Raw genomic sequence first — 72,089 nt, forward strand, 5'->3', positions numbered from 1 at the left:
TTCTGGAAATAATTCCTTTTTCAGTCTGTTTTCCAACTGATTCAGATTTGCAGTATGGATACTTTGCTGATTTTTTTTTTTTTTTTTTTTTTTTAATTAGGTTTGTTTAGGTTTTTTGGGGTTTGTTTTTTCTTTTTTGGGGGGTTTTTTTTTGCCTTTTTTTTTGCATCTTCTGTCACTGCTAAAGGCACTAGCACTGTCACACAACATAGAGTACTTAGTGTTATGTGAGATTGAGATTGGCAAAGAGCATGAATGGCACTTTTTTGTGAACAGTAAAAATTTTTGTGTTTTTACAGGGGGTGGAAAATTGTTCACAGGTGTTGCAGGCCACTGTTGGAACTTCAGGCACTTATGACTGAGTTAAGAGGCTCATCTTGCTTTCTTTTTTGGTACTCTAGATGTGATATGTTTGTTTGGAATGAAAATGTATGTGTGGTTTCCTTGTGGTAGAAGTCTCTCTAAACTAAGAGATGATTACTTTTTTTCTCCAAGTTCTGTGACAGAAGGTTTGAAACAGATAAACTACATTCCTACATATTTATCCTCACTTACAGCACTGAATAAGTTGAATTAAAATTTTTCACATAGCTTCTGGTTATCTGAAATCTATGTTGTGTCTGTTCTCATGTCCCCCTGAAGCCCCCTCCCCACCCCAAAAATGTTCGTGAATTTTTGCTTACCTACTCTAAAATTAGTAAGAAATGGTTTTATGTATGTCTCTGTGTCCTGGGATGATATTAGGGTACTGTATTCCCCTCTCGTCCCCTTTTATGCCCAGACATCAGTCCTGTACCTTTAAACTCCAAGTGGGGGGGAAGGAAGTAGTATTCTTTCAGTGGCCTGTGCTCAAAACCAAGCTGTGATTGCAGGCTGTGTTATTCAACAAAGAGGTCCTTTCTTTTAGAGGAGATACCCTTTTCAAGACGTTTCATCCTAATTTGTCCCAAGACACTCTGATATTACCTAACTTCTTCCATTAATCAGTGTGTTAAAACGGTACTGAATTTTTGTGTGTAAAGCACTCTTTGGATCAAAAATTAGGTAGAGAACCATGGTGAACAGCAACAAACTGTGTAAAGCAGTAGCCAGATTCTGAAGGCACTTTAGCCAGTGGAAGATTTGAATCTGCTTTGTTGGCATAAATGGAGTCAGTGGAAAGAGAGCCTGGATGCTCCTGAAAACACTTTGAGGAAAAACTGTCTTTTGGAGGCTCGTGGGTCAGCTTCACATTTGAACCATTTTGCTGCCATGTTATGTGAGCTTCTGTGAGGTGTTTACAGCTCTGACTGAATTTTCCCACAACTTCCTGATGTTAACATCTTGTTTTTCCACATTCCTTTCTGATGATAGTCAACAGATGGACTTCTAGCCCGGCCAGTGGGATGGAGAGGTGGTAGCCTTGTTCTCCAATCCCTGGTCATTCTTCATAACCTATAAAAGCGAGGTCTTTGTAAACAATAAAGGTCTTTCCTTCTTCAGCCTTCATTTTATGTGGAGTCAAATCTGTGAATATTTATTCGTGTCCGCTATCAAGACCCTTTCACATTGATTTCCTCCCTACATTTTTAAGGAACCTAAAGATGCGATGCCACTGTGGTTTTGTGTCAATTGAAAGGGAAGGTGAGCCCCTTTTGTTTCCGACATGTGAATAGTACTTTGTCAGAAAGGGATGTGAACACTGAGATTTCAGAAGGAAATTTAGTATCAGCTCATACTCAAATAATCTTTCCTGTGTTTAATGGTTGTTTTTCTTCACTGCTGTGTGTTTCCAAGAAGTTAATTTCCCAGCAGTGTTGATTATAACTGTGGCCACTTAGGCTAATGTCCAACAGTGAAAGGGAGCATTGAGACACTGAGATCTCTCCTCCTTCCCCTCCAGCTGGAGACCTGTTTTGTTTAGGTTGCCTTTGTTAAACTGTACTTGCAGCTAAGGATCAGCTCACAGCAAAGGGTTGTTGCATATCCTTCAGTGCATCCTGTGGTAGCATGGTGCTGTGTTGTAATGCATTAATTGGGTTTATATTGTATTTCATCGGATTTGTAATCTGTATCACGTGGTTTGTCCTTACTCAGCTGTAACCCAACTCTCTTTCTCCCTGATTGGGTAGTGTCTTGTCCCTGCCTCTGGGCCCTGCCCCCTGGGGAAAAAGCCCCAGCACGGGCAGGGCCTCAGCTCTCTGGCACCAGTGAGCTATCGGGAAGAGCTCCAGCAAAGCAGGGCAGGACTCGAGAATAAAAGCTGTTATATCCCACCTGGTGATAGAGAGTAGACTCTTTCCTTTTGCCATCAGCAGTCCTCTAGGCTCATAAAGAAATACCACAGCGCTGGAAATGGTGAGGAACAAGTTGCTGTACACTGTGTACCACATGGTTTCTCCCTCTGAGTAGACTTTTGCACAACTTTTAACTTTATTATCTGATTTCTGATATTTCTTGTGTTACAGTGTTAATCTGGGCACCTGAGATTCTGTAAGCTGAAGCTGGCATTAGCAGTGCAATTATATATAGTATTAATTCAAAGACTTGCCACAGCAATATAGTTCTGTGTTTTTATTTTATTCCTAGTCCATCTTTCAGCCTGTCTTTTGAATGACTACAGACTAATTTACTATATGCTTGCACTCCTATTGGCTTTCAGAAGACACCACAGCAGGGAAAACTGCTGTAAAAATGAAGCATTTATGTTTTGAATTAAATGAAAATGGTACAAAATGTGAGACTTTTAGATCAAGGGTAAGTAATTAAGGCTGCATGGATTTTTTTTTTTTTTTTCCCTATCCTTTTAAGTTCCTTATCCAGTATGTGTGAACAGTGGCTAAGTTAACTACATGTCCTCTCTCCCGTCATAGGAGCACCCTCTCTTCAGTGTTTCTAATCCTGAAGTCTCAGGCATATATTTGATTGGAACTGAAGCAGCTACTACTACGTCTGAAATTCTCTTTGGAAAAATGACAGGAGCTTATGGGAGATTAGGGACAGACGGTTGGAAGATATCGCGTTGCACGGGTAGACAGAACCCCTCCCTCAACTCTTAGTTGTTTAGTGTCCTTGATAAGCTAAGCAACACCTAGTTTGTAACGTAAGCAGACGGAAGTGATGCAGCAAACAGAAGTTTTACAACCCCATGTAACCAGTTAATAAACGCCATTAGCCGTCCACCACATTGGTGTCTGTGAGCTGATAGACTGAGCAGCCTGGGTGTGGCTGCCGTGTCATTCCTGAACCAGGTTGCTACGCCTCAGCAGAGGCAGCAAGAGCTTTTTTAGAAATGGTTCTAAAACATAAATTCTATTCTATTCCTTCATCCTATTGGAAAATTCACTTAATTTAAACATGAGTAAGTAGTGAGAGTTTTTTGCCTTCAAACACTTTTCCATTCCTTTTCTGCTCAAGAGAAACAGTATGTGGGCCTGAATCATGGGCAGAACAAGCTTTGAAATGAGAGGCCAAACATTCAGCTTAAATAGAACCACAGAATGGTGTGTAGACTCTAAGGCATGTCCAAAAGTCATTGTGTCAAATTCTGCACTCACATACAAGACAATTTACAATGTTTCTCAGTAAAGCCACTGTTCAGCTTGAAGACTGATATTTCTTTGGGTTTTTGACTTCATTGTTCTGTGTTTCTCTTCACATGGGGATTTGTTGTAAATAAAATGTTGTAAATAAAATTGTTTGGGGACAAGAATTACACTTCAGTCAGGGAAACATGCCCATTTTTTGGAACCAAAGAATTTATCATCCAGCTTTTGTCACAATACACAACCACAGCTTAAGAGAGCTGTGCTATCCTAACCATGGGAAAGCTAGCCCTTTGTTTGGAATTCACCTCCTCTTTCATCACCCATAGTCTGAAGAGTACTGAGCCATCTTTAAGCTGGTGTATTGTAATCAGACATCAGCATCCAGATTTCTTACCAGGACATCTCATGCATTTTTCTCACTCTCATCTAGTTCTCATGGAGCTATTTCACCCAGTTGCTATAGGAACCACATTATACTCCACTGAATTTTTATTATATAAAGTTTACTGTTAAATACTTGATATGGTGTATTTCAGGATCTAAAGTTAGGTGATGTGGTTTACGTAAGTGTTAGAGAATAGTTTTAGATGATTTTTACTCACTGTCCTCTGTTCAGACAATACTTCATGACATTTAGGTAAATGTGGAAATACAAACAGAGATAGTGCTATAGGCAATCTTGCCCCCCATACATTGCAGCTGTGTTAATTATCAAAGAGTGGGAACAGCTTTGCCCTCCGAGCTATGGGTGTGATAAAAGAGTGAATTATGTGGTAGAGGAGTCTGTTGGAGTCTGCTGGCAGTGCTGCAAGGAGGAAGGGACAGGAGATTGTGCAAGGGACAGAAAAGGTTAGGTGGCCATGCAAGGGACAGGAAGGAGATAGCTGGAAATGCAGAAGGAAGGTAGAAGGAGAGAAAGAGCCAGAGCAGTGTGGAGCTACTCATGGGACTGAAACACAGAAAAGGTATGAAAGCCTTTTAGATAACAAGGTACTGATACTTGGAGCCCTCTGAAGTTTTTAAAGAAGCACTCTTCAGTGCTGTGGCCATCTCTACGAGGACAGGTAAAAACTCCCATATCCTCAGGTTTTTACTGGAAGCTGAAGGCTTGTTATGCGGGGCCACTGTGGGAAATGTGCACCATCAGTTTGGACAACAGAAAGAAGTCTACTGTTGCTATTACTCATCCTCAATGTCTACTGCGCACTTCCAGTTTTCCTAGTAATCATCACCTGGGGGGTTTTTGGGGTTTTTTTTGTTTGTGTGGTGTGGGTTTTGTTGTTGTTGTTTTTTCCCCCTGGGTGATTTAGAATTACACAGTAGTCTGTATTGTACCCCTCAAAGAAAATATAATCAGGAAGGTACAGAATCTAGGTGTGGCATTCAAGGGGCATGAAAGAAGGTGATGTGACCAGCATTCTGTTTAAAGACTTAAGGCACTTTACTTACAAGTGCTTTGGTTGCTATGCTATAATTAATAGAAGCTAGCCAAAAGACACTCTCTTAGACAAACTGATTTAGGGTAGTTGAATGGACAATCACAGCTTTTAAAATGTCAGCTTATTGCTGCAGTTAGGGTCCATAGGGACTGTATTTAGCACATCCAGAAATCATGTCTTTCAACTTTATTCAATGCAGTAACTTTGCCTGGCTAATGCCAAGACAACAATTTTATCTAGAACAAGTTGCTAGTTTCTTTCTGGCTAGTTTCTTTTCTTGCTAGAATTTCTTTCTGGCTCCTAGTAATTTGGATGGGTGAGCCAGTCTTGCACGTAAAAATTATGAATTTTTATTAGTAGCAGAACTCACAGTTTGTGTTTACGCTATTAAGTTTTGCTGCCATATTTGCAGTAAATACTACAAAATCAAAATACTTATGGGGCAGAGGAATTGCTGCAGCTAATCTGAATGCAGAATTTCTTCTTATCTTGAGCTATGAACTACAGAAATTAAGTCCTTGCCATGGGCAGATATAGACAGAATTAATTACACCAGTATTGTAAAGAAGAAATAATTCTAAATGTATATAGATAAAGAAGCCAGCAGCAAAATTCTTGGCTAAAAATTTTTTATCTTGCCAGTGCTTTTAATATGGCAGCATAAGACTTCTTGGCTGGTTAACATTATCACATGTGAACAGAAATGTTGCCCTAAGAGCTAGAGAATGAATTATTCAGAACTGAGGAGAAGCCGCAAAGGTCAGCCAAAGGTGAGTGAAAATATGACCTTTTAGGAAGGGAAGTCTAGACAGGGGTTGTACTCGTGTCCTGCTCTGTGACTTTGGGCAAGTATTTTTATCTCCAGCTTCCTGTGTTATTTCTCCTACCATTTGCTGGTCTTGGCTATTTAACCTATGGTCTCTCTCAGGCAAGGATTGTGTCTTGCCACAGGAGCCCTGACTGTAGTTGAGGCTTCGGCATATGACTGCAAAGGAGGGAAGAACTAGCACCGTTTGGAAGCTAAGAGAAATAAATAGAATAGCTGCAGCAGTAGTTTCCCCTTCATCCTAGCAGGAGTACATATGCACACCTGACACTGATGTGGGAAAACTAGGGCCAGTTGTATTTGTGACATTAATGTACTTCCTAAAATTGTAATAATGTATTTATTTTAGAGTCATTCTAGCAGCCTGACAAAGCACCATTTAGCTCTAGCGATCAGTTTGGTGTTCATTCTGAGCAATAGACTTGTTGATTGCTTCAAGGAGACTGAAGTTGCTGTTGTGTTAGACTGGAATAAATTAGGGAAGTGCACTGAAGTGCAGGGTGCTGAGAGGTTGCTTTTTCCAAGCTTCTTGCAGACTTTGGAGATTTGCACCTTTCTTTTTCTGCCAATGTTGTGTTTCTTCATACCTTCTTTTTGCATGTCATCTCTGTTGTTGTTAAAACTTTGAGCTCCTTGTGCACCTCTCCTATTGAATTCTTTGCACAGCACAGCTCTCTCATACTAATTTCTGTCAGTATTCTCCACATTCCAGTGTCTCAGAAGAGTGCAACTGTTAAACACTTGTTGGGAATAAACTGTTTTGTATTTACAAATTTAGAGTTTAATTCAGAAAAACAGTTAAAAATCTTGTGCATGTTGCATTCTTACAAAATAGGGATTGGTTCCAGCAAGAGCCCTTCAGAAGCAATTAACTAAAGCTTATTAAAATCTGTGTCATATATGAAACCCTGACCAAACAAAGCCCAACAAAACTAAGCAGATGTAACTCCTCAGAATATCTCTGTCTCTTGTGTGAAAAGCTACCATTTAACTGATGCTTTAACCTTGGCCCTTTGTATATAAAATGTAAGCAAGTTAGGATGTAGATCTCTTCCCCTGTACTTTTAGGAGGGTAACAAAGCACACCAACTATTTTATGACCCAAACTCTTTAACTCCTACTGCGTTTCTATTGTAGCTTTTGTTTTTGCAAGTGTTTATGCACATGAACTCTTTAGAACTGCTTGTTCTGAACATTAGTCGAGGGAAAAGACAGAGTAATTAAAGATCTTCTTAGGATAGAGAGCACTGAGCATGAAAACACACTTTTCCAAGAACTGGACTGGGCAACAAAACCAGCAAACTGGTTCATATGTTTTTCTGAGGAATCCCTATAATTTTGTGAGAAAGCTGAAATCCTTGTTTTCAGTCAAAGCTGTTAGTTTAGCTCTTACTGGAGTAGCTGTGTATGTTTTTGTGGAGTTGGGAACACACTGGGGAGAAGACTGACTACTTTTATCTACAAATACTACATTTAAATATATAACATTCAAGTTAGAGGGATAAATTCAAGTGTCTACAGTACACTAGTCCAATTCTTTCCATATTCCCCCCATAAACAAGTTTCTTTTGCAGCAATTTCCTGCCATTTCTACAGAACTATTAGTCTGATATTTCTCCTGAGTGAAGAGAATTTATTGGTGTATTTTTTTCATATACACTTAATACCGAAATACCAATTCCTATTGCAGAATGAAGTCCTAATACATTCTTTTTGTGCAGTGCTTCTTGCCAACTGTGCCAGAAGATAACTTTATCTTAGCTGTCTGTCCATACAGTTAATGTTCTTTTCAGTGTTGGGGAAATACAGCCAGAGAAGTGAAACAGGTAGAAAAAAGGTACTTTATGTCCTTATAAGATGCTACTGACTTCAAATTTAATTTGTTCAAGGGTGTTTATTTGAATTAATCTTGGTACTTCAAAAAGATGGTTGTATTGTGTGAATAAAGAACTAGAACGTGTTAAAAATGTAGAACAGAATATATTTGTGTTTGGCCACCTGTTACTATGGAGTGCTGTTTCCAAATTGTTCTTCTTGTCCCTCTCTACTAGTATCTACAAATTTGTTTTTAAAGCTTATTAGTAGAAAGGGAACTTGGTGCTTTTTCTGTCAAAATTGTTTGCTGCATTGGAGTGCCAGGGGTGGGACAACTTGATCTCCACATGGGTTTGGAAATCACTATAATTGGTATTGCCTGCAAACAGTTGTTTAGGAGAGAGCTATGTTTTAATGTAAAGTGGAAAGTGGGCAGAGTGGTGTTAAAGTAGCTATTTAGAATGAAAAAACTGCCCATGAGACACAAGAATTCTGCAAGGTGTCAGCACTGTTCCTTCAAGCTTACCAACGTGCATTGTAGTTGCTTGTTTTCAGTTTCTGCTCTCTGTCCCAGGATCTAAACCGAGCTAACACTGAATAAAACCACAGAACTCCTCATGATGATTGCTTCCATTTGTCTTGAGAAATTAATTTTTCAGTATCAGTATTCTTAAATTACTTTTGGAAACTCTTTTTTTACAATCCAGTTACATCATTTAGATTGTCACTGGTTGTTGCCTAGGAAGAATTGTTTCCAGTTATTCTCACAAAAGGATCTGTTTGGCTTGATTGGAATGTGAAGATAAGAACTTTGCATTCCAGTGGAAGCAGGAATTTTAAACTAAATTGTCCACTTACATATGAGAAAATGTAGGCAGAGTGGAGATCAGGCTCTATTCTGCTTAATGTGTGTTAATGTAGTCTTCTCAGTGTAATCTTTTACCTTGCCTAAATAAACTTTTAAATGCATATTTCTCTCAAGGTGCTCATAGAAGTTTATGTTAGTGTGCAGTAATTTCCAGAAAAATAATACCAGGAGAAGTCACTGAGGATTGTGTTGTCATAAAATGTAGAATCACTTCTTTCCCTGTAGAAAATGCCTCCTGCTGCTTGCTGCTGAGGACTCCAGGACGGTGTCGATGATTGTAGACGAGAGATCTCTGAAGTTAGGTTTTAGAAGAAGAGGTTTATTTTATGGGACGTGAGGCCTTGCTCGGAGCCGCCAGGCGCAGCTGTAGCATGGCCTTGGAAGGTGGGGGAAGAAAGAGATAAGGAAATTCCAAGAGCAAGAGGCAAGAGAGATGAGCAAAGGAGAAGAGAACAAAGAGACAAGAGGAGAGAAGAAACAGAAGGGAGGCCCACTCTCGCAGCCCCCTGATAAGGGGTCTCGAGGTGGGCTGTAACAGGGTTGTGCCAATGGGGTTACAGATACTTGATACTTCAGGGGGGGTTACATGTGTGGGATGAATCATACATAGGAGGTTGATTTTGCAGGCATCTAGTAGCTAGGACATCTCAAACATCAAAACTTACTTTCAATTCTATCTCAGTTACAGGTTTCACATTCTCAGAATCTAAGCAATCATATTTATAGGGCTTTCTGGGTTCATCCTTCCCAACATTTCCCTATACAGTTTAAAGTATTGTGCAAGATTCTGCAGGGTAGAAATAACATCTCCAGCCGGCCTGACTTGTATTACTGAAAGTAACAACACCAAAAAAGCCATTGCCTTCTATACTTTAAAATTGAGTGTGTACCTTATCACAGAGTAGGAGAAATGCTTTTTACTGTAGTTCTCATGGCAGTGTCCATCAGGAGGAAAAGAAAGAAAAACAGAAGACTCTTACCCAATCACAGAATTTCCTGGGTCATAAACATTTGTTAATGAAAGCTAGAATTCAGTGAAAATTCACTTGAAATGGTTTGATTAAAAGCAGTCATTATGAAGGGTGAGTGTGATGCAGCTTTTCAAAATCAGTCTTTTAAAATTCTGCCTGTTTTGACATTCTGATCTGACTTTGTGGCTTCTTTATATCTGTGAACAGCTTTAATTGTTTCTTGCTAAAAGACATGAAGATATAGATCAGCCAAAACTTACAGGAATTAAGACAAGGTTCTGCAACCCATGGTGGATGCATTGGTTTGTGCTTGTGCAGAGGCACGTGCTTCACACTGCTGTGTGAAGGGTGTCTGAAGTAGAGCGAGCAGGGTTGGGGCCATTGTGTTGCACACCTGATCAGAAACATGAAGTGCAGGGAGAAGAAAAGGCTGTAGGGGATGTGCCCTGCAATACTCCAGGTTCCAGGCACTACGGCAGTACCTCTAACCAGTTACACAGAATCTCAAATGCTGTTACAGGTAAAAGGGTACAAGTCTGGCAGCATTTACAATATCAAAGTCTCATTGATGTCAATGAGTTAGCTTAGCTGGGTAAAGCTGATGTCAAGGGATCAGAGAGGAATGGATGCTGTTATACAGCAGCACTCTATTGTGTCACAGAGAATGGAGGGCAGAATCCACCTGTGTTGCTTTGTGACCCTTCTGGAGTTGTCCACAGGCAGCCCTGATAGATCCAGTGGTTATGGCTTAAACTGCTACCTCAGATAATTGCTATGCTGCTTCACCCTTGTGCACAGGGGTGCTGCTCCCCCTGCAGTGACTGGAGGTGAGAGTTGCATTCCAGCCTGAATTCACTCAGGATCCTGTCAACTCTCAGGCCCTTCAGCAGTAGCTCAGGCGCATGCACATGTTTTCTTCAACCAGCACTGCTATGGTGCTCCAGTTTGGGCAGAGAGGTGGAGCAGCAGCAATTGAAATTTCCACAGAGGTTTGGTTGTGTTGTGCAAGAGTGACAAATCTTCAGTTAATTTACTATCCTAATTGCTCTGAATTAATCTTCAGCTGACCCTGTGACAGCATTAAAATTATAGAAAGACATTGATACTTCCCTAATGCAGCCAAGAGTTTGTAAACAGAGTTGTACTAATTCTTATATAACGAAGCTGAAAATCTACATATACCTTACTTTCTGTTTTTGTAAATATTCTCTTGAGTAAATCAGGGACTATTTTTCCCTACAGCACTGAGTTTCTGTTGGTATCAAACTCACTCATTTGTAAAGATATGTTAAATGCAGTTTATGTAGATAAGGAGAAAAGCATAGGCTCTCAAGCAGAGCTTAAAAGCTAGTAATGTTTTAATAGCAAACTAAAAAGTGGGTGCGCTGACCTGTTTGGAGTAGACAAAAATGTAAATTATATTTTTCCCAGTTTAGAATGAGTTTTCTGTTTGCCCATAGCTGCGGAGGTTGTACAAGGGTGAAGTGTTTATGTAGAATTTTGGAAGGGTTTGGGAAATATTGTTCCTTCCAAAAGGAAAATGTGATATGCTCTCTACTGAGAACATATTCGCCTTTGTCTGTCTTGTGCCGAAGAGCAAGATAACCTGGTGTGTGCTTGAATCTGGATTTCCTTACATTTGTCTGTGTTATTTTTCTCTTCAATAAATACTCAAACAGGAGGGTTGTATTTAAGTTCTCAGTGGTCTTAAGTTATATTAGTGCTAGGAAATTTTTTTTTGTTCTGTTTTAAATTCTCCTTTCTTTAAAAAAATTGTTTACTCAATTGATAATTGAACTTTGATCAGTGCTGCTCAACTCGTGTGCCTTGGAAGCTGCTCATTTTCCAGGAGTACTTGTTGGGTTAGTGAAAAGTGCTGCTTCTAGGTAAGACACTTTCCCCGTGTTTATTATAGTTGTTAAAAAATATTCTGCAGCAAAATATTTTGGTGCTGATGCTGCTAGAATTAGTTTACAAAACCAGCCACATAATTTCCCATTTTTTTTTCAATTAATATATTTTTCATAAATTATCTGACATACAATAAACCTGAATCCTGTATCAGTGATCTAAATGGTGAAACCTGTATCAATTTCAGTGAACTTACTGAAAAAATACTGAGTCACCTGAAAGGTGTTTTAAGCCGTGTTCATCGCCCTGAGCATCCTTTTGGTTTGGTGATAAATTTTCCTGATGACATCCCTCAGGCCTGTCTTTCTTCTTCAGTATTTGCCTGACACTGTGACTACTCACAGACCTGGAGCAAAGTAGACTTTTAAAGAAACATAAGAAACAGCTTTTAAAATGTATGTTTCCAGAATAACAGCAGACTTGGGTATTTTTTTTTTTCTTGGACTTGCAGACCTTGGTGCTAGTGTAGCTATGTAGTCTTGAATGCAGCAAAAGCAGGAGAAACAGTAAATGGAATTTTGCCTGAGGCAAGCAGTCTTTTTCCAGAGGATCTGGGGGCATGCTAGGTCACTTTAGGTGGTAATATCAGTGAAAACAGGTTAGTGGATCTCCATTAACTGCTAGTCACGGTCTCAGACAGTTCTTGTCCAGAATCTGTGAGTTAGCCATAAAACTCTACTTGACTAATCCCATTCTGAGACTGGAATAGTTCTTTTCTATTTTCTCCCCATCTAGAGATCTGGATGAGTGGAATACCTCACCCTAATCACAGAACTGAAGGAGAAGTATCATGGAACAAGGCAACATTCCTACTCTGGTTTTAACTGTAGGCTAACCACCATATGTGAATCCTGTATGTCCTTCTGTGCCAAAAGTGATGCCTTGGGAAGGCTGACCTGAAACAGAGACTGGACAGAGATATAAAATACAGTCAGTATTTATTGAAAGGCCTCCAGGATCAACCTTGGGCAGGACAGGAGCCTGACCAGGGCTACACCCAAGTTAGACTAGGAATGTTCACAAAATGCCTGACTGGTCACGATATCTTACACCTTTATAAGTTTGGGTCTATTTGAATATTGGGGTTTAATTGTCCAATAACAGCTTCAGGTTGTGACATCTCCCTCTTCTTGTTCCTCCCTTCAGTCCACTGTTGTTTATGCTACTGGACTGAAAGTTGTCCTTGGTCCTCAGCAAGAAAAGGTTTTGTTTTGTCTACCTACTCTATGAAGAGAGCTTGCTAACACTTAATATGAGGTTCAGAACTATACCTAAGCAGCACAGAATCTGAAAACATGAAAGCTAAAACATAAAAAACAAGTAGGTAAACTCCTGATTCAGGATTTTGCATGGCAAGGATGTATCACCTCTGTTTGCCTGAAATGCCGATACTTTCTTGCCCCCTTCCATCTGGAGACAGGAGAACCATCTATCTTTGCAGTAGCAGAGAGGTGCTTCTAACGTAAGACTATTTACTCATTTTCCTCTTGGCACCTGAAGGAGGATGTTATGTTGTTTACTGCTTGTCACAGCCCCATTCCAGGCTTTGCTGAAAATGTACTCGGTGCTTCTTCAGCATAGCTTGTCCTGTAGTTTGAGGTTTGTCCATGCCCTTTCAGGGAATGTTTTGAGCCTTTTATTCTGAGTAAGCAGTAGTTTCTTGTACAACATGCCCTACAAATGGCAAGAGCAGCATACCAGTCTGGAGAAAGACTAGGGTATTGAGGAGGGAAAATAGAAATCTGCCTGGAGGATTGTCCTTCATTAATTCTGCTTGCAATTGAGAGAGAGGAAACATTGAGTAAAGACCTATCTTCCTTTCTTCCCTCTCTTAACTGCTTCTGTCCAAATAATGAAAAAGCAACTATTCTCTTGCTCTCTTTTTCACTTTTACTGTTGTTTACAGGAGGAAAAAAAAAATCAGTTCAGTATGAAGTACATTTATGAGAGATTCATATTCATTTCATCAGATTTATATGAGATTCTCCCTCTCCCCCCTTAAATGGCAGTGTAGAAAATACTTTGGTGGAAAATCAAGACTGCTGCTCTTTCTGCCAGTCTGTAAATACTGTGTGACAACTGGGCGTAGATATTTAGATTTCAAATATATTTCTCCGAATACATTGCTAGGTCAGACTGTTTCTTGGTTTCTTTCTGCTTATTATAGGTGATATATTTGTCCCCATAAGGTGTGTTCCAGCCTTCTGGAATTTCATTTGTTTTTCTGTGAATGTTTGTTTTATTTATGGCAACAGAATCAAAGCGTCAATGACTATTGCTGGATGAAATTTTGTTCTACGTATAAAGAATGGAGAGCAAACTTTTCAAAAAATAAAAAAATAAGGAAATTGTTTTGTTTCATCATAAGGTTGGATAACTCATTTTGGAAAGGATTCCAGAGGGCCGTAGTTCAACCACCTGCTGAAAGTGGTATGGAGACTGCAGAACCTCTCTGAGTAACCTGTTGCAATACCTGGCTGGGGGTGTGGGAAGTCTTAACCTCTTTTTTCCATCTCCAGTGTACTGTGTGATATAATAAATTACCTCCTTCTTAAACTTGTTGCTTGTTTTTTCAGGTCATCCTGGGTACATATCCTGGAAATATAATGCCATGTTTGTTCTGACTTTCGGGGGCTGAGGATGCTAACATTACAGTGTGGGCTCTCTTGGTGTACTCACTGCCACAAAGTAGGCAGCTGTTAAAACAGGAGTTGTTGTCCTGTTTTGCTTCTGAAAGCTCACATAAATTTATGTGTGTGTCTTAGAAATTATATCAGTGAACTGTCCCAGTTTGGAGATAGAGGAATATTTCAGTATTGATCATTTTTGCTCTGTGGCTAATAACATGAGGGTGCAGGGGAAAGAAGTCCTCTAAATCGGTTTTGCTGTGAGCAGAGGATTGGAAGGAACTCTAACTACAGAGTGGAGATGTGTAAAGACTACAGTAAAAAATAGCCTTTGAGAGGAGTGTAATGTGCAAGATAAAACTGTGGCTGAGTGCAGAGTATAGCTCAGACTGGCAGGCTAGCCCATTTTGATTGACAAGGGTTTTAGACATAAATGCATCCTTTGAAAGAGGAACTGATTCCATGACTACACTGAATGGTTTATTTTGTAAGGCTGTGGTAGAGACAACACTAACACAAACCTCAGTTTTGTTTGTGGATGCCTGTTACCAAAGAACAAATTTAATTCACAGATGAACTTCCATTTATGGATTCTGATGCGTATTATGATGAGAAGGAAGGTTAGTTGGAGATGATTCTTTGAAGCATTCTTTGAGTTAATTATTTCTGTCTGTCCCTTCTCAGTATTTCTGTGAGACCGATCAAGATTTAAATCAGTGGGCCTAAATAAATAAATGAGGCCTAATGCATGAAAAATTTCATACCAAGTTTCTTCTGTTAGCACTGATCTGAATTCCTTTCTAGAAATGAATCAATAGTGATAAAATTCTGAGATACAACCTAATCAGTATATAAAATGAGCAAGAGTATGTTTCTGTCTCTGCTAGGTAGATCTAAGATGACATGTTGATCCTAGAAATAATTTCCTTTCAAAGTGTGCACAAAGCAGTGATTGTCATGGTTGGATATGTAGCTCATTAAAAAGAATAGGGATTTCTTTCCCCAAAAATGAAAGACACCCTAAGAAACTGGCAAGGTTAGGACAGTGGAGATGCTGAACACAAACTCATAGTACAGCCTGGATAGCAGGGCCCTGAATTACTCTGAATTATTTAAGGAAGACAATTGCCTGGGTGTTGATTTAGTATGGGAATGTGCTGCCATAGGGTTGTTCAGGGGTTCTTTGTGTGTTTCTACAGTAGGATCTTTGTTCAGCTGAAAGGGAAGAGGAAGAATGGTATGGAAGTAGTTTTACTGGACTAGAATAACAAATGCATAATCCTAACATTGTTTTAGCTGAACACTATGGGATCATCTCCCTGTTGCATTTTGCTTCTGGTTTTCCTGTGTAGGTGTCTGAAACCCAAAGTAGTCATAAATGCTTTCCCATTTAGCTTTGGAGTCAGAATTCTTCTTAGTTATTAACAGCAGCTGTGCTGCTCTCTTGCTAGTTTTGTGCACAAGGGAGAAAAGCCCAGGAAATGCTTTTCATTATGGTTCTCACAGATATTGCAGTCTTGTTAAGACTTAAATTAGTATTATCTTCTCAAAAAGCCATGTACTTTCGGTAGGAAAATGGTGTAGCATGTGAATTGCTCCATGACAAATTTATAATGACCATTTTTAGTTTATATTTATAACTGCATTAGATAGTGAGAACAATATACTACATGGGTATTTTCAAGCCTGTCATGTTATTGTTGTTTAATAATGCAAATTTGAAAGATTAAATGTAATGGTCAAAAAGAAGAATTGGTTTTTAATGCCTTACGCTGTCAAAATGTGTCAGTATTTGTGCTATAGCTGGCCATGCCAGACAAAGGACTTGCAAACAGAAAGATCAAGTGTACAGTGAACCAAAATGTAACTTCTGTAGGGTTATACTTCTGATAATAATAATATATGATTCATATAATTCCAAAAATTAGTCTGATGGCTTTGGGAGAGAGTTGAAGCAGAGGCTGCCATGACACGAAGGAAGGGACACTACCTGTGTGCACGGCATGATGGGGCAAGTTGGGCTCTTGCGGCACATCCACAGCTCAGTGGTGCACTAAGACAGCACGTTTCCCAGCTCCAAGCTGTGCTTCAGCTTCTGTCTGCTGTGAAACCTGGTGTGCAGGACTAGCATCTGCATCCCATATACTGTGTTAGGGAATTAGAGGAAAGCTGCCTTTGGCAGTGTGTGGCACAGTGGCACATGCAGCCTAATGATCCTCATCCCCTGTGCCTCCCATGTTCAATGTGCATCTGATTATGCCTGGTCGCACCAGCGGCACTGGCACGATAGTTGGAAACCTCTGTTTTACAAGTGAGATGCATCTTCCTCAATGGTTTTAAGCCATCAGCAATCTGAGTCCACTGTGAATCTAGAGGAGCTGTGGGACAGCCATCCCTGGGTGACACAAGCAGTGTGATTTCCCAGAGAAGTCTCTGAAGCTGGGCATGAAGATGCAGTAAAAAAATAATACTGCAAGGACTGGAATGCAGATGTATTGATATCCTGAATATCATGTGACTGTGCCACACCATGCTGGTAAACAGACCAAACTAAATTGGAATGTTCAAATCCTGTTCACAGAGAACTTCTGTGTTCTGAAGGAGCTGTAGCCTCACTTTTGAATGCAGAGTAATGTCAATTACAATTATCTGCAACAATATTTATTTTAATATTTACCAGGTTGTAAGAGATTTCCAATAGGGAATTGAAATGCAGTAAAATTTGGGAGTCTCTTTTCCTTTTAACTGGGAAGGCAACAGAGCAAAGTGTAAATTTCCATCTTCTGCTGCACCCCCACCCCCTTGTACCTGAAGTTAATTTGATCTCTTCAGAACAGATCTTACAAGATGTGTTAGAGAGGCAGGTTGATAATAGAGTTTGTGATTTCCTGTGGTTCAGATTGCAGTATCATAATGCTGCATTTGCTTGGTTCTCTCTGAGTGACTGTAACATGGAATACATGAGTCAGTTTGGTGTCGAGCATGTTAAGCCGTAACAATAATACTGTTGCTGCATAGTGGGAATCAAGGCTCTCATCATTCATAAGTCATGGGAAGATGCAAGGCAACTAAACATGCTGGTTAAGTATTTGCTAGACATGGGCCTCATCCTTTCCTGACACCATAACATTGTTGGATATCTGCTTTTATAAATTCTGATATCAGTGGGGGTGAATTGAGCATAGCGTATGTCTGTGTATAATCATCCAAAGAGAACAAAAGTGATTTTTTTTTTTTTTTTTCCCCTGCTAAATACGTGGAATGCATTGCATTAGTGTATTATCTGCCTCATCAGGAGAGCTGGTAAATTGTGACATACATCATCAAAACTTCCTTTCTTTGATGATTCATAATGGCACATAGTATATTGGAGGTAATACATTTTAAAATGGCCATAAACCACCAGAATCATTTATACTACCTTTTTTTCCTGTAGAAAGAAGAGCAAACCTGCACACATTCTCTAGTTTATAGAACTTACACCAAAGTTCACAATGATAATGTGCATTTTTATATTACAAAACTATTCATGTGTTAAGTACACATTGTACCAGAGGTGAGAAGTGTAAAGCTGCCTTTGCTGCTGAATTGTTAAAACCATTTCATCATATTCATTTAGGCAGATACTGCATGGAAACTAAATGAAAAATTATATCTAGGCTTACCCACTTTGTATATGACAGAGAGGAAAAGAAACACACTTTGATTAACACTGTTACTAATTTATGCAGCCATGCCATCACAGAACACTTGAAAGAGCAACCAAATAGGTTTCCCTCTCCCCTCTTTTATCTTGTGTTTCACTGTGGTGACATTGTTTGCTTAAAATCTGTCCTGTGACCAGTTCATTGTCTTGTGAGGAAAAGGCTGGGTGAATTCTACTGACTTGCAGAGAGACATTTTGGTGTCTACCCAGGTAAACAGGCTACTGAGGAAATTTAGAGCAGAATTGCATCTTTTGTAGCAGCTCCTCTTTGGGCTCTGGAGAAATAGCATAAGAATGTGGACAGCTTTGTTCAGAACTGTGGGCAAAGGCAGATCTTTCTCCACAAACAAAACAAGTTCTTTTGCAAATACCAGCTTTGATGCAATTACTTGGAAACCTATCTGAGCATTAGGCATGTCGGTTTGAGGGTTAAATCTTCAGATATCATAAAGGAATGGCATGGTTGAAAGAAGGTAAAGGAAGTTCACTCTGAAGGAATCTGATGTTTTAGTAAAGAAAATCCACGCTGCTACAACAATGGAATTGAAAATATAAGAATTCTGTGTAGAAGCACTTAAATTGCTAAGCTGCATAAAAAAAAGAAAGAGAAACTGAAGATCCTTTCTACTATATATACTCTGGGTTTTTACTTAAAGCTATTTATAAAAGAAAAACTAGTTACTTAGTCATGTAAACGCTTCCTTCTGTTCTTCCTTCCAATTATGCTAATATTAATTTCTTGTAGCTTCTTTGAAATGTTATGTTAGCTGAGTAGTCCTAAACTGTATGGCTACTATAGAATTCCCCATGAACTGGTGCCATGTACAACTTGTATACAATCCATGTTGGACCTTTCCAATATATCACACCTGTCTATGGGTTGCACAGACTACTTAATGCTCTAAGCATGTAGGGGTTTTAGTATTTATTCTCTTTTTGTGGGAGGGAGAGATTAGGGAGGAAAAAAAAAAACTAAAGCAGGCTTAAGCTTAAAAAATGATAAAAATAGGTTTATTAACATACACTAAAAGAATGAAGGACAAAAATGTTGAAAAAAAAGAAAACTTAAACTAAAACAGAATGACACTTTAAACACCGCTTCTCTCCTTTTCCAAACTATTGACTTTCTTATTGAACAACAGAGAAAAACACAACTTAGGATTTCAGTCAGTTTCACTATTTAGACATAACCAGTCATAACTTTTTAGGAGAAGAGCCTCTCTAAAATTTTCTGAAGACATTTGCTATAAGACAAAATAGTCCAGTGCTCCCAATGTCACATATCCTGCTGCGCCTGGAGTTTTTGCAGACTGTGATGTTCTATCAGCAAAGCTTCTCAGTGTATCTGGGGTACTATTTATGAATATTTCTTCTAGTTTAAAATTATCTTTATCTCAAAGGCTGAGACCTCCCTTTAACCCAGGAGCGGCGATTTCAAAGTTCTCAAATAAATTTCAATTACATCAGTCCTTAATTTTGATTAGAATAGCATTCTACCCATGATACTAAGATGCTGCAAAGAACATTCAGTTCTCCATAATTTACCTTAGAGAAGTCCAGTTAAAATGTCCACTTCTTCAATCCTAGTCCAATACTATTAGTTGTTTTACTTCTAATCTAACTGACTTCATTCGGTGTCTGTTTCTATGTACCTTCTGTTCTTCTTTCTTCTTTCTCTCAAGGAAGAATTATGCTTTAAAAGTTCTGTATTACTAAGGAAGGCTTAAATCTGCTTGGGCACCGGGCTGCAGGAGCTGAAGGAAAAAAACGCAAAGCTGTGCTGATGGAAGAAGCTGGTAGATGTCCTTTTTTCCACCCCTCAGTCTCATCCAGGGCTGCTCAGCTCGGAGTTGTTATGAAGCTGCAGGCTTTCTTTGTCTGCTGCCAGCGGCGATTAAGCTGGGCCATGTTTTGGCCCTTTCTGCCGTGGTCTGAGCACCTGGCCCCGCACTGCTGAACTGCAGCTGCCTCTCTTCCCTGCCAGCAGCATGGGAAAGGGGCTCAGCTGGCCCAGGCTCTCCCTGTGTGGGCAGCGGCCCTCAGAGGCCCGGCTGAGCCCAGCCCAGCTGCCCAAAGGGGTGGCAGGGCCCGACCTGGGGCCACCCGCAGCCCACGATTTTACCTCATGGCTGATTTCCAAAGCGAGAGAGGGCAATCAGCAGCAGATTAGTTTTAAATGTCCCTTCCGAAGTCGCATCAACATTTCCCATAGGTCAGCTTAGCTGCCAATATCCTGTCCAGTTTTTTCATAGGTCCCTGTTCTACCCCCCAAACCACTGCACAGTCAGGACAGGGAAAAAAACATTTCATATTTCTAAACAAAATTGGTGGCCAACCCATGATAAAAGCATTATTACAGTAGTTTCCAGCAGTTCTCCTTCTACAACTGTCAGTCAGATCTGTTGGTGTGTTCTTGTCTCTCTGTCCTGGAAGTAGTTTTCAACCTTATGTGTAACGCAGACTTCTTGTATTTGGGCACTTTTAAGCTACGGGTTTGGCAGCATAGTTGACAGTGCTGTTCTTTCCCCATGGATTTGCCCAGAAGTTCACAGATGAGTACCACTTATGTCAGTGGACTGTTATTTTTTAGTGTTCAGAGTAAAATCTTATTATAGTGTCTTCTCTTATTACAGTGTCTTCTGGCAGCCCTTTGATTGGAAGGTGGTGGGAAAATGCTATCATATGCTTTATACTGTAAGGGATTCCTATAAGGAAGTACCTTTAAGCTGTCTTACTGTAAAAATTAGTTCAAAATTACCCAAACTCAATTTTTTTAATGCAATAACATTGTGTTCCCTGAGCACTACTTTTATACCTTGTACTGTTTCTGCAGATTCCTAGAAAGGTATTCTGTTCCTTTTGAAGAAGGATGTATTACTAGGTTTTGAGTCTTACAAGCTGATCTTAAACCACTTTGTGTTCTTTATCTTTGACCATGTTCTGACCATCTAGTCTGCCAGTATTTATGATCCTTTGTAATTCCTTTAGACAAACTTCAGTTTCCTGGTGATGACTTCTTGGTATTTTAGGCCAATGTTTTTTAGCCACATCTGTTTTTTTGTGTGATGTTTACAATGCTGGTTTGGTTTTGAAGACAAGCACTTACCTTGAGCCTCCAAAGTAGTGCCTGTCTTTATTCATAAAATGGGTTGGATTGGAAGGGACTTTAAAGATCATCCAGTTTCACTCCTGCTGCCATAGTCAGGGACGCCTTCCACCAGACCAGGTTGCTCCAAGTGCTGTCCAGCCTGACCTTGGACACTTTCAGGGATGGGGCAGCCCCAGCTCCTCTGGGCAACCTGTGTCAGTGCCTTGCCACCCTCACAGGGAAGAATTTCGTGTTAATAGCTAATCTAGATCATCCCTCCTTCAGTTTAATGCCCTTGCCCCTTGTCCTGTCACTACCAGCCCTTGCAAAATGTCCCTTGCCAGCTCTCTTTTACTGAAAAGTACTTTCTGCTTTTGTGTGCATGTGTGAGAATTTAATGAAAGTGTTTTAGAACCAAAGCAAAGAGCTATGACATTGTGATAAGAGTGTAGTGCAACATATTTACAGTATACTAACAGAACAGAGAAGATAAATAAAGAGGATTAAATCCAGACAGGTATTCGTCTCAATAAAGAAAATCTACATAATTCAAGTCCCACACAATTAATGTACCACTGTATTCCATGATAGTTAAAAGAAATGAAGATCGAAGTTTCTTGATCCACATGCCTTTGTGATCTCCCTAGCAGGCCTGCTGAAGATTACAGGACTAATTCTCAACTGAGATGAAATTAATGTTGTGTGGTACTACTGGCCTTTTGGAATAAAAGCATTGAACATAACACGGCTAGGATACAATGTCTGCAGATACCTCCTTTTTTTTAATGTTTGGGTAGTCCTGTAATAAGTACTGAAAAAACACAGAAATTATGTTTCTAGGATTTTAGTGAAGGGTGGCTGGGAAAAATCCCGGATGTAGCCTCTCAGCAGATTAGCTTGCAGCAGAGTATTGTTGCATACAATAAGGAATTGAAGGATTAAAATCAAAAGTTAGGGTAGCTTTGGAGAGAATGTGAAATTTTTAATGACTTGGCAGAAGAGTCATCTACTATGTGTGCTTTATTTGAAGGTAACTTTGAAAAGTGCTTGTATATTTAAGTGAAAATGGGGTTTTCCTCACAATCTGTAATGGGTTGAGTTGAAAGTCCAGTGGCTGAAAATCCATGCAAATGCTCTGTTCATATAATTTGAATGAATACACTGCAGCATTAATACATGAATTCAGTTGATTGTGAATTTCTCTAATGGTTGGGGCTGGATTTTAGTATGTGGATTACTTGAACTATAAGGAAGCAGTTTTTCCTTGGTTTCCCATGTTCATTAAACTTACAATGAACTTCGTAGTTGTCTTGCTATGCTGTCTTTGATTAATTCAGGTTAATGTCTTTTTGTCTGTCAGCTCCTAAATGCATCATTCAGATTATGGAAAACAAATCTAGTCTTGTCAGTTGTGCACAGACCCCATTTATATGTAAGAACCAACCTCAAGAACCTGTTTGCCAGAATGTTTTGAAAGGAAAGCCCTCACTCTACAGACTGCTTGAAGCTGATAGATGTCTGGAGACTTGTTCTAGAAGAGGCACATTCATTTTGTTTCTATCTCTGTACATTAGGATCCTGCTCATTTTGCTTCTCCTGGAAAAAAGTTTGGCAAAAGAGCATTTAAAAGCACATATAGTACAAAGCTGACCAAGAACACCACAGAATGGTGTTTACTCTTTCACTGTAAATTATTTTTTTTTTGAATTGTGGCTTATGACAGAAATGTTTTGCATCTTCTTTGGAGCTGTTCAGTATCATGATTTGCAAGTAATCTTATTTGTCATAATTTATTTTTTACTGATAGAAATAGATCTAGTTTGGAACACATCCTCAGGTTCCCTGGTGATCTCAAGCAATGTGAAGCAATTGCAGTAGTTTGGAAATTTGCTTTTTCAAGTACGAGTAGTTCTCCCTCACCTGAATTAGGTGTTCCTGCTATCATAAAAGATTTTTTTGAACTAGCAATGCTGTTCGCCAAATCTGTTATTGTTGTGTTCCTCTGAGGAATGGTTTTTCCCCTCAGAGTCCCCCTGAAACCTGTGCTATGTAATTCAACCCTTTTTCCCTAGCTTACCTACTCCTGACCCTATTGGCTCAGGGCCAATATCTTTCCTTGGCCCAAAACTAGATATACCCCTGTTTCTTCCTGGTTCACGCACTCTCTCCTCAGCCTCTTGGAACGTCACATCGAGAATAAAGCTTGGACTGGAGCTGGGGTGGGAGCCACTCTTTTGAAATCTCTATTCTGTCTCTCTGAAATATATTTCCCTAAAACCCCTGAATAACTGAGCTAGCGAGAGCCGGGGGGTGGCTAGAGGGAAGTATAGTATTCATGTTATGTCATTTGGCAGATGCATTTTAAACTTGTTTAAGCTATTATTGAGTATTACAGAATGGTGTGGAAAATCAGTATAAAACAAATCTGCGATATTATTTTTTACATTTATTAGTTTTTGTTTTTATGCTCCTTAGCATTAGGTGGCACTGTTTTCCAAGCTTACATTTTACAAGCAAGTCTGAGAATTTGAAACCTGAAATTGAAATACCATCAAGTAATGGAGGTTTTAGTGTATTTATTGTAAGATAATTTAATTAAAATATGGCATTGTGAATTGGAAAGGTATTGACCACTATCAGTTGGAAATATAGAGACTTTTTGCAATAATGCTGTTACAGTTCTGGATTAATACAGCATCCCCTTGATACACTAGACTTGGTACCACTCTAATACAGTGCAGTAATGGGACCTTGGGATTTACTGTACTGTACTTACGGCAAGTGTGCCTGACACTGAACCAGTGAATAGTTCATCTGCATCTTTACCTGACTCACTTGGGGGCTTTTTTGTTTGTTTGTGTGTGAGATACTTTATCTTGTTTTTCTGGGTTTTGGCATGGGGGTTTTTTTGATTTGTTTTTGGAGAGAAATTGATTTTCTTCCTTGCAGTCTGCAGGGTTCCTGCAGCAGCTTTGCTTCTTTCAAGTGAAGCTCACCTGTGCTGTCTTTAAAATAATTTGCCTGTCAACCATTGCATGAGTTAAAGTGAAGTTAGATCAGCATGCTTTTATTAGTTGGCACAGCAACAAGAGGAAGAAAAATGTCCTGTAGCTCTGCTGAAAAAGACTTATTCCTCTGCCGTTGCCTGTCCCTGCTTGCCCTTTCAGGGTGTCCTCACTCCTTTGTCTCTCCTTTCCTGCTGAGGCAAAGCCAGGATGTTCACCTGAGCTGCAGCAGGAGCTGCAGGTGTGTGCTGCCACCAGGCTGGAGAGGGGCTTTGGGAGGGCTAATGGGGTTAATTTGGGCTGTGCTCAAAGCCTGCCTCATGCTTCAAGGAATAGACTGGTCAAAATATTTCTGAGCTTTCCACCATTCCCCTGGAGGCTTTCTAGATCCAAATTTCATGTGTTGTGTAGAAAGGCACAACCAAACGTGTAAACAGGAGTGTGAGTTGGAGCAGTGCAGTGCTGTGCCCAGCAGATGGGAGCTGCTGGCATCAGGAATCTGCATTCTGTTGCTCTAAACCAGGACTTGGGACCACCAGGAATCATCTTCTTGGCTCACTGGTCCTTAGTAATGGAAGCATCGTCATGTATGGACCATGCTACCAATATCTTAGCAAATAGAACTCTTTGGTGAACGTGTAAAAATAACATTAGTGACAATAAAGTCAGTGTGTGGCTTAAGTACTCAATAGGAATAGCTTGATTGCTAATGGAGATTCAAGTATGACTGTTTTAAGAACATTCAAAAAGCATGAAAAAAAATCAGTAATTTTTTTTTTTTCATTTTATTATCTAAAAGTTTCAAAACAAGAAGAGGAAGAATATTTTTTGAACAAAACTCCAGTTTTACAATTCTGATTATTATTTTATATTAATTTTCCTCCTCTTTTAAGATATCCTTTTACTTTCTGATTTAAGTTAAGAGAAAGAATACTTGCTTTCTATAGTGGCATGTGTTTCAAATACGTAGAGTGCAGAATTACTGTATTGAGACCTGGGTGGTTCAAGAGAAGTGATTGTGCTACAGGAAATTACTCCTTTACTTTTCAAATGTCAACAATGTTTAAATTAATCAGTGTAACTCCACAAGTGTGTGGCTGGTCTCTTTTACTGTGAAAGCACTGTGTGATGGCGCCATGTTTAGGAGCTGGCTGGGGGGGTTAGGGGATTTCCTCCTTCTGGGGCAGTAGCCTTTATAATTTTGCTTTCCCACTGTGACTGTCACCTTGTGCCCCATTACAGTCAAGCAATAGCTTTGGCAAGGCTGCAGTCTGTATCTTGCATTCTGGAACAATTTGGGGATAATGACAAAGCTAATTAACCACCTTTCCTAAGATGTGGTCTTTATTTACAGCAGCCAGCAGTGTGGAGCTGATGAGTGTTGTGTCAATAAGAAGCTCCTCTGTGCTGTTGGTTCCCCACTCCCTGCATAGTCCTGCCATGTGCACAGGTGTAGGTTGTGCACAAACAAGAGCTCATTCCCCACCTGGTCTGAGATGAAAAAGGACTCTTTCTGTAACTGAACAAATGCCCCCAGTGGAGGACTGGGTGAGAGACGTGGTCCATTCATCCTAGGGGAGACTCTCACCTTGGTCACACATGGCTTTCTTTTGGAGCATTGACAAGGTTTGCTTGCAATTGCTTACAAAGCACGAAACAAAGGTGTGCCTGGATACACCAGTCTATCAATTTGTCCTTTTTTTTTGATGCAGCATCTGCATCAGGGTTAGTAGCCATTAATTCAAATTGTTTTTTGTGTTTAATTGACTTTGTTTGGTTCAGGATGTCTGTCCACTCACAGGGGAAATAACTCAACAGTCTTGTCAGTTGCTTCTGTAATTTATATTAATTAGCTTCTCCTTTCCCCTCAGACTCCAGTTTGCACAGAGAATTAACTTTGAGCACAAGTACAGATGATTGTAATCCTTCCTATACTGAATATTAAAAAAATTGATCATTGTCTAGGGTATCAGAGGCCTGTGAGTGTATTTGTCATGTGAATGCTTTTAAGACTGATTGCTCTAATACAATAGCTATCTGAAGTAATAATGTCATGTTAACCTTCTCTTTTTTAATACATGTGTGTTCATTTGCTGGGGTATGTTTCAGGTGTATCATTTAAACTGCTTTATCCGATATACCCTTCTTCTTGCAACCTCCTCTGTGCGTGCATATGTTCTTTACTCTATGCCCTGCTCAACAGAAAATCTCAACACACGGAAGTATTGGGAGCTATTCTATAATTCAATAAAATTCTGTACTGTCCTAGTTTACTTCATGACTTGGTGTTAGTAGTTGGCAGTTAGGTACAAAGTAAGGTGGGAGGAAATAATGTTTCATGTAAGCTGTCTAGTAAGTACTTCAGTATCTTTAATAGATAATGCTAACACAAGAAAATGCTCAAAGATACACAGCAAACCCAAATGCTTTGGAGAGTTTCTCCTAGTTGCAATAGACTACAGGCATTTTCTGACATGCCTGTAATATCGTGAGGAAATAAAACATCAGCAGTCGATCCTTCACCTCAAAGAAAACCATCTGTAGTTATGTGAGAAGACTTTGCTTCAACTACAAAATTAGTTATGTTGGTTTTGAAAAGGTTTTTCTGTTGCAGAGTGCACAGGGCTATGGGGAAATATTTAACTGAATCTGCTGGCCCTGAGTTCTGGAAAGTTACATGGTTGTGCTAGCAGAGACAAGACTAGGGGCCTAGGGTAGCTGCTTCTGAGGAGTCAGGGAAGAAGCTGACTGAGATTTGTCTCTCCACTCAAAGAGCTGATGCTTTCTCCCACCCATATCAGCTGGTGGGTACTAGAACAGTTATGTGGAAGTTGTGCAGAAAGGTACTGGGAGGAACTGCATAAAACTTGCATGTTTTTTCCTTTTTAGACCTGTTTAAGATGAGGGTTAATTGCAATTTCTGTTAGTCTGATATTTAAAGAAAATCTGGAATTGACTTTGAAGTATGGTGGCCAAATGTTGGTTGGTGAGGATGGCTGTAGGAAGAAATAGACTGACACTCTCTCAGGTCAGAGGAGTTCACTGGGTACACAAATGCTTCATTCATTCAGTTGTGATTAGCATGGAACCTTTAAAATGAAATTCTCTTTGCTTTCCTGTGCTGTTTTTTAAAATTGAACTGACTCCCAATTATCTTTTAACCTGTTACATGACATATGACTACATGTATTCTGTAATTCAGGGCAGTTGAATGGGAGTCAAAAAAGCATTTGATACACTTATCCCTACAGCCTTAGCATATCAAAATAATAGAGAATCTCAGTTTACAGAGAGCTTTGAATGCAGTTCACTGAGTAGCAGAAAAACCTACTTAGTATAGAGGAAAACCAAAAGCATGTGAAGGTGCTTCTATTTTTCTCCTATACAGCTGGGTAGCTTTTATTCATCATGTTAACATATGAGGGCTAAAGGTGCAGGTTGAAGTTCTGGAACTGTATCTTTATAATAAATACAAATTTGTATGAAATTTCTCTTAAGGCTAAATGACTAATCAGAAAACTTGGATATAGATCTCCACTTTCCTAAAATCTAGACATGTTTGATATTTGGTAGGTGATTCTGTCTCACCTGGGATGTGGAGAGTCAGCTGTGGGGTTTTTGTTAAAACAGTATTCTGTTCTCATTCATGTTGTGATTTGAGTAACGATGCTGTCATTAATTTTAATAATTGGTGCAGCCAGAGCTTTATGCTGTTAGTGGTACTTTATTTGCATAATGTTAAATGTAAGATCACAATATCTCAGTGGGAAAAAAAAATGTTCTTAAAGGTCTTAGGATTTCTCAGCAACATCCAGCTGTACCAAAATTATCTTTCAGATGAAACAATTCATTGCCCCCCTAACCCCTTGTTTGTGATTTTTCTCTCAGGTCTGTTGCTTGGTTTCTTACAGGTAAGAACTGTCATTGGGGCAGAGTAAAACCCTTTATAATCAATATGTATGCATAATTGGATATATTGGTGCATTCAAGAAACAGAAAACATTTTTCATGTGTGCTGGACAAGATTTGGTCTTCCCCTTTCTTATGCATGACCCTGAGAACCAGCTCTTTTTTTTTTGTCATGCTTTGAGTGACCAAAACCCAGTATATTTGCCTTAACAGTCACTATTATAGTCAAAATGGGGTTACAGATTAACAAAAAATGAAGTAAACAGTGGGCGTAGAAACAAATTCAAGATATTTAATTTTGCTTGGTTACTAACATTCCAGAAAATCTAAGCACTCCATGCAATAAATTAGTGACTCAGAAAGTATATTAATATTATCCTAAAACAGAACTGTTCATCTTTTTTTTCCCTGCTTCTCATCTGTGATGCTATATTCTCAGACGTGGAACTGAAGGACAACTCCGAGTCTGGTGGTTTTGTGGTGATGTGGGGTTTTTGTTTATTTTGGAATTTTTTGTGTCTGAAGATTACTGCTGCATCAACATCAAAATGTTCATCCATTTCTTTTACTGTAAATGAGTTTTTTCCAAAGTCCAGCACAGAGAGCTCCTGGTAGAAAAGCAGACAAGTGCAGTCATTGCAAAAAGAAACATTTATAGCCTGGGTTGTGCTGCTGCAGCAATGTGTCTCATAAGGATGACTGCCAGAATATCTGCTCAAGTGGTGTGAAGTCTCTGGCCACATTAGGTATGAATCATCTTTGGGAAAATGAAGTAGCACTAGGTATACTCAGATCTTGTCCTCTGGATTGTGCATGCCTGTGAGAGTGCTGTTTGTATAGTTTAATTTTTGCTAAAAGTAAACCAGAATTGCAGGAATCTGGTGTGTTTTAGTTGTCAAAATGCTTTAAAAATGGAGGATTGAAATATTAAATAGTATAGTTCAGAATACACTTTTATATTTATATGTAATTGATTATATTATAGTTTTGGTGCTGTTCTACCTTAAGGGGAGCAAGTTCAAAGCGTAACAGCTTGACTCATACTTGTTCTTCCCAGTTTCTCCTGTATGTGAATTCAGTCTCTTGAATATCAAGTGCTTATGTTCCCAACTGCTTTTCTGTGCAGACCATTCCAGCACTGCCTTGATATTTGTGTCCAATAGCTTAACCTGCTCTTCCACATACTCCAGACAGCCAGATGGCTCCATAATGTGCATCAGTATTCAGGCATTAAACTCACTTCAGTGGTGCTCTATAGCTCTGCACTGGCCCTTCCCAGAGCCAGAATTTCACAACAGCCATTATTACTTCAGAGCAAAACACTTCAATGGAACATCTTCCATGAAGGTAATTACAGCTTTCTTCTTGGATATGCATTAAATCGTAAGGCTGTTTTCCTCTTCTTTTTTTGTATGCAAAAGCAGTCCAATAACCTTCTTTCTTAAAAGAAATAGTGCTCCAAAAGTCCCTCATTCTGCTAGGAGTTTAGCTGTGATGGTTCTCACGCTCTGGTTTCACCATGTGTTGTAGACACACAGGGCATGTTTGGAGAGGTGAGTAGTGTGAGCTCAGAGTAAAGGTTCTAAGTCAATGGTCTTACTGGAAGAGTCCATGGGAAAAGGGTGCTCAGAATGATTCAGTCGTGCAAGTGAGTGCTTGCTTGGAAGGTTACATGGCAAGCATGTATGATGTTATTCATAATGGGAGATGGGATTTTTTCAGGTACTCAGCTTCAAGGGCATAGTGGGAACACGGAGTCCTGAAATAATGTTTGTGAGGTACAATGTTACAAGTTTTCCTAATCAAAATTTTTCCTTTCCCTCCTCCTTCCCTTTAAAAAGTTGACATTCCTGTGAATCTGTGTGCCTAAGAAAATTACAAGATACATCCAAAAAAGTAAGAAAGATTATTTAGGAAAACGATCCAATGTATTTTTGTGACATCTGTAGAAAGGTGTTTTGTTATTGTGTGGTCCTTAACTTTAGAGCTTAACAAAAAAAAATCTCTAACTCAGGCCTTGCTGATGTGGTACCAAAGGCAAATGGAGGAAAGGGGTGCGAGTACTGGGGTTGCCCCTTGCCTGTGGTATTGCTTGTATAATCACTGTGCCTCCCCATCATCCTGCTTTCTCTCCCCCCCCTACCCTAAGCAGAATGTGAAAATGTTTGTATGAATCAGTCATCCTTACCGAGTGAATGTCTGAAAAGCACCAGTACTTCAGTGATATAGTTCTCCTGAGAGCTGGTGAATCAATAATGATAAAATACTTCTTCAAAGGATAATACAACTTTTTAAGGAATTTCAAATATACGATCCCTTTTCTTATCAATAAGAGCAGAATAATGGTTCTAAATTAAATAATAGAATACCTTGTATTGTTAAAACCTTCTCATCATAGATGTTTTGAAGCTGATCTTACATTGTCTTAGTTTTTTTCTGTACTTGGAACCTGGCATGGAAAAATATTTAGGGCCCTTCTTGTGACCATTGATAATGACTTCTGATATGTTACCTGAGGGAATAAAGAAGCAGAATTCAAGGCATTGCAACTTGAACTTGGAAATTTAAGCTGTTTCCAGAGCTTGCACTCTAATCACAAACTGCATCTTTTTATACTAGTGCGTTAGGATTTAGGAGGGAAAAAATTAAGTTTTATAGGATCAATTTCATAGAGTGGGGTTGGGGAAAATTAGCCAAAGGAGGGAGTAAAGAAAGTACTTACAGAACCTGTGGTTATATTGCAAAGCAACTAAGGTGGAAGTGAGAAAAGGCACATAATTTCAAATGCAGCTGAGAGGCCCATCCCTAAGAGCCTCTTGAGATACCCTCAGACAGGTATTTTGAGAAATAATGAGCACTTGACAATTGCCACTGACAGCACCCCATTGCTCTCATTCCAAATTACTAAATTAGGGAATGTCATGCTCTGAGAGGTATATGTAGATTTACCAGCATAATTTTAGTTGTAACTTATTTTTTAATAGCTTGTTAAACTAAGAGTTTTACTGTCTGAATTTAGAATTTTAAGGACATCTATTGACTGCATGCAAGCTGCCAACTGTGAAATGAACAGGCAGTTGAAAGGTTTATTTTTATTTTTCTGTTGTGGCCCATAACATACAACAATAGCAGTGATGTGGAGGAAACAGAGCCGTAACAAGAGATACTGAGACATTCTCATGATCTCTGTTTTCCCTTAGCCTTCCTCGACCTTTGCTGTCAATTCAAGTCTTTGGTGATTGCTTTCTTATGTTGCTTCATATGATGATTCTCAAAAATTGGTCTCGTTGTGGGATTCAAATAGTTTTCAGTCTCTGGCAGATTCTCTCTCTTCTGAGTTGGAGCTTACAGACCATGTTGTCCCATCCGGTTTCTGTTTTGTCAGGCTTTTTAACTTAGTTGAGGTGATTTCTCTAAAAACAATGGATCTATTGACTGAATACAGACTATGTTTAGCTAATGCTTACAAGGTATGCATTTTTCCTAATACTATATAACTATAAGCCCATTCCCCATGAGAGAGTACATGCCTCTTTTTTCAGTTTGAAAAATAAGTAGTTAAATTATCCAGATAGTTTTTAAATCAGTTGTCACAATCTTTAACATACCCATTCAGTCTTTCCTTTCTCTGTTCATTCTTTTTTGTAATGGAAATATATTGTTTGCTGTATACAGATGATTTTTGTGTGTTGTTTATTAAGTGTGTAATAGAAATCCTGGAAGAAATATAGTACTAGGGCACATTAACTTGAAGTATTCAAAATTCTCTTTAAGAATTTTTGGTGAAATAGAATGATGTTTTTATTAAAAGGAAAAGGATTGCTCTGTGGTGTTTAAATGATGGTTATATACTACTGAAGACTTATTCATGTTTATGTACCTGTGTACCTTTTGTGTTTGTCACAATTTTACTATACTGCGTAATAACTAAAAAAAAGCATAGGACTTTGCAGTAGTAGCTGTAGTGTATCTCCAATAACTCTATTGGAGTAGGATAGATCATTTTGAAGCCTTTTAAGCAGTTATTTTATTCTACTTTTGGTGTGTTTTAAGAAAGGAGCAATGGTCCTGGACGTCCTATGTAAACAAAAGGCTTTGATATGTGAAAAAGGACTACCTCCCTTGGAATAACCTTCAGGTGGGCCCAGATTTCCTTAACTGTTTGGTTTAAAAGAATTTATTATGCTAATTTTAGTTTTTCAAATTTTGCTTAATGAACTTTTCGTAGGAGAGTGTTCTTTACTGCTATTAAATGTGTTCTAGGAGTTTAAACTGGACTGTTAAGCCCGAGATCTACCAGGACCCACAGCGTGGAGCACAGAGGATGGATGCAGGTATTGCCATCTTCTATTGCCAGAGCACTGCACAGCAGAGTCATGAAAGAAAAATCTCTTTTCATGTGCCTGTGCAGGGTAATGACCCTGTCAGAGCTGTGCTGTTCAAACATAGGCTGAAGGCTCTGTCTGTCTTTGTATCCCTGCATTTGGGGGAATAGGTTGTAGAAGTAGCATAGCAGAGTAAATGTTGTGAATCTGTTCCACTGCTCAGCTTTACCTGCTGAGATAATCAGCAGTGTATTGGGAGGATCAGTTCCTGTTCTGAAAGCAGGCAAATGTGGTGTGAAAATAAAGACTAAATCTCCAGTCTTTCCCTTTACAGCATCTTTGCTACTGATACAGAAGTATTATCAGCACTTCGTTGTTTGGCTTATTATTATTTTAGTGATTATTAAATAAAGGTGACATTTGGTGCATTTAATTAAACTGGGAGTATTTCATTCCCCTTTCACAGGCCTTGCCTTGCAGGAAGTAAACCTGCTGCTGCAACGCTTCAGGTGGCTGAGGGGATGGGAAACATTCTTACTTCCTTTGATAATGGAAGGTTTTGGACACCTCTGATGATGACCTCTATCTTACCATGAGGCAGTCAAAGAATATTGCATTTGGTAATACTTTTAATGGCTTATGAATATGGAAATCTGTATGAGTTACTTGTTAGATAAATGAGGACAAAATTATTTATCACTTTTGTTCCTAAAACTACCCTTGAAATAACTTTTGTATCAGATGCACATATACAATCCTAGCAATACAATATCAGTAATGAGGTATTTAGAAAAAAATTAATTTCCCTGTTACTGTGCTACTGCATAATTTTTAATGCTGCACAGAAATTTTTGGAGATGACAGTCAAATACAATTTTAAGGATAAAGATAAATTACTTCCTACAAGAAGGCCTGATTTTTCGTTAAAGCTTAGGTAGGTATAATGATGCTGGTTGAGTCACAACATAGAATTTTGACAAAGACATTGTAAGAGGCTAAGAGAAAAGATTTTACAGTGCACCAAAAATACAATAAAAACCCTCATTATAACAAAATACAGTAAAAATATAGTAACAAAAATATAAATGAGCGTTATTGCAACTAAGGCGAACAGATGTAACTTTGAGGAGAAAATTGTCTTAAATGTCTCTTCAATTTACAAATATTGAGAAAAAAGTTTGAAGACTGCAAGCCTCTGCTAATTTTGGGGGAAGTTTCTTCTATACTTGAAGATAGGTAAGACATAAATTTGCGGGAAGAGACATATTAATTTTGTATGTTTTTGTAGAATTAAAATTTGTTCTACAGAGTGTAAGTTGGAAAAATGCCACAATCTGGATGTTTTGTTAAATATGGACTGCCCAGCTATTTTGGTGTGCATGTTGGAAGGACATTGTTAGGTTGTCCTGCAGTGTGTATCCTGGCTTTCCTATATCTGGTGGCCCATTTAGGATGTTTGATCCCTGTGTGGCATATAAGGTTTGAGTAACAAATGTGTTTTAAAGAAGTAAATTGGGGAAAGGAGCCTGCATTGGGCCTGACAAGAATACAAACTGCGTCAGGTTCCGGCTATGTTTCTGAGTGCTGCCAAAATATGGATAAATGTTACTTTTCTGTTCAGGGCTTTGACATGTGAGCATAGAGCTCTGCACTCCTCCCGCTGGTCACTGCTTGGGTTTTTGATGTGGTAGCATTCCTTGACTGTTTTGAACTACACTTGCATCACTGAAGAATAATCCACATGTGAAATGGTATATTTTGTCCGCTGGTTGAATTCTTGAACCATTTCAGAAGACTATTTTTCAGTGACATTTAATAGACTGTTTGTGCTGGATACAGCAGAGGCAAATCCTCCATGTTAGACTGTCGGTGAAGCCTTATTTCGTGGTCCTTTTAAGCTTTTCCTAAGAATGGAAATAAAATGTGATTACTGTCTTTATTCTGGTACATCCCGTTCATTCAAACAAAATGCTGTAAAATAGCTCATAAACTGCCTTTTGATATTTAGCTTGTTGTGTCTGTGAAGTGCTAATTATTTCCCCTAATTATATGATTTAATGGTTAAATGTTCCAGTATTAATCTTCTGCCATAAAAAGATTCCTTGCCTCCACTCAGGGCTCTCAGATGGCTTCTACAAATTAAAACAAAGAAATCATTCACATTGGATATCAATGGAAGCAGCTGCCACTGACTTTTCATTTGCATCTTTTAATAACTAAGCTGATTTCCTTACCAGAGATAATCTTTTAGGTACATAAAACCCTAATATCTCCAGTTCCCAAGTAGTTCTAGAGTCAAATAACAAGATTTTTAGCAGCTATGAACTCTTGGAGGGCTGAGACAATTAATTAAAGTGTCTTGATTCCAGTTGTCTGAGAACTTCCTCAGCAGCTCAGGTTGAGTTGGACAGATCCAGAGTAGCCAGTGTAGATTTATTTCTTAGCTGTGTAGTGTACAGTGGATAAAAAGTCCACATAAGAGAAGCAATTTCCCCAACAGTCATCAGTTGCAGCAGAAAAGCTAAAAGCTGAATGAAAACACAAACTATATTTTTCCTTTGGATCATTTTTTAAATTATTTTGTCACTGAGTTGCACTGAAGAGACAGAGGACAAACAGCAAACATACTGTGGAGCTGCTTGTTTATGAATCTTGCACCTCCCTAAGCATTCAATAAAATGATTGTGTGATGAAAAAAATTATTTTTCCAAAGAAATTAAATTAAACTACCTGGATTAGTTGGGGGGTTTAGGGGGGTTTTGGTTTTTGTTTGTTTGTTTGGGGTTTTTTGTTTGTTTGTTTGTTTGTTTTCTTCTGGGAGTGTTTCTCTGATAGAACATGTAAGGAATGCTTAACACTGAAAGGATTCCTCAGAACTACTAGGGCATGCATACATATTTTTTAATGTACACGCACAATTTCTCTTTCCCCTGTAGTTTCTCAAATCTGAACACAGAATTTTGTCAATGGGACAGGATTTCTATGGCAATTGTTAAAAAAATCAGTGTATGAAAACTATCAATCACTGAAAAAATACTTAGAACAACTTGTCTGGCATTGGAGGTTTTTAACATGTTCTTTATTTTGAAATTTTTCATCCTTTAGCAGAGAGCCAATAAACGGGACTATTATGGGGGTACAGCCTGAGAGGATGTTTGAATAATTTCTTAACAAGACTGTGCATGAGGATCCCAATGTACTTAGGTATTCAGCTTGAATAGGTCGATTGGAAACACAAGTGTCAATTAGCTTTCAGACTAAAACCTATTTGTGTAAATCCTTATCAAGAAATAAGAAACTATGTCATTATGGAAGACTGTTGAATTTTTGAGAATTTTGAGAGATTTAGTGCTCTTCCCTTAAGCTTCTCTTCTGTGAAGCCAAGCTACTGCTTCTGAAGTGCTGCTGCAGATCTGATACTTTCTCACAGGGTAGTTATGAGTTTTCTAATAGGGACACAAGTTTGAAAATGCTGATGAATTTTCTGTTAGTAGCATTTAGGTTTTGATCTGAGTGTACTTCACACATGACACAGCAGAGGACCAGTGGTAAGGATTTTTCTCTGGTCATGTCAGCTGAGTTTTGCTCCCTTGGAGGTGTTGGGTTTTCCTCTGCACAGGCAGAACAGCACTCTGAAAGGAACAGCCTTAGAGTCTTGCATGATGATAGTTGCCAAAGGCATCAAAGTACTTGCAATCTAATTTTGTTAAAAGTACATAGTAGTTGTGTGTATTTCCAGTGCTCAAATAACTGGGCTTGAGGCAAGAGGATGAGAATAAAGTATGTCCTAATCTCGTACTTTTTCTAGGCTATGGGCTGTTTTTGGGCAAAGGCTGACTGGATGTGTCAGTAAAAACTCGGAGAGCCAAGCTTGCATCTCTCTTGACATTGCTCACCAGATCACCATGTGCTGCATTTCCACAGAATTTGTGAGACACTCACTCCTGTGGTTATCGGGCAGAGGGTAGGTAGCTGTGTCCTGTAGCCTATAAAGTCAGAAACCTGACGTTTTGAACTGCTTCACTTCCCTAGGTTGTCAGTGCTCCTTTGATACAAGCAGATCAGTTCAAGAACTATACAGGCAGCAGTTAGGTGTGTTTTTGCTGGGTGTTGGTGCTGCTTTTCAGTTCTTGTAAGAAATATCAAATTGTAATAATAAAGACCTGCACTCAAGTTCATAATCGTCAAAAATACATACTTTTTTGGCATTTCTTATTAGACTGTTAATTCCTAAACTCAGACTGGGTGGTGTCTGACAATTGCTTGCTTGCTCTTATGGTAAGCCCTGTGGTTGATCAGAATTTCAAGTTTGTTTATTGTTGACATGATTCCATAAATTTTGATTATGTTGATTACTGCAGTGAAATTTCCTCAGTACATTGCATCTGTTCTTCACATCTTAGTGTTGATAGGCAGTCACCTATACTCTCATGATGTTGGAAGTAAATTTCTGGTTCTTTGATCAGAGAGATTTGAAATTCATTGATAATAGTCTTTGAACAGCAGAGAACTAGAAGGAATTCTGAATTTTGAAGTCTGTCTTAATAGAGATTTTTCTGTAATCAGAGTGACAGAGAAAAAATGCTCTGGAGGCTGAGAATGGGACAGCCTTTTTAAAGATTTAATAATTTATAATAATCCCCAGGGAAAAGCATTTTCTTTTCTGCCATCTTTTAGTTTTAATTTGTCTTATTTTTCAGCATTTTAAACTCCTCTTTATAGTAGCAATCTATTGAGTTTGGAAATCTTTGCTATGCACAATTATAGAATAAATGCTCCATCCATTCATCCATCTTTCTGTAAAATGTGGAAATCTTCTGTAGCTTCATCCCTTCCAACACCTCCCATTCAAAAAAGTCAAAGAGAATGTTGGGGTTTGTGGGGGTTTTTTGTCTTAGAAGATTTTTCCCCATAAGTCGCTAAGAGACTAAGTACTGGTGCTTAGATAGTGCTTGACCAACACAAAAGATGTGGCAGAAAGTCGGGAGGGGGAAGATCACACAAGTTTTGAGGGAGGGAAAAGGACAGGACTGGGGGAGCTGGGGGCTTCTCCTTGCTCTTGGCATCAGAGAGGATGGCCAGGCTGCTGCTTGTTGAGGGAGGAGTCCACTGTCAACAAAGTCCCATCCTGGGAAATCTACCATCATCTGCTCGTGTGCCCAGGAATTCAGAGCCCCTTTGCCTGCCCTGCTGGAGCTGGGCCAGCCCTGTCCAGCCGTTGCGGCTCCTTCAGCACTGCTCACTTTGCCAGGACATTCCCCCTGCCTGCCGGGGACATCTTGCCATTCCAGCCTCCAGCCCGGGAGTTTCCACTGTTCCAGCTTGGTGCTCCCAGAGTCCCAAGAGATCAGACTGCCCCAGGCTTAGTGAAACAAAGCCCCTTGAGGTTCCTGGTTCTGTTTATTATTAATGCTGTAGCTGTTGTTGTTTGTTTGCCTTGTTATACTTACTAGTAAAGAACTGTTATTCCTTTCCCCATAGCCCTGTCTGAAAAGCCTCTTTAATCTTCTAAATTATAATAACGTGGAGGGAAGGGATTGGAATTCCCCATCCCTAGAAGAGGCCCCGCCCCTCCCTAGCAGATACCTGTCTTTCAAGCCAAGACAGAGACATAGACGCCTCACTGGATAGTCTGGTTTGATACCCAAAACTAACCGGGGGAAGTTGGTACTGTCCACCCTTGTCCTTAGAGACATATTGAATTGTCTGCAGTACTTACTGTGTCAAACTACATTGATTTCCAGAATCCAGATTTCACAGCTAGAAAGACTGCATTTCTCTCCATGACTCACATACTAATGGCATGGAACAATTAAATAGGTATGGCAAAGCTTACAGAAATGCAGTGAGAGCTTTCAGTCAGACTGCAGCAGCAGAAGGGAGGTTAAGAAGAGGTTGCATGTTCAGTTTTTTGTTTTACTTGATGGATTTTTTTTTCCAGAGCTGACATACCCAAAATTCACTGAGCCTTAGAATGGAGCAGCAAACAGAACAGCTGTTGGATTTCATACTGAAGTTGTTTCAAAGGAAGACACTTATTTATAATGCAATTATTTGAAGGTTTCTTATGTGGCACAATGGAAGAGAGCTCTGTTGGTGGAAGAGAGAAGGAATTTGTGTTCACGGGATCAGCGTCTGTGACTTGTCCTGTGCTGAACTGCAGTGTGGGTGGGCAAAGGAAAGCTTGCAGCTAAATATGTAACCTTGTGGTTTGCATCCATACCTTATTGCTGACAGAGAGCTACTGTAAACTGCTGCTGGGTTAAAAAATTACGTGGTTACTCAGTGCTTACAGTTTACATATCTGAGATAGAACAGTTCATTATTATTCAGCTGGTGAAATAACCCTTTTTCTCTCCCACATGAAATCTATATATTTTTCAAATGTAAAGATGATATGTTGCTATATATGATTGATTTTTCAGGCTCTCATGCAAAGAAATGTTTCCGAATCTGTTGAGTGTTAATTAAAAACTACCTTTCTGTGTTTCAAAGTGTTTAACATCGTATCCTTTGGAGAATGTTTTTATGTGTAAACAGCTAGGATTCCTGATCACAACTAAATATGAAGATTTAAGGCAAAAGTTGTCAAAATGCTGGAAAGCATGGTGGATCAGGTTTTAGTCGGTGACACTACAGCCGCTGGCTGCAAACAGACACAGTGAAAAGGTCACTTGCTTGGGCAGTCCTTCACTTCCTTGCATTCCGGGGACACATTAGTTTAGAATCCTTCAGGCTTTAAGTGACACATTTGGCCAGCTGGCTTTCCTTCCAGTCAAAGGCTCCCAAAAATTAATGTTTGGCATTTGTAGTAGAAACCACATACGGTTTAATTCATTACATTTTTAGAAATAATTCTTGTTTCAAAGGGATTTTTGCTTTACTTTGCTGAAGTTGCTGCAGCATCTTAATTTCTGGTGGGTTTTTTTTTTAAATATTGAAATGAAATCTAATTTTCAAATAACAGCCTGTTGGAATCTTGAGTGGTTGAACAGGTGTGTGAAAAGAACTCACAGCCCAACAGAAAGGTTAATGCTTTCTGTTTCCAGTTAGAAAACCCTGATTAACTTGGTTTTGTGGTTGGAAAGGTACCTAGCTCCCTACATTTCAATGATCTATCTTGTTTAGTTCTCTATTGCAGACAATTGTTTCTTGTACATTGAAGGTTCCACGTAGTCTTGCCATGCTATTAAAAAAACCTCAAGCAATTAATCCAAAACCTAGCAAAATTCCCCAAACTGATGTATCACTGCCAGATAATAGAGCTGGTGTCCTGCTCAGTGTCTTAGTGCAGTACTTTTAACAATACTGTATTTTTACTGCACAATGCAGACCAAGGACATTGACCTGTTGGAGCAAGTACAGGGGAGGCCACCAAGATGATGGGAGGGATGGAGCAACTCTCCTGTGAGAAAGGCTGAGAGGATTGGGTTTGTTCAGCCTGGAGAAAGGATGGCTTAGTAGGGGCTGTTGGTGTATTTCACAAACGGGATGGGACTGCTGGGTGACAGGTCAGGAGCTTTATTCAGGCACCAGTCTCGGCTACAGGGCAAGATACAGGAGGTGTTACATGCTCTCGAGTACCACAGGCAGCCAAAGATCTCTTTGTTACAGGGCATTTTAAAAGTTTTCCAGCTAATAACATATTGCTAAACCTTATAAATAGTTGTTTTAGCCAATCACTAAAAGCACATATATACCTGCTTCAAACAATGCTTGCTTGTATGCTTTCTATTAACAATGCACAATATTCTATTATTAAGCTTAAAACCTTCTACTATCTTACTAAACATATTTTTCTGCAGACTTAGGGTCTGTCTTAGCCATCAAACTCAAACTATTGTTTCGTGTCCTTGCTTGCTGTATTATTGTATCTTCTCTACTTTCATGCTTTGCAGGTGTAGCTAGCTCCAAGTTCTCTGCTCTGTTTCTGAGGCCGGCTTTCACAGCTCCTGAATACAGTATTTCCCCACAAGACTAGATGACTGCCGATGGCAAAAGTAAAAGAGTTTTCTCTCTGGCTTCTGGTGGGATTTTACAGCTTTTATTCTCAAGTCCTGCTTGCTTTGCTGGAGACCTTTCCCAATGGTTCGCCGATGCCAGAGAGACCTCATCCCTCCCCCATCGAGGCTTTTTCCCCCGGGGGCGTGGCCCAGAGGCACCACCCAATCAGGGAGAAGTGGGAGGGGAACAGAGTTAGGTTACATTTCAGTGTGGGGCATGGGCACTACTGGGCAAGGACAGATATACAGAAAAAACATTACAAATCCGATGAAATATAAACCCAATTAATGCATTACAACACCTGAAGGTCTTCTTACCTTTACTATTTCCCACAATTCCCCCTCTCAGTACAACCACAGAGAAACTCTCTTAACTTTGTAGCTTATTAACTACCTTGCGTTATATAGCTCTACTACAAAACATATTTTTTCATCTAGCAAAACTTTACAAATTTTTTACATAAAGGCACATCAGCAAAATTTAAAGTCTCTCACTACTTAATGTATTTCTTTTTGCTTGTTTAAGGTTCCTCTTTCGCTTCCCTTAAGCATTGTTATTTTAAACTACAGCAATTTTAATACTCTAAAAGATCTGGTCTATTCTAACGACATAAGTCAAATCTAGTAGTAGCTTCTATTTCTTGTTCTAATTTCTCATCCATTCCAAGGTCTTAATTCAAAGCCTTCATCTATGTCTATACTTGCATCCACCGCCTCTTTAAGATTTTGAGAACTTTGTGATTCCATTTCCTACATTCCTCCCTTGTACGGTTAAAACCTCTTTGATAGTTTTGTTGATCATTGGTTGAACACACCCAAGTATACAAGGCACTACTACCAATATCACCACTGCAACAATCAATACATACAAACCTCCCTCGCAAAGCTCCCTTAACCAAGGTGCAAAGCTCCATCTTTCAAGCAAATCATCTAACCATGATCGATCATCTCTTTTAATTCGAGGTGTTAAATCTTCCAGCTTTTGTATGCTTTTGTGGATAGATTCAGAGTGGTCAGACAAGTTTGTACAATGTAGTCCTTCAAATTCCTCACAACCATGTCCACGTGCCAGTAAAAGGAAATCAATTGCTGCTCTGTTTTTAAGGGTAGCATGTCTAATACCTCTGACATCAGTCAGCATGTCACTGATTGCAATGGATGTGGCATTGGTTTGTGGTGTTGTCGTTGAGATGGCCACAGCATTCGAGTGCTTCATTAAAAACTTCTGGGGACCTTGAGTTATCAGTCTCTTGTTATCTATAAGTCTTTCTAACTTTTTCTATGTTGTACTCCCATTAGTGGCTGCATACAGCTCTGGTTCTTTCTTCCTTCCTTCTGCAGTTCCAGCTCACTGCTTCCTCACATGGCTGCCTTACCCTGTCCATCCCTCATACAGCATCTTACCATTTCTGTCCTTCACACAATCACCTGTCCCTTCCCCCCTCACAGCACAGCCAGCGAACTCCAACTAACTACTTCCACCAGCTAACTCACTCTTTTATCACCCACAGCTGTGAGGGCAAAGCTGTTCCCATTCTTTGGTAATTAACACAGCTGTAATATATTAGGGGCAAGAGTACCGTCAGCACTATCTCTGCTGTTCTCCCAGAGGCTTGTTTACTCAGCCGACATCCAAACCAATCTAATGGTTTCAATGTCATTGCTGAAGCAAGTTGGGGTAGTAGCAAGCCTGCTGAAGCCTTTCCACACCTTTCCAGGGTCTGAAGTCACTCTTAACAATTTTCTTTATATTGATGGGCAAATCTTTTTCCTCTGTGTTTTTTCTTAATGACTGTTTTAGCACTAGGTGCTAGCACAGTAAGTTGTCCAGTGATGCCTGGAACACCTTCGAGGTGTGATGGAGTGCCTTGCCAAGCCCTATCTCCACAAATGAACCAGTATCTTTTTTGTAATTCTCATGGATATTGGTCAACCCCAGAAAAGTTACTTCCTGAGGCCTGGCTTTTCACAGCTTCCAAAAGTCTTCTTACCTATACTATTTCCCACAGGGGTGACCTAATTGGGGCCTTCCAGTACCTGAATGAAGCCCTCTAAAGAGATGGAGAGAGACTTTTTACAGAGCCATGTGATGACAGGACAGTGGGGAATGAATTTGGATTAAAACTAAGGACTAACTTCAAGTTCCATCTGTTGTTGTGCATTATTTGGGTTTATATTGTATTTCATTTTTATACTGGGTTTGTAATGGTTTCTTCTGTACCCCTGTTCCCCTGGAAAATGTATCATCGCAAGATTTGTTCCCTGCTCCTTTTCCCCGCCTGTTCTCCCACACTGGAATGTAATCCAACTCTGTTCCACTTCTCACCTTATCCCTGATTGGGTAGTGGCTTTGTCCCCACTTCTAGCCCCTTTCCCCTGGATAAAGCCAGGAAACCACGTGGAAAATTCCTGTTGGCTGAAGAACAGGGACTGGGCTCGAGACCCTGTGGGGGCAGGACCACAGCAGAAAGTCTGAATAAAGCCAAGATTTCCCTCAGTTCAAGTGCAGACCCTTCCTTTTTCCATCAACAAATGCCTGCCCTCTCTAAAGGAAACATTCACAGCCATTCTGGGATTCTTTGGGGCTCTGAGGAAGAAATCCTTCCAACTTGTGATTAGTCTCTCAAGCTAGCCGGGGCAAAAACGGGGCTCCGAGAGAGAGAGACACGCCTCAGGTGACGCCCGAGCGTGGTGACCAAATGCACAAGGGGCTCCCAGAAGGCTTGAAAACCATGTGTGGAGTATGTGGTCAAGGAACCTCATGCAGGCATGTGAGTCCAAAAACATGGCCCATCCACGCACAGAGACAGACCTGTCAGGCTTGGCATTTGCTGTGGAGTCTCTGAAACACTGGACTCCACAGAGAGAGGCTGTGGTTTTCCTTTGGACTTAAAAAACCCTTGGATTGCTGCGAAGAAGCCCCCTCAAACGGCAGGATGCTCCCAGAGAAGGCCAACCATGTGTTTGTGGACAGCTGACCCTGGGAACTGAAACTGGAAGCTCTTTTTGCACCAAAAGGGTCAGTTTCGGGCAGAGGAGCAACTGGGAAGTTTTTTCGTCTCCACGCTGGAGTTGGTAAGTAAAAAAAATCTTTCAGAGGTTTTAAATCTCAGGGAAAGGTTTTTTCCTTTGGGGGAAGGTTCTCACCTTCAGGGCAAACCTTCAGGGTGCTTTTAAAAGCAATTCGGTTTAGGCTGCATAGCCCAAGGGGTGGAAAAAGTAACAGTTTCTCATCCCAGTTTTTTTTTTTCTCTCTCCAGTGAGGTTTTTTTGTTTGTTTGTTTGTTTGTTTGTTTTTGGTTTCCCAGTTGCAGTTAAAGGGGACACAGAAACTTAAAATCTGAGCCAAAATTGGGTGCTAGGCTGTCTGTGTCTCAAAAAAGAGTCTTTTATGAATTTTTTAGTGCCTTGGATGATGGTGGGACCCATTGTTGAAACAAACAGTTGAAAAAATTTATACACTGCTTGTATACTTATTTTCCACATGCATCATTAGGACAAATAAGCTTCCAGGAATTTTGGGAGGCTGTTGCAAATAAATTGGCTGAATCACGCACTCCTAAGGACACAGAAACTGCAAATTTTGCTCTCTGGAGCTTGCAAATTCAGCTTGCATTGCAAAACCAAAATGGAGTGAGAAGACAGCCAGTTCCTGAGACTTTTCCCCAGTTTCCTGAGTTTCTCCCGCTCCCAACCCCAAAATCCCTTCCCCGAGCTCAGGTTTTCTGAGGAAAGCAGCCCACCAGACAGGGCAGGGAAGCTGCAGCTTCCCTGGCTTTTCCTGAATTCCTGAGTCCCCCTGCTCAAGTAATCCTGGCCAGATTCCTCAAGAAACCCCTAAACTTTCCCCAGATCTCCCTTCTTCCCCAGTTTGTAAATCCCATGTTCGGTTTACTTTTGCAGACAGTTTAGGTGCTCAAAACCCCCATTTTAGTGATCCCCAAGCTAATTTCATTTCTGGGCGGGGGGGGTCACAAGATGGATGTGACCATGCTACATTTTTGTCCTTTGTTCCCCAAAATGGCAGAAGCCACGAGGAGCCTCTTCCTTTATCTCTCCCTCCTTCTTCCCATAATCCCTTTCGTAACCTGAGCAACCCTTTCTTCTCCCCAGACCCCTCCTTCCCTTTGGTGCCGCCTCTGGTACTGCCCTCTCCTCCGACTCCACCCCCTACCCCCAAACATCTGCCCTCCAACTCCACCCCTTGTGAGTCAAGCCTCCAGCCCCTCCCTGCTCCTGATTCCCACGGTTTCCCTGCCCACAATCCCAGTTCCCACGCCCAGGGGGGTGGTGCGGGAAGGGGCATCCAGGAGCCATGCATGGTTCCTCCCAGAAGCAGGAACCAATCCCGGCTTTTCTGCCACCCCTGTCACATACCGATGGTCAAAAAGGGGCGGGGGGGAGGGGGGGTTTGTCCATGGTGATTGGGACCCCTTCCCCCAACAAGTGATTAGGGATTTATTCAAAGCTCATATTGAATTTGGACGCAAAAGTGAATACTTTAGCAACCTTTGAAAAGCAAATTTAGCAGGAAATCCTATAGTTCCCTTTGACATCCGGCAGCTTTTCTCTTCCCTCCTGTTGTCCACGCAGTTTAGGCTTTGGGAAGGAATATGGGAAAAAAGGTTAAGGGATTTACTGCCCGAGCTTTGACACAATCCTGAAACAGCTGTTGATAATAACAATTTGCCAATTTGATAGAACATCTATGTGGTGATGGTGAATGGGTCTCAGCACTCAAGCAGGCTCAGGAAATTCTTTTAGCTGTTTTGGAGCGCATTAAAGATGCTTTTCCAAAGCATTCTTTTCAATCCAGCCCGATGGGTCTTTCCAACCATACAGTAAAATAAAGCAGCTTCCATCAGAACCTTTCATAAAATTTGTGGAGTGATTAACTAGAGCTATCGAATTGCAGGTTAAGAAAGAAGGAACCTAAGAACAGGTCCTGAAGGAAATGGCTTTTGCCAATGCAAATGAATATTGCAAGGAAGCCATCCTCAGCCTGCCCATGGAACTGGCTCCAGCCTTATATGACAGGCTCCAGGTGTGTGCCAGGAAGGTTCCCTTCATGATAGCTCACCAAAGCCACAGTTCCAGAGGTGCATTCAAGCCACCTCAAAGAGCCGCTGCTGCAGACACCGTGCTTCCTGTGCCTGTGCCACGACCACTGCCCAAGAGAAGAACAACATGTCTCCTGTGCGATCAGGCTGGACACTGGGCACTCCAATGCCCTTTAAAGAGACAATTTTTGGACTTTCAGGACAATGGGGCTGGGGGGTCTTGAGGGCCCAAGGGGAATCTTTCAAAAAACTAAACTATGAGCACCGGTTTTGCACAGCGTGCCGACATAAATCAGGCAAGTCTGAGGAGAGGGGAGAAAAAACTGGGAAATGAAAATGCTAACCTAACTAATCCTGCTTTAACCAGTTCTGCTTCTCAGCAGAAGTCACCGGATGTGATGGTAAAGGATCCAGCAACCAGGGAAACAGAGGGTCCTCATGATCTGGTCACCTGGGGTCGTGGGTGTCCCGGTGTGTCCACACCTTCAGGTCTCAAGTGGGTGCCGGCCAAGTGGGTGAAACCTTTCATCCCTAAAAGTGCAAAGCCACCTACAGAAGCCCCACAAGTGACCAGTGCTGCCTGGAGAAGGAGAAAGCAGTGAACCCTCTCCTTCTAATTATCCTTTTTCCCTTAACAGTGCTTTTCTGAACAGTTTGTTTGCACTAGATGTCATTTTTTGTTTTTCAGCTTTAAAGGTACTCAAGATCCAAACTCTGAGCATCTCCCATGGACTGAGCCTTCCTCCTCCTCAATTTAATAAGAAAGAGGGAGATGGTGTGCATTATTTGGGTTTATAATGTATTTCATTTTTATATTGGGTTTTGTAATGGTTTCTTCTGTACACCCTGTTCCCCTGGAAAATGTATCAGCCCGAGATTTGTCCTTGCTCCTTATCCCCACCCATTGTCCCACACTGGAATGTAATCCAACTCTGTTCCACTCCCACCTTATCCCTGATTGAGTAGTGGCTTGTCCTCGCCTCTAGCCCCTTCGCCCTGGATAAAAGCCAGGAAACCACGTGGAAAATTCCTGTTGCCTGGGGGACAGGGACCCAGCTCCTGACCCTGGAGGTACAGGACCACAGCAGAAAGTCTGATTTAAGCTGTGATTTCCCCCTGGTTCAAGTGCAGACCGTTCCTTTTTCCATCAATGGATGCCTGCTCTTTCTAAAGGAAAAGGTTCACAGCCGTTCTGGGATCTTTGGGGCCCTGAGGAAAAAAATCCTTCCAACTGTGGTTTGTCTCTCAAGCTAGCCAAGGCAAAAACGGAGCCGGAGGGCTCCAGGAGAGAGAGAAACACCTCATCCATCCAAGGCCATTCTGTGATTCTGGGAATGTCTCTTAGTGCTTGTGCAATATAGTGGAATGTTAAAAATTAGTTAGTGGACTGTTGCTTTTCAACGATTGAAATTCTTCATGTGTCACACAGCTTTCAGATCCCTCATACACTCCCTAACGTGCTTTACGGTAGTGCCTTTGGCTTCACCCTGCACCAGTTGCACACAGGTATCATTGTTTGTCATCCTTCTAGTTAAACAAAGGCTGTGATTGGGCTGATGGAGTTTGCAAAATCCAAATCCTAATGATTTGGTTCCATGCCTATTCCTATTGGAATCAGCAGTATGGAATGTTGGAATAAACTAATATTGATAGTTATCTCTAGATTAAGCCAGTTTAAAAGTTTTTATTCACAGCTGGCTCATGGCAGCCTAGTAGTATTTAAAGATAGTAACACCTACCTAAGAATGCCCCTTTAAAAAAGTCTTCTAATAAAGTCTTAAGAGGTTTTTTTTAAAAATACAGATCTCTAAGCAGTATTTGTCTTCCATGCAGTAATAATTGTGGTTGACTTTCTGTGCGGTAGAAAGATTGATAAACCCAAGTATACAAGTAGACGGAGATGGTTGAGAATGAGGATTTCCGTTTTCTGAAGAGGAAGCTGGAACGGCTGAACTGCTTCTGTCCATCTTCCCCTTTATGTAGGTCATTATACTTTTTTAGCCTATTGGAATTCAGTTAAAAATCTTCTGTGAGAAATCATCCTACCTATCTTTAGACATTCAGAATATGGAAATGAGAAGGTGAGGTAATCATCTCCTACTTTTGGGCAATAAATAGAAATAGGCTTTTCTTGAGGGCTGTGTATTTGACCAAAATGAGACAAATGTCTCACAAAATGAGACATTTGACCAAAATGAGACAAAACATGAGAGATGTTTTCCTCCTGTCAGATTATTTTGAATTGCTAAAAGATTATTAGGGGTTGTCATCCTGCTTCTGAAATGCTTTAAGTGGGTCTCTGGAAGCTTTATTTCCCTTCAGTACAGAGGGGACTTCTGCACATGCTTGCATCAAATTTAGCCTGACTTAGGGCTGTAGCAGAAACAAGGAGTCCTAACCTTGTGCTTGGCCTTCCCAGGAATGTGTAGGGATTCAGCAGTGTCAGTCAGGTCATTTCAGTGGTCAAAAAGCCCAGGAGTTTCTGGCAGATCATCTGAGTAGTTAGGGTTGCCTCGTAGCCCTCTGAGGTTTGTACTGGATTGCAGCAGGGAGTAGGACAGCCCCAGCTGAACATGGTTTGGTTATGTAGGGCCAGAGAACTGCCCTGTTCAGCATGGAGATGCAGCTGGATGAGCTGATTGTGGGAAGAGTCGTCCCTAGGCTCTTGACTTCGGTCCTCAGCCTCTCACCCAAAGTATGTGTGCAACACATGGTTTAGGCTTACTGAATTGAATATGCAAGAGCTGCAGTTTGGATGCTCTGAGTAGGAGATGGACTGGGTGGGCCCCAGAAGGGAAGACTTCTTTTCATCTTACCTTGTCTCTTGTGTTCTGAGCTTTGAAGCTTTGTGTGTGTCTGGGGAGGAGCAACACTGAAAAGAAACTTGCAGTTTGGCTGGCAGATGCCTGAACAAAGCAAAAGAACCTGTGTGCAGTTAATTGGGCCAAAATTTAAGCCTTAGGAAGTGAAAGGGATCCTTTCTGGGAATCAAAACTGTTGTGACAGGAAGGTATACCTGGAGAGGGACAGCAGAAGGGTTTACCTCACATCAGGCTTTGCAGGTTGTGGGTTTTGAAAGAAAGCTAGAAGGAACCACTCTGGATTCAGACATTACATTGAACGTGCTCTTGTGTTCAGTTTTGTCTGTCCCCTGAGCCTTGGGACTTTGCTTTCAGAGGCTTTTGGAGTGCTTTTTTCTAATACAGGGCTACTTAAAACTGAAGTTTCGGGTCACATTCCCAGCTCTAGACTGTGCTAGTTCTTGGCCTTTAATATGTTGTACCAAGTGTACAAAATAACCATGGATTATCTTTTTGAGAGCAGCAATGAAAAGTAACTGTTTCCCTGCTATGTTTTGATATTATTTCTTCCTTAAGTGTATGGCAAAAATGAGCTGAAATGCTGTTGTTTGTGATGTACATTCTCTACTTTCCAGAACTTCAGAATTTATAACTCCTTTTATACTTTGTCCTTCTACAGAGTGTTGTTTAAGCCATGCAAAGTGTGTCATCCATGTTTGGTAACAAGCTCTGCAACAGCTTTTTAAGATTATATTTAAGGATCATTTCGGTAAGCTGAGGCCAGTCTAGTGCCATTTAAAATACCTGTCTTAAAGATGAACTCTCCCTGGCAAACTCAAGATGTACTGTTCCAGGTTTTGAAGAAACTAGCCCTCCTGTAAACTCTGAACAGCTGGGAGTCTGTGATCTTGGCACTGTATTCAAGTTTGTATCTATCCAATTTTTCCAGTTCTTTTGAGGAAAAATGAATCCCTCATTACTTAAAAGAGCAGCTTGACACCTGAATCCATTTATATTGCAAATCTGGCCACCTGAGTCTTGTAGGTGTGTTTTCTTCAGGGCACTGAGCAGCAGCATCATTCAAAGTCACCCTTCAACACAGCTGATGTTTCAATTCTTCATATAATGGGACTGTCAGCTGGAAGCCTTGTAAGTTTGGAAAGAGAATTAACTAGAATAGTTAAAACTAGATGTAGGCAGCAATGAACACTTCCATTGTCCTAAAAAGCCCAACAGTTTTTTTGGTTTTTTTCTGAGCAGAAAATGGATGAAGTATATACCTGCAAGTTGTCAGAGTGTGTTAACAGCAAAAAATTCCCATAAAGGCTTCCACTGACTTCTTAAAATTTTGTTAGCAAGTATTTGTATTAGATAGCAAGTTTGAGGCCATTTATTTCAGGTGCTTGTACATGTTACCGTACTGACCCAAGGGAAAGTCAAAGTCTGTTGCATATGTTTCCTGTTGGCTATCTCTTTGCTTTCTTGGAGAAATCTTATTTTTGGTAATGAGAATAATTTGGTTTCTCTTCTCATTCAGGAGTTTGAAATCTAATCAGTAATGCAGTTTTATTAATAGTTGTGTGATGATGCACCTATCGGATTGGAGAACTGTAGAAAAAATCAATATGGATATTTTTGACCTAAAGTAAAAGAATTTCTGTTGGATTTTTTTGTTTTGTTTTGTTTGTTTGTTTTTGTTTTATTTTGTTTTTGTTTTTTTTTATTTCTGTTTGTTTGTTTCCTACCACTGCTTAAAACTAGAAGGTGTCTGAGCTTTTGAAATCAAAACATGGACTAAATGTTTGAAGGTATGAAGGAGAGTGTCTGGGGAATAGGCTGTTCTGAAACTTCTGTAGAATTTAATAAATAACATAGTTTGATAAGGACTATGGATGGCATCTGGTCTGGCTCACCACTCAGATTTTCTGCATTTATGAAATGTAAACTACTGTACAGCTTATACAGATTTACTAATTTCTAGAGTCAATTTATCTTTATGTTCAAACCATCCTTCCTATCTTTCGTGTGTGCAGCTACTGTCTCCTTTCTCAGTGACAGTAGCTGATAGAACTGCCTTGGCTGCTATTCCCCTCCAAGCATCCAACCATCTCCTGAGTTTCAGACATGCTCTCTACTGTTCTTTTTTTGGAAAACAAAATATGAGTTTGTTTTGTTGCTTTCTTAATTCATATTTATAGCCAGATGTGTAGGTGGTGTGAATGCATTTTCTAAGTTATTTCAAGCATGAAATGGGAAATAATTGAGAATTTGAAATATTTTTTCACTCTTTCTAGTAAAGAGATCTATTTCATCAGAGACCTGGTTTACTTTTTTTTTTAAACAAAAGTTATATTGAAAGAAAATATACAGACTTAGAAGACAAAATCCTAGTACACAAAAATCTCTTTTGACACAGATGAAATAGTAGTGTACCATGTTGTAGTGGTTTTACGTTCACTAAATTTTGGTCTTAGTACTCACTCTTTTTCTGTAGGAGAGAGACTAGGAGAAAAACAAAGCAGGTTCAACCTTAAAAATGAACAAATAGTTTTAATAACACACACTAAAAGAATGGAAAAAGAAAGTTGGGGAAAAAAACTAAAAACAGAATGAAACTCTAAAAACACTCTTCCCTCTCCTTACAAACTGTTACCTTTCCTACAAAACAACATAAAGAGACAAAACTTGTTCAGTCAGTTTCACCATATGACAATAGTCTCTCATTAATTCTTTAGGAAAAGAGTCTCTCTTTTTGAGTCATGGATTCCACTGACAACCTAAAAGGGTTCTTTTGTGGGTTTTTAACTGTCACAAAAACAGCTGCCCAGGGAAACCTGCGTTTGTGACCCCTCCCATTAGCAGGTTCCCAAGCAGCTTATGGGTCATGGGTCTTAGATTTTTGCATATTGGGGTGTCACCTTTTAAAGATGAATAACTAAAGGCAAAGGATTCTTCATCTCAAGGTACAGAGATATCTTCTCACTTTTTAACTGGTGCAGAGAGCTTCTCATCTCTTTCTCTGTTTAAGCATCTTATAGGATTAATATTACTTAGTCCATCACAAACACCTTTGCTCAAATCTACACACAAATCTAAACAATCATCTCCCCAAATGCATATCTTTCCCATGATTTAAAAGAATAATCTAAATATAAAGTTCATTTCCATGGCTCAAATAAGAATGGAACAACCAACTCTTCAACCCTCTGTCCCCAATAATCTTTTCACTCTTGCTCTATTGACTTCATGCTGTTTCTTCTTTATGTTCACTCTGTCCCTTTCTTTTCTGTCTCAGAGAAGGGCCAAGCTCTGGAAGCTTCATGTTGCTAGGAAAGGGTTAAATCTGCTCAGAGTCTCTTCTCTCCCACAATAGCTCAGGGTGTTAGATGTTCAAGGCCGGGCTGGTGAGGGAGGAAGAACTCACACAGAAACATCAGAGATCAGAGCACCCGGGCAGGATCATAAATGCCTTCTCAGCCCACCCCTCGATGTAATCAGGGTGGCCTCAGCCTAAATGGTGCCCAGAGCTCTTATCAGGGGCCCAGCAGAGATCCTCCCTGGTCCAGGGAAGTTTGGAAAAAATAGTCATTGTAAAGCAGTAACCTCTCCTTTCCCCCGCCACCTGGGAACTGATAGAACCCCGCCAGGCCTCAGGCCAGCTCCCCCAAAAAGGGGGAAGCAGCAGGCCTAACTCAATGTTACCTGTCTCTCTCTGGCCAAAGGAAAAAGGAAAAGGCTGACCTGCAGGAAATCAAGGGGTTTTATATGGTATTTCCTAAAGTCGTAGCCGACAATTTTCAGTGGTCAAAACAGATGCCAATATTCCAACTAACCCTCTGATAGGTCCTTGTCTTTTCTAAAGCAATTCCCAGGTCCTGACCCAGAAAATTATTCCACATTCCTTTATGACTAAGTAACTAAACTGTACTAACTCATGACACATGTCCAGGACAAAAGTTGCTTTTCAGATTTTATGACCAAGCTGAGCTTAAATTCTTATTATGTAATAATACAGCAAGAAATAGTTTAGTAGGTAAAAGTATCTCGGATAGGGTGAGGTTCGTACTTGCTATGGAGAGAATGTGAGAGATCAAAACACTGGTAGAGGTGGATGAATAAAGCAAGTAAAATATAGGTCTGGCCCAACATCATTACTCTTTTCTTTCCACAAGGGGAAAAATCCCAAATAGCATTCTATTCATAAGCAGAGATGTTCTGGGATTGTCACGCGTATTCTAAGGGACTACAAACTCTGCAATGCCAATTTACAAGGCAAGCATAAGCGCATTACCTCAGTAACTGACAGCCTGCTGCAAGGGATGCACCAATCCTCCCAGATCATGGTTGCACTTCTTTGCAGGTGTCAAGCATTTGTGTCAAGCATTTGCAATTACAGTAAGGCTGACTAATAAGATACTGTATCTGAGTTATCTGTGTGTTGCTACTTAGTTTGGTCTTTATATAAAAACATATGAACAGGTGCTACAGACAGCATCCAAAAAAACCCATATTTGGAAACATCAGATTGCTCAATGTTGGCTTTTGACTGGTGTCAACTCAACTTGGCCTTTTCAATTCTTTCAGATTTCCTGAAACAACACTTTGGCCCTGGTTTTTTGCAGTATATTCCCTGAGTACTGCACTATGCGTACTTCACTTCTACAGTAATTGAGGTGGCTGGAGGTCAGCCAATCTGATGAGGCCTTTTTAGAATCTTGAGGTACTTAGCACTGGAGATTCTCTGCAGAGATTATAGTATTGAAATGGAACTGTTCTTCATATATCCTAAGTATATTGAACATTTGTGCTTAAGTGACTGGTAGGGTAGGAAGTGTTTTATCTATGTTGAATTAAGATTGTTCTAATTGCCCGCATGGGTTACTGGGGAGAGGACCGTGAAGCCTGGGGGAATTGAGAGCCAGGCAAAGGAAATAAAAATCCAGCAGAAGTGTTGCTTTCAAGAGTCCTGGCCTCGCCTTTGAACTAGGGAGGGGGATGTCTCTCATGAATTTGGGCTGCAGGGAGAAATGGATGCCACACTGTAAGAACTGTTGTTGGCTGTATAATTTCACAGTACTGTGTAATATTTGAATAAAAGAATGACAATTACACCTTTGCATTCAATTCATAATGAACTTTGTCCTTAACTTGTAGCTCTTCTAGAAAGTGAAGCTGCTAAATATAACTTATTTTTTACTTGATTTCATTTTTAAAGAATACTGGAAAAAAAATAGAAGATGATATAAAACCATCTAAAAGGAATAAAAGCAAAAAAAAAAAAAAAACAAACCAACATTTATGGATACAGTGTGGTTTTAATTCTTTTAAGTTTCAAAATATTTTAGAATTCTGAGTGATATTTTTCCTATTGTATATTTTCTCTGGCTTGTTTATACTAATCTCTCAGATTATTATCGAAACTTTTAGATTGATGTTTAAAAACAGTAGCAACTTAGAAATGGCTTTAAAGGTAGGTCTCAGCATATCATCTAAATAGGATAATTCATAGAAATCTATAATCCGGTACTTGGTGATTTTCATTAGTTTGAGAATAACAGTGATGGATTTTTTTTTTTAATTATAAAATAGTTTTCTATATAAATTTAACATTCCAAGGCCTGTATGTGTTAATATGATAAAAGGGCCTCACCCAAAACATCAAGTTTCTGCATAAATAAGTACAGTAGTTTTGTCTGAAATCTTCTGTTTTCCCAACAGAGAAATATAAAATGCCCAGTAATGTGAGCTGGGTTGCCTTCTCACAGTGGCAATAAAAGGTATTATAGAAAATCTATAATGAAAATCTAATGAATTTGATGATAATGGGAACATAGCCCATAAAAATCCCAGTAAAAATTTCTTTTGTTTAAATATGGCTTTCAAGGGGCAGAGAAGGGGAGTTTATGAACATGCAGTAGTGTAATTTCAAGAAACTGTTCTCATCTGGGGAATGAGGTCAGTGGTCTCCAGCCCATCAGTCTATTATCGCTGGCATTAAGGTGCTGCTTTTTTTCTGCCTACAACTGGGCATTTTTGAAACAAAGCCAATATTAGACCTCTGGAAACCAAACAAAATAATGAAATGGGAATGCTTGGGGTGACTTCTTCTAAGGTTGTTTCTTAGGCTCTCTGGTGTCTCAGGTCACTGCATTGGATCAGCACGAAGCTGAACAGCCCCTTTGCTCTCGGTAAGGCTGGTGCTTGTCTGCAGCAAGGCAAGAACTTGGCTACATTTCCTCAGGGGGCCCATTCTCATGTGCCTGTTCTCCATATGCAGATGGCAGGGTTAGCAGCTCTTGTTATTATACCTCAGCTATTTGAGGAGATAACCCAATTTTAAAATATTAATCCAGGAAAATAAGGATGAGGATCTGTGGGAATTTCCAAGTAATAAAAAGATATGTTTTTGGAATATGACTAGTGCTTCTCATATCTATATTTCAAAACTGTATTTCCTGGCTGATTTTAATTAAATTAAAAATGTTTGTTATCTTTTGGTTTACTTGCATAATATAAGGTCAGTATTCTATAGATGAGTTCCTTGTGTTTAATGGACTCTGCCAAATACATGAGACTTGTAACTGCTAGAGTGGTACTGTGAGGTGATAACTTTTTGGCTTAACAGAATGTTTGAAGTCTTCCATTAAACCTGAGATAAATCTTATTATGTGGTTTGCTGAAGATGTGTGGACTTGAATTTATTTTTTTCATGGCTTTGTAGAAGCATGACAGTGAGTAGGAATATTACCTGGATTGTATCTTTAGTAGCTCACAGAACTTGCAGGATTGATAGCTTATGGTTTTCAAGGCACCTGTTTTTGGCTAGGGAATTTCTGAAACTTCTCCATCCTTGTCACCTTTGTTAAAAAGGGCAAAATTAGTCCTGTGATGGTGTGTTTGAATTTTGCAGACCTACATTTCTTCCCCTTACCCTTTCATGTGTCAGGATTTGCCTTTGCAATTTCTGGTTTGAACCCAATATATTTTTCTTGAATACTACTGGAAAATTAAGAGTGTTCTTTAGCATTATTGGAAATTTTTATAGTGGTCTCTTTTTTTTACTAGAGATCATTCAAGTGGGCAATTCAGTCTTCAAATTCAATGAAGCATCAGGCCTCCTAATGTAAATAATGATCTTCATATTCCACTTTTTTCAAGATATTAAAAAAGGAGTCATTTATGCTTCAGTGGGTAGGCAGTGAGAATCTTCTCTACCAGAATAATTTTGTAGGCAAAATCTGATTTTTCTTGAGGGTTTTGTTTTTTATACTTCTAATATTTGTTACCTAATAGATAGCCTCTGTAATATTGTTTACACTTTCTAGTGCCAATCCTAAATATAGTCTTTCATCAGAAGTACAGAGAGCTTTCTTGCTCTAAAATTAGTTAACTCTGAAGGAAGACAACAACCCTTAGAATAACAACACTGCTATCCTGGGACATGCTGAAGCTCAGCTGGAGTGGGATGGATGGAACAACTGTAAAATGCTCACTGCTCTTACTTCCTGTGATTGTGTGGTCAGAGAGAGCAAGGGCAGGGGGTGGGCAGAGCAACAAAGACAAAAACAGAAAACACAATAGGGTGTAAGTGTGTGTATCATTTGATCTGCCAGTGAACATTTCTGCAGCTTTAGCACAGTGCTACATTGTGTGTGCAGAAGGCTTGTGACACCCTCACAGTATTTAGGAGTGGCAAAACAGTTACACTGTGAAATTGCATAACTCGTTTTAGGCTGTACTACGGAAAGGCAGGGAACTTCCCTTGTCAGGATTCACCTGGGACAGCACTGAAGTCTCTGTGAGCTGCCTGTGGTGAAGTACTCTGTACTTCTGGGCATTGCACTCAATATTTAGTTCTCCATGAGCAATTTGTGTGGACTGTGCAGATCCCCTGCTGTGGGTAAGGGATTCACTGTTAGGTGGGGTGGGTTGGGCCCGATGACTGGTGCACCACAGCCGCCGAGCAGCAGTGACTGCTCTCTGCTTGTCTGACAGGTGAAAGCATTTAACTCACTTGTGCATGGATTGCAGCCTCCTCCAGGAAGTCTGTCAGAATTAAAGCCACTTTCACCACAGCTAGCCATTTTCATTGGTATACTCCAGGATTTGGAAACATAAAGAACTAAACTACCTTAATTTCATATGTTTACCATATTAGCTGAACACCAGCTGAATCTTTTAGGAGTAGTTTGGTATTGGTTTCATGTCATAATTAGGCATTTGTGCAGAGCTGTGCCTGCCCCAGGACTAGGTCACCTTCTTCTCTGGGTTTTGGAAGTGCTCTGTGGTGTGTGGGAAGATGTGCACATTTTGATGAACTGCAACAACCCAAAGTAGTACAGGGTTTTAAATCTTTTAGCATGAGTCATATGAGGGCTTATTGCCCAGCAGCTTGGGCATGCAGGTGCACTGTGCTCTGCAAAATTCCCTTTCACATTTGTAGCTTCTGGGTTGTGCTGTTCGGGTTGTGCCTGTCCATAGCACCATAATGGAGCCCTGGCAGCCCATGGGACCAGACAGCTGTGAGCAAGCAGTGCCTCTGCCTCAGCACCTCTGAAGAGTCAGGAGTGCACAGGGCAGAAAGCAGTGAGTGGAACAGCATTTGGGTGTTGCCTCTGGAGCAGGCATGAAGTGTGATGCCACGCTGTGTCCCACTCAGCACCTTTGAGTGTGCAGTGCTGCTCCCCTCTGCTGGCCTCGAATAACTTGGGTGACAGGATGCTGGTGTGTTCTCCCTCGTTCTCAACCATCACAGATACTTATCCCACTGGCTGTCTCCAGAGACATCCTGACATTTATCACAAGGCACAGCCTGTTGTCATATGTATAGTCAATTGTGTTATTTGCTTTCACCTGTTGGAGTTAATCTTCATATGTAGCTAGGTCTCCTCATTTTAATGACATGCTAACAATGTCAGGATTAAGTCAGGGCTAGCTGTAAATTCAACTGACTTCTGTGATGATTTTTAAAAAGATGGCTGTTTCATTAAGGGTTGCCACTTCACCCAAACTTGCTTTTGTGGGAAAGAAGTGGGACGTAAAATTCTGTCTGACAGGATTTAGGAGCATAAATCTCCTTGAGGAGAGATGGTCCCAAATGACATGTCAATTTAGAAAAATCTGTCAGAACAGTCATACAACGGCATGCCACCTGTGTATGAATTCTTCTAAAAAATAGTTGCTTGTCATTCTAACCCTGCCACTTGTCACCAGGTAGATTCACAAATTCCTGTTCTGGGTTGGAAAAATCACAGAAGTTGCAGTGACCTACTGCTTCATAAATTTTTAAGCAAAATGTGGAGATCTAAATCTGGAGATTTCATAATTTTGACATCACATGAAGAAATGGAGTAGGACTTAAAAGCCGTGAACTAAGAAAAGAACAACCAACAAACAACAGAATAAGTTGTTATGTTAATTGAAATAATAAGGGGAAAAGAAATTGTTCAAACATATTTCAGCAGTTCCTTCAGATTATTTGCTCTTTATCTTTCTATTTCCTGGCCTTCCTGGCAGGCTTTTAACAGATCTGTAAGAGAGAAAATCCCAAACTCTTCAAATTTAGATGAAAATTTCAAAATATTATTTAACCTTTCTAATTCTTGTTGTGTAATAATGCAGAGTCATTTGAATATTTGATGTTATATCCTGTAATTAGGGCCTTTGATTTTAGGCAGTTTTAATATTTGATAAGAAGTTTTAAAATCTTGCCCTGAACTTTTTCCTGTCTGCAATCCATGCTCTAGTCTGCAGATTGTGCTCTTGGTAGAGCTTTATGAAAGGATCAATCTCCTCACCTTTGGCAACACTGTGTGGAAGGGCAGCTCTGTTTATTATTATTTAATGTATTTTGTTTATTATTTAATGTATTTTGTATTTTGTGTGCAAAGAATGTTGGAGTCCAGGGCATTCCTTTGGCTGCCCTGGAGGGTCAGAGACCTGGACAGGGGGGTCTGGGACCCTGGCCCAGAGCCCAGAGGGACATTGGCTTTGATCTCAGTCCATGGGAAAGGCTTCCTGCACTGCGGGAAGGATTGCAAGCCACAAGAGTGTGAAAGATAGTAGTTTAGCTTATCACAGGGTGAGGAAACAGTAGGTTTGGGTTTTTATTATTGAAGTGAATGGGGGCAAGATGGAGGATTTGGGGCGTTGTCTCCTGCTTCTTCTTTCTTCTTCCCTCACTCCATTTCAGCAGTGACGGTGGCACAAAGTAGTTTAAAGAGATTGGGTTAAAGTAGGGATGACCTGTTTAGTATAAGTGATAGGTATTGGCAAATAATGATAAATAAAGAATACGTAGCAATTAGTATAAAAGATAGAGACAGCCCCATGTGGGACGAGTCGAGGAGTCACCAGATGCCCGAGCAGCTGCACAGACCTTTGTTGGGCACTGAGAAAATTGTAAGATAAGAAACAATAAACAAAGCATGCAACCTCTAAAAATCAGAACCTGAAGACTCTGTCTCTTTCTTGCGTTTGGCTCAGAGCTTTGCAGAGGGCAAAAAGACTCTAAAACCACCTGAATCTCGGAGAAAAAAAACCCGAGAAAGAATTCAGGATTAGTTGAACAATCAGTGCTGAACAGCACTAAAGTTTATGTGGGATATCAGACTTTGAATGTTGGTGAATTGACCATGAAGGCACACTTTATGCCAGAGGCTGGTGGTTTGTGATTTAAGATGCCCCTGAGAATAATTATTTTGAGACTCCTTGTTCATTTAGATATTTCACTGAAAGCTAATGGAGACGTTTGATAAAGATAAAATGTTGCTTGTCTCTTTCGGAGCCGCTGGCTCCGTTTCGCCCATGCTAGCTCGAGACTGCGACAAGACAGGAAAACTCCCCTGGATCCTAAAAACCTGGGGAGCGGTGAAGGAGCTCTTTCCCCCTATCACTAGAGAGACCATGTCTATTGGTGGAGTAAAGGAGTCAGACTTGGCAAGAGGGCGAGTCCAAGGTCTTTATTCCAGTCTTTATCCCGTCCTATTCGGATGTCTGCCTTGGTTCTGCAGCTCAGGCCAAGTCCTGGCCTGGCCTTGTGTCCCAGGCTTGTATACAGGGGAGGGGCTAAAGGAGGGGACAAACCAACACCCAATGAGGGATAAGGTGGGAGTGGAACAGGGTTGGAGGGACATTCAAAGGAACAAATGGGAACATAAAGGGAGGAACCTCCTCGGCTCTTGCCCTATCATTCAATGTCCTTACCCGAACTCTACAGGAGCTGGGAGGAACAGCGGAATGACAGACAGGGCCCATAGGAGGGGACTGGGAGGAACGTGGGAGGATTGACAGGGAAGAAGGGCAGGGACAAACCTCGGGATAAAACACTTTCCAGGAGAATAGGGGAGTACAAGTTTGCAGTTCTTTCCAGGAGAACAAACCATTATAACATAAAACCAAACATAAAATACAATATGAAAACAAATAATGCAACACAGCTATAAAATATTAATTTATCACCTCTATGTACAACAACCTTCTGTGTTTGAAAGGGAAGAACTTCAGTTCACTGATGTATTTTCAGTTAGCTGGAAACTTCTCTGCTTTTGACAGAGCAGCCAGAAGGAGAGGGAAGTTTGGCTGTTGCTTCTACCATGAGGCTGCAGTGCAGCTATGCCAGGTTTGATGTGTCAGCCAGAGCAAATGTTATTTTGTAAATCACTTTCATGTTTCTGTGTTCAGGTCTGTGTCCTTTACCAGCCATTCTTTGGGGGGGGACAAAGCTGAATGTGCTCTCCATTGCCTTGGTTTTTTTTTTCCGAGTCATGGGGGCCAGAAGTGACCTCTGGAGATTTATGTCCCACCACCCTGCTCAGCCAGGGTACTTAGGTTCTCATTACCTCTAAGGACAAGCCCCCACAAACATCTCTGGGCAACCTGTTCTGGTGCCCTTACAATAAAGCAGCTTTTCTGTATGTTTTAAATGAAAATTACAATGGAAACTACCTCTTGTCCTAGTCCCTTAGAAGGATCTATGTCCATCTTCTTTCTTTCTCTTCAGGTGTTGATAAAGTCCTTCTGAAGCTTCCTCTCCTCAGGACTGAACAATCCCAGCTCTCTTTGCCTCTTTTTATATGATCAGTGTTCCAGATTCTTCATTGTCACACTTTCATGGACTCTTTCTGCTATGCCCATGTTAGGGGCATAGCTGCTTTCCAGCCATTCAGACCCCCTACCTGTGTTGGCTCAGGTTTATTCTTCCTGAGGTACAGGAAAATTTGGTTGAACTTCACCATGTACCTATAGGCCCATTTCTCCACCTCCTCAAGGTCCATCTGGCCCATGGGCCATTCCGCCCCACATCGCACCTGCAGGCTCACAGAGCACTGTATTGCTCTGGGGTACTCTGCTAGTGACCGTTGTCCCTCTGGACTTTCTGCCATTGGTCACAGCCCTTTGAGCCTGACGCTTCAGTGACTGCAGCATGTTCTCTGCTTATCCCCTCCGAAGTTACTCACTTTGTCCATGAGGATATTACAGGGCACTGTGCCGAAAGGCTTGCCCATGTCTCATAATATCTGCTGGCTCCCCTTGTCCACCAGCCACCTTTCTTGTCACAGAAGTTTATCACTCTGTTCATATGTAATACCCCTTCTGTAAATCTGTACTAGCTACTGCCGATAGCCTTCTTGTCCCTCCTGTTTGGAAGTGGTTTTCAGGATTATTTGCTGCACCTTCCCTGTGAGTGAGGTGAGGCAGGTCAGCCTGTAGCTCCTGCCTCTTGCTTCTTGCCTTGGAAAAAAAGGAGTGATGTTTCTTTACTCCAGTCCTCTCCCAGTGACCATGATCTTTCTCGAAGGTAATGCAGACTGGCCTGCAATGACCTCAGCCAGTTCCCTCGGCACTATGGAATAAGGAAAATGGAGGAAACAGTGGTAAAGTGAATGAACTAGGTTTTCTAGCATCAAGATAGCAAATTAATGTTTTATGATTGTTGTAGTTCTTTTAGAACAATAGATTGCATTTTATGCATTAAGGTGGTCATAGTGATACCAGGTAAATGACTACCTAGGTAAGAATTCTGTCTTCAAACTATATAGAAGAATATTAATTTCATCATACAAAGAGAAGGGCTGAATATATGCAAACTCATTGAGAGAGATTATTCTCAAGGTTGAGATATATCAGTTTGTATCTGCTTTCTCTCACACAATTTTTTGCCTGATTACCAGTAGTAAGTGGTCAAATACACATTTATTCGAAGCAGTTTCTCTAAAGTTAGGCATCCGAAGAAAAATGGATTTAAGAGGCTTGGTTCATAGCTGACATAATCAATAAAACCATGGAACATGTTATTTATGGGCTCACAGGAACCTAACTGGGAGGGATACTGAGCACGGCTCTCTGGAATTGTGGCGTCTCAGTTGGCCTTGGTGTGGCACTTCTGGCTGGGCCTTCTCCATCTGCACACCCAGATTTTCTTTTGGAATGGCTCTGGAATTTAGGACAGGAAGGATTAGTTTGTGATCTGAACTGTAGATTGCTTTTATCTGTGGCACCATGGTTCAGCTTGAAGGAAAAAACTTTACCTGAGACTCATTCTTGAATTGCTTACTCTGTGCACAGGAGCTCCTTTTCCTGCTATTTGCAGGTTATCTAATTTCAGGAATAAGGGTTTGAACGTGATGAACCAAGCATTTTTCTCAATAAAAGCATGTATTTTCGCTTTAAATCAATGGACCTTTCATGACCACAGCAACTTCAAGACTCAGCTTCTAATGCCCATTGTTGCATATTTGGATAAAAACACTGGAGATCATTAGAGAACAATAATTAAGCACCTTCTGAAAGAAGTGCACAAGCAAAGATATTTAGGAATATTTAATCAAATACAAGCACATACCAAAAAGTAGTATTACAGGTTCTTTACATATTTCTCTGGACCAAACTGGGCATTTTAGATGTGGAAATGTGAATGAGTTATGGATTGTTGTTTATTCAACCGGTTCTACCAGTGAAGCAGAATGATGGAAAAAACACACGGTAGCCTGGCAAAGGGGAGACTCTGATAGCAAATGAATGCTGAATTGAGCAATTAGGCAGGAAATCAAAATTGAGGGTTCACTGTAAGGCAGTACATGGCACGTGATCCAGAGAAGGTCTAGAAACAACTGGAGAATCTGGCAGAGCATTTTCAGCACATGATAGTGTCATCTAGCCAGCATCCTGCACTGGGGACTTCAGAATGGCATAAACATTTATCTTGTTTCTTTTTAAGTATTTTGAGAGCACCAGTTTGATCAGAAGTAATTTTTTAAAAGAGAAAAATATATAAGGACACAGCTGGCTCTGCTGGCTCTGGGCGCTGTAGCTTGGTTGCTGGACAGGGTGCAGGGCAGAGCCTGGTAAATGTATGTGAAGCATTTTCTGTCTTAGTGGGATGAACAGGCTTTTTGGCCTCAAGTTGCAGTGTTCCTGGGGATTTCTAGTGTTATGTGTAGCCTGAGAGAGGTAAAGCTGGCATTTAGTGAAAAGATGGGACTCCTTGCGTAGTATCATCTGCACCACAGGAAAATAAAACTTCTGGAAATCCATAGGGCTTCTTTATAGCCTCTCATATTTCTTTTCATGTACTTCTTTCTGGTGCTTCATTGCTAGGAATTGTGAACCCTTTCTCTTGAGAAGAACTCTGTCACAGGCTCCTTTAAGCTGTCGTGAGTCACATCTTTTCTCACTCTGGGTAGAGATATATGGGAAAATGAAAATAAAAAACTATTTTCAAGAAAAATGTTTGCCAAGATTTATATAGTGTCTCCTCCCAAAATTTTTTAGTGTGGGATGGTGACCTGGCCCAAATTCTCACTTGGCAATCAAGCACAAATGTGCTGTCCAGTGAACTGCCATGTGCAAATAAAGGCTGTTCTTGCCTCATTGTGCTGCAATAGAAAATGATAGCTGGAATGTGGGGGGATCTGTGCCACAGTGAACCATTTACATTCAGGAGGAGAGATTCTTTTCACCTGCATGTTAAACAGAAAGTCCTAGAGAGGATTGCAAACCAGCAAGACTGTGTAACAGATAAGAAACCCAAATACAGTTCAGAACAGCATTCAGACATTGCTGCCAGCTCATGCTGTCTGAGCCTCCCTATGGAGGAATGGAACCTTGTCATGGTGTTGAAGTCAGTAACTGTACAAAGGCAGGGGCCGCATCTCAAGATGTGTTGAAAGCATGTGCTTTGATAATAGAGCACTTCAAGGGCAGGTTAATTGGCATTAGCTCACTTTGCTCACACATGTTAGGGAACTTTTCATGAAAAGAATGAAGTCCTAATTATTCAGATCAGCAAGAGTAAGTAGGAAATATTACCTGCCTTAATAGAATGTGGGAAAGATCTTACCTACAACAAGATTGATTCAGGTTATCTAAATGGGAAGACTCCCACATGCATTTTCAGATTAGCCAGGGTCCCTAATTTTTAAGGGAACTGGTCTCAGCAATCCAAAATATTGCTAAATTTCTTACAGAACACTCTACACTTCAGCTTTCAACAATGACTGCAGGATAATACTCTGATATGGCTCCTTCATGCAGCCCCTAAGAAAGGTTCCATGTTTTGGTGTTTCCTAAATGTAACTGGGAAGACATTTCTGTGGCCCTCCCATGTGCTTTTGGTAGTGCTTCCCCTTCAGGTTTCTTGCTCACCACCAGCCATGTGCTGCCTCAAGGAGTCTGTGCTGTGGCAAAGCAATATAGCTTTCATAGCACTCTGCTCTGAGTCACTTCTGCACAGGCAGCCTAGCTCAGTGTAGTTTTGGAGATGCTTTCATACTGGATTGACTGATTTTTTTTTTTTTTCTTAATGACAAATTACATTTCCTCAGGATACAGCTTTTGTAAGACAATACTGATGTCACTCTCCTAAATAAAAGCAGAGCAACCGAAAGCAGATGGAACTGCATTATTGATGGGAACTGAAGATATTCAGAATAAGGAAGTGGAGGCTGATGGAGACTACATCTACTTGATCACTGCTAAGACAGGAGCTATAGATGTTTTGTACAGGAAAAGATTTTCAGATAAAAATCTCTTTGGTAGATTTGGGCTCATTAAGAAGATCAAGACCCAAGCCAGACTGTTTGCCAACAAGTGGTAGCTCTAAATTGAAAGCTGAAACTCTGACTTTTTGATGTATTCAATTATGTAATTTCTGACACCTTTGAGACTTATTCCCACAGGTTGTAAAAAAAAGTAGAGTGAAATTTTCTTAGCCTTTTTGGGTTTTTTGTTCTGTTTTTGGTGGGGTTTTTTTTGGTCTGTGCCAGAATTTTTATAATATTCTAGACCCAGTTATTCTGCTAATATTAATAGTATTCACTAGACAATTCTTGACCACCTCAGTGACATGGGCTTTGCTTTGCTCGCTAACCAGAGGAATGTTCACGGAAAAATGAATTTTCAATGCGTGCTCATCTCAGTTAAGGAATAATAAGGGTTCACCTGCTCCCAGCAGATGGTAGGCTTTTTAAGGTGTCAGTACAAATTTATTTCAGTGAAACAGGAAAAATGCCTACCAGATATTTGTGCAGAATCCTGAACTTGGTACCTAGATAGAAACTGACTTGAATTACATATTTTCACTGAGTAATGGTCACCTGCAATCACAGAAAAAAGTGGTTTCAAGGGTACAGGTGGGTAAGCCTTGTTTAGATTTTCCAGTAAAACTGTCCTGTCCTTCAGCCTTGTCTTATTTTTGAACAAAAAAATATACCTATAGTTTATGAAAAGCATGATTTAGACTGGAATTAAAAGGAGGGCGTTGCCCAATTCATCTAAATACAATTGTTTCACGTGCCAATAGAAGCCCATGAAGGTTAATAAGGGCCTTCCCTTTGAGATCAGTGGAATTAGGTCAATTTCCTATTACAGTAGATCTGGCCTGCAAACATCAATACCAGCTGTAGACTCAAAACAGTTTGCTTACAAGCTCCTTGTTTATAGTTAGAGGATGAAAATACAATTGGAAATAGAATGGATCAAAAGTCTTTATATATTCAGTAATTACAGTTCCTTCTATCTAGCCAACCTAAAAGTTGTACTACCTGGGTAGCTTTGAGGTAGATAAAGTAATTAATTAAAACTAAGCTAGAGATCAAAATCTTACAAACCACTCAATCTCCAAACACTAATACGATGCATTTTGTTCCTGCTCTTCAAACAATAGGTGTAATCCTTTCAGGAATTTTGTGTTTGCCACACAGAACAAACAGTAATTTTTTTCTTCCCTGACAAGAGTCAGTGTAGCTGAGTTCCTTCTCAAACGGCCAAAGGCCGTTCAATGACACAAGGCCAATGGTTGAGTGACGGTGACAGGTGATTCAGAATTTGTTTGTATTGGTGGGTGTGTGCCCAAGGACAGCGTGCAAAGGCAGCCCGGTTCTATCATGCTCCTGGCAGCTGGGAGCTGCTGTCCATGCTGCCTCAGCCCTGCTGAGTATCAGTACCACACACACTGGAACACAACATACTCCTGTTCCTTCACAAAACCCACACTAGCAGAGGTTTTACAAGAGCTGCTCGCTTTGAAGAAAATAACATAGGAGGGGAATCAAGGCCAGTGTTCATGTCCCAAGTTGTTTTGGCAGGTCACAGAAAACGAGTTAGTCTTTTTGCTTAAAACTGAAAACAAAGGAAAATTCAAGACTCCAACTCCAAGCTACATCTTATCTTCTTTACAATAGTGTGAGGCCATTTATAGCTATTGAGACCTCCCCTGAGTAGATGATAGTAAAGGACAATTTGGTGATAAGAGGTAGAGTCTGACCAAAGAGCTTTTCACACTTGGCAAGGAGGGCATAGGAAGAAAGGTTGGCACAGAATGATAACATGTACTGAGAAAGAACTCATGAAGTTAACTTCAAAATGTCAGTCTTTGTTTTGATTGGCTTGTATTTTGTCAAGGTATAAACTAAATCCCATACTGTTGTGAAGATGATAATCTTTCTCCTACATTTGTATGAGGGAAGATTTGAGAGCATTTTGTAGACTGTTTGAAATACTCAGGTGTTAGCAACTGAGGTGATACAGGTGAATACAGAAAGAAGTACTGTAAAGGGGGAGAACTAGAGGAAAATATACTGGGTACTTTGAGGAAGGACTTGTTTTGGATCCCCAGTGTGATTTTGACAGTCAGATAGTTTAGAGCAGTCAGACTGCCATGGATGACAGTAACCAATACACTAGTGACCTGTAAAACACAAGAAGAATCAAGAAACAGATGGGAGAAAGGTTAGTGGGAAAAACTTTAAAGTTCAGTTTTCTGTAACTTGAATAATCTCCTGTATATTTGGAGCAAAACAGTACAAGCAATGCTGCTTCTGTGGCTTCTATCACAATGTTCTGGTTTTTCTTTCCCTAACATTTTCAGTTTTGTGTTTGCATCAAAGGAGATTTGCTATAGCTTCAGTTTGGCTTGTTTTTTGCCAGAACCTGAAGGGACTATGCACAAAGATGATGGTGTTTCTTGGAACATGTACTTAAAACTTGGGAGAAAAGAAGTGACAACCTTGAAACCAAGGTGGCAACAGCTGAGTGATCCGTGCTGTTTCTGCAGAGGCAGCTGCAGTTTAAGATGGTAAAAACCAGCAAAAGAGATGTACATATCAGTGCTACTTCTGCCATTGTTTTCTCTTGTAGTGGTTTTTTGCAGTCTGCATCAATCCCCAGAACTGCTCCACAAGCACTGAGAGTCAGCCAAGGGCTTAGTCTCAGCAGTGAGCAACAGCCAGACACATTCATTTGGTGTAACTAGGGAACAGGAACACAAAATTTATCTGCAGCTCAGCTAGGGTGTGCTGGCTTCCAGTGCCTCCTGTTGAGCTCTGCTGCTCTTCCCAGGAAGGAAATGCTTGTCTCTTCTTGCTGGGTTTTTGACAGTCTTATTTTGGAAGTTAAGGATTCCAAGAAACACAGAGTGAAGTGCATAAAGCTTGTCACAGAAACCTGAGCAGACAGTGCTGGTTCCTGGTATCTTATTGGGTTGCTATTAGCTGTGGGGACACAATCTCTGGTTGTTTCCTCTGCTGTTCAACAGTTGGAGCCCAGGGAGGAAGAGGAACTGGGCTGCTTCCCTCCGTGTCAGTAGAAGCACCTGTGAAGTTGCTGTTCTGATAAAGTTGTTGTTTCTTTTATTTTCCTTTTCCTTCAGGTAATGAAGGTAACTAGAAATGGATCCGAATGTGAAAATCTGTAGAGACGTCTTCTAAACAGCTTTACTCATTGGCCTTTATTCTGCCAAGAGTGTGGAGTAACTGTGTAAAAACCTGCCAGTTCCCAGTACTATCACACGGACACAACTGGATGCAGTGGTTTCCTTTCAGAGTGCCCCTCTAATAAAATCTTCATCATCGTAACAAAACCTGGTTGCCTTCTCAAGATTTCAGATTCTTTCTGAGGATATGGATTATAAAAATATTACCTTTAAACTGGAACATCCTCAGAATATCAACTGCTTATCAAAGCCATGGGATCCTTTGTTCAGGATGTGTGCCCCATCAAACCCATTACAAATCTGTACATTATCAGTCTTCTCTGAGAGCAACATTTTCTTATGTAACAGTACTTCTGAGCTGGTACTGGCATGTAATCACCACTGAACTGCTTGAGCTAAGAATCAAAACAGAGCATTTCTCAAAAAGCAAGACTGAAAGGCCTCACTGAAACTATTTTAGAATGCGTGGTTAAGGCAGTTCTTGCCAATTCCTTTTTAGCCAAAAGAACAGTGAAACAAAGCAGCAGACTTTAGGGATGAATGAGCATTGGAAAAAAGGCTGTGCCTTGATATGATTCTATGTGGGATGAAAGGAACTGGATCAAACAACCCACATGCTGTCTGCCTATCAGTTAAGACCAAGACTTCTACTGAATTGCTTTTCACTTAGCATTTTACTTTTTATTAAATATAGCACGTTCACTGTAGTAAAGAAGCAAGTAATTTAATTATAAGTTACTTTATATTTTAACAGCGCCTTTTCTTTTGTTTTACAGAAGCATTGTCATATTAGGCAAAAGTATAGAGATGCGTATTTATGTAGGGTCTCTGTTCAATTTCATTTGCTGTTGCAGACATTTCTCATGAACTGCACTTCAAGAAACTTGAAAGTGAACAGGATTCATTTGTTTCAAATGGGATTGGAAAACAGTTTTCTTAGTTTTGCAGGTGAAAGAGTTAAGACTTTGCCTGCAGCAGATTTATGGACACTGCTGCAGGCAAAAATTAGCTTAACAGTTTTTGCTAACTACTCCATCCTTTTTCTTCTGAACTCCACTTTCATCTAATGGAACTGCAAATTGTGTCCCAGTAGATTAGGTGAACTGAACGTTGTAGAGGACTGTAATGTGCTGAGTCAAATGCCTTCACTTTCATGAAGGTAGAAGAACAGGTTATAAACAAACTGAAAATTGTGGGGATCAAGACCCTTTAGAAAAAGTAAATAACTTTTCCCTGTACCATTTCTATAGTTAGGTATATGGTGGTGGTTTTTTCAATTTTTTCTTTGTTTTAAATTTTTTGGAAAAGTAAGAAACAAAAGTAGCATATTTAGTCAACCTTGGGCCTTGCTGCAATCAGATAACTGCTCATGAAAATTACAAGCATAATCATCTAGCACAGGTTTTATCCATGTTACATAATACTTGTGGAAAACCCCTTTACCTTTTCCTTTGAAGGTGTTCTAAGGTCAGGTGCAAGAGCATTGTAATTTCTGTTGTGCTGCACAAAGCTCTTTGTTCTTTAAGTTGAGGCTTAATGGAAGAAAAAAAATCAGCAAGGCTTGGAATTAGAATTGTAGACTCACTTAGGTTGTAAGAGACCTTCAAGATAGAGTGCAGCCATAAATCTAAGACTGCCAAGTGCACCACTAACCCATGTCCCTAAGAGCCATGTCTACACTCTTACAAAGACCTCCAGGGAAGTGATGCAGCACTTCTCTGGGAAACCCTTTCTACCTAGGATTTTTTTTTTTTTCCCTAATGTTAAATTAAACCTCCCCTCTTGCAACTTGAGCCCATTTCCTCTTGACCTATTGCTTGTTACTAGGGAGAAGAAACCAACCTCCCAGCTTACTGCAGCCTCCTCTCAGAAAGCAACCAGGAAACTGCACCATGACTGGCATCGTGTTTCTGCTTATGTGGCCCACGGAGAGCCTGAGACAGGTGGGGACTGCAGCACAACCCGGCCCAGTGCTGGCAAGACTGAAATAGACTCATGTCTTAACTCTTCCCAAGTATACCCACAGAGTTTTAGTACTTCCCTAGAGGGATAGTTTATTTTTCAGGTCAGATGTGGGATGACTAAAGACTTTGGTGTCAGATTTATGTCTCTGTTATTGCCATTTGCACTGTCAGTGGCCAGGAACAGGACAGTCAGTATTTCTCTTGTTTGAAACAGACTGTTTCTACTTTTATATTCAGAGCAAATTTTTGAGTTCATTCTTTATAAGTATGCTCTTTCCCATATGACATTAAGCAAAACTTACCTTCTGTGCTTTCATTTCTTGTTTGTAGGATTGACCTTCTGTCTTCTCCAGTATAGACATGATCTCTTCTGCTTAACTGCTCATCATAACATCTGCTGTCCTCCCACTTACCAGTGTTCTGAAATATCTTTGTATTTCTTCCAGTATAGCTAATGACAGTGGGACCAGGTAGAGTTGCAGAAAGCTTCTCTCTGTTGTTCTCTGTCATTTGTGACAATGCTCCTTTCTCCCATAACACTTAGGCAAAGCTTGAGGGAAGTTATTTGCTGGTGTAATGAGTTCAACGGCTTTCACTATGATCCATAATTTACTCCCTCGTCTTTCTCTTTTCAGTAATAGGGCAAAGGTGAGCACTTATTTTTTCTATTTTTATAGCAGTCACAGGGTCTAGGTAGCTTCTTTGTGTGGATGCTGAATGACTTGTACTGCTGACAGCAGTGACAAATTTGTGATGTTTTTTCAGGTGCTCTGTGCTTATTCACTTTGACAAGAGACTTAATTTTGTCTCCAGTACAGATATTTGTGTGTTTCTGTTGTGCTTCACTGTTGTTGTGCTGGTTCTACTTTATTTTTACAGCAGGAACAATGAAGATGAAGATCTAGTACTCTTAATATGCTGTGAAAAAAACCAAATAAATAATAGCAGGAAAAGCAGCTCTTAGCACAACGTCCTTGCAGGGGGGTAACATCTCTTTGCGGGGTAGGGCTGCTTGCTGTTCTGGGTGTGCAGAGTTCTGCCTTGTGCCAGACATGGCAGTGGGGCAGTGCCTGTGGCAGGGCACACTGGGTATCAGCAGCTTGGATGCCACCAAGTACGACCACCAGCCCAGTGGCACTGGGGCTGTGCAGTGCTTCTGGATGAGTCATGGGTTGGTACTGTTGTTTCAGCGCCCTGGGGTTAAATGAATTGTAGGATTTTAGGCAGGTTTGTACCCCAGTCTGGAGGAGCACAACTGATCACAGCCCCGGCAATTTCACTCTGGGAGGAAAAATAAAGAGTTAGGTCGATTTTCGCTGTCCTTGAATGAAACCTTAACCCAAGTATGAAAACTCTCAGTGAATGATGGAAGACCTCTCTCTAGCCCCTTACTGAAGGGAGGGGATTTGTTTTGATGTGTTGAATGAAACTGCAAATATCAGAACTGCTTTTTGACTAGATCTTTTCTTTCAGTGCCTCAATATGTTTGATTTAGTTGAAAATTGAGTTTTTAGTTATTATGTATTTATCTCAATTGGGCTACTCTATTATTTTGCTGCTAATGCTGCGTAAAGTACGATGATTGCTGGCTGATTTGACCTCTTTTGTCAGGGGAGCCTTTCAGTTGATATTAGTGGGTTTTGAAAAGGGTGCATTATGCAAAACTTAAATCCTATTGTTGGCTGCCTTTGAAACAGCTTATTTCTTTAGATATCTTTGTCTTTTAAGGGGCTTAATTCTATTCTCTCTTTGTTACTTAAATCCAGTGTTTTCAATCTTGTTTGACTGTATCTGAATTTGAATAACAAATTCTGTTAAAAGCCTGTCAAAACCAGGGAAGTTTTTCTGTCTGTTAAATGCTATTAAAATGTCCTCTATTTGTTCTAGAGCAGTTTCATCATCTTCTTTGAAAACAAAACACTTCTCAGGTTTTGAGTCACTCTTTAATACCTGATAGCATTGATAGAAAAACTTGCTATTTCTTGCTCATAGTTTTCTCAACTCATATATTTTAAGTAAAACTGTAATGAACTGTATTACTGTTTATTCCTCTTCTTTTTTTTTTTTTTTTTTTTTTAATTAATGGAGTTCTTATTGAAATGAGAGATCATTATTTTACATTTTCCTGCAGCTGTTTTATTTAATCACCTAAAATTGTAACAACAAAGCTCAGCCTCATGCATCCTGTAGTTTTAAATAAGTAAACTTGTTCTTGGACATTAAATTCAAGAGAGGTCAGATTACTGTATGAGTAATCAATCTAAAATACAACAAAAGGTAAAATGTTTAAATATCAATTATAAATATTCATGGAAAAAAATTCTTACCCACTTTTGTATCAGTAGTCCCTGAATATGTTCAAAGCAGAGTCATTAAACATCCATTCACACTCTTTCTAAACAATACATGGGAATGTCTCCTGGGCATGCATATTAGAAAAGGTCTGTACACCAGTCACTCTCTGGGCGCTGCTGTTCCTGGAGACTTTAGAGGAGCTTTGGAGATCACAGGAGACCTTTAGTTCCAGCTGCATATAATGATTCTCAATTAGGTCAGGTAATGGTGGGTATCAGCATTCTGCAGCAAGTGGAGCTTGAAATGTTTTGGAAGGTGGGTTGAATTTCTCCATGACATGCTTTTGCTGAAGTTCAGGAAGGACTAGAGAAACATTACTTTAGGCTTGGTTATGTAACCAGCCTCAAACAGTATCTTTGGTGGGGATGGGGAAGCAAGAGAATGCCCTTTGGTATGCATTACAAAAATCTGAACACACCACAAAACGTTACATCTTTTAATGTTTGATAGATTTGTATTTGTAATGGTTTCATGTTCACTAAATTCTGGTCTTAGTACTCACTCTTTTTCTGTAGGAGAGAGACTAGGAGTAAAACAAAGCAGGTTCAACCTTAAAAATGAACAAATAGTTTTAATAACACACTAAAAGAATGGAAAAAGAAAGTTGGGGGAAAAAAACTAAAACAAAACAGAATGAAACTCTAAAAACACTCTTCCCTCTCCTTACAAACTGTTACCT

The 72,089-nt window shown here is 40.1% G+C and overlaps 1 long non-coding RNA gene across 2 annotated transcripts; it reads left to right on the forward strand.

Moving 5' to 3' along the window:
* The first annotated feature begins 4,324 nt into the window (after positions 1-4,324).
* On the forward strand, positions 4,325-38,519 carry LOC120755920 (uncharacterized). 2 transcript variants are annotated; one of them, XR_005701931.2, is made up of 4 exons: positions 4,325-4,591; positions 31,746-31,830; positions 31,956-32,026; positions 37,959-38,519. It is a non-coding gene; the product is annotated as an uncharacterized LOC120755920 (long non-coding RNA). The 2 variants fall into 2 exon arrangements; XR_009208090.1 differs by lacking the exon at positions 37,959-38,519 and adding an exon at positions 33,639-33,899.
* The last annotated feature ends 33,570 nt before the right edge of the window (positions 38,520-72,089 follow it).

Source organism: Hirundo rustica, chromosome 8 (genome assembly GCF_015227805.2).
Source record: "Hirundo rustica isolate bHirRus1 chromosome 8, bHirRus1.pri.v3, whole genome shotgun sequence".
Taxonomy (NCBI): Eukaryota; Metazoa; Chordata; class Aves; order Passeriformes; family Hirundinidae; genus Hirundo; species Hirundo rustica.